The following is a 72,089-nucleotide window of genomic DNA, read 5'->3' as shown; positions in this document are numbered from 1 at the left end:
AAGTCAAATTCTCGAAACAAAACTTGATTAGTGCATGTTTTGATAGAAGGATCGATCCCCTAAGGGAAGGGATCGATCCCTTCCTTACCAAATCGATCCCCTAGCAAAAGGGATCAATCATGTTTTCTTACATAATTGAAATTCTTTAAGTTTTGACAAAAACCAATCTATCCCCTCATTGTAGGGATCGATTGGTTGGGGTTTCAAGTTGACCAGATCGATCCCTTCATTCAAGGGATCAATCACTTTTTCATACAAAAAAATTTCACTATTCAAATTTTCAGAAAAGGGATCGATCCCCCCACATAGTGGATCGATCCCTCTCTTAAAGGGATCGATTGGTTGCTCAAACAGAATGCTCCCCAAGTTTGAAAATCTAGAAAAGGGATCGATCCTTCACATAGAGGATCGATTGCTTAAAGAATGGATCAATCAAGTAGATTACCTAATCGATCGGGTAAGGCTTTTCAAGCTCAAAATCATGCCTTTTGAAGCCTGAACCAATCGATCCCCTAAAGGAGGGGATCGATCCCCTGAAGGCCAAAAACTCCCAACGGTTATTTTTATCTAAAAGTTTTGGAGGTTTGAAGCATTAAATGCAATCCAACAGCTCTCAACTTCTTTCTACCTATAAATAAAGCATTCCATTACAGATCAAGGGTAACTAGAGCCAAGAAAACTTATTGCTATTCACTTACAAATTTGCTCAAGCATTCAAAGCTATTCCAAGTAAAAAAAAATGCAGAATTCATATAGTTTTTCTTTATTTTCTTGTCTATACTATTGTGGACTTCAAATTAGCAAACACCCAACCTTTGAGAGGTTCTTAGAGTTTGCAAAACACTTTAAAAATTATGTATTGTGAGTTTGTAAGCTTAAGGGTGAGGATAACCCTTCAGAGTGTGTAGTGTTGAGTTTGTAAAGCTTTGAGAAGCTTGATTGTAATCTTCAACATATAGTGGATTAAACTCCTTAGCAAGAGAGGCTAAGGGAGAGGACGTAGGTGCCTAAGGAAGGGCCAAACCTCTATAAATCTTGGTGTCAAATTCTCTAACCATATCTCTTGTTTACTTTCAATTATTGTGCTTATTTGCTTAGATAATTTGTTTAGCCAAACTTGTGCTTATTGAATATTATTTTTTGAAAATTTTATTAAAACCAATTCACCCCCCTCTTGGTTTATTCCAAGTCTTTGAGCTAACAATTGGTATCAGAGTTAGTACTCTTTTTTGTAGGTTTAACAATCCAAGAGTGATCTTGAAAATGGCTCAAAGAAATATGGTAATCAATATGGAAGAACCATCCTCAAGCTACAATAACTATAGTGGCCAACAAGAGGTGTGTCCCATGGCAAATGAAACAGTTGCAACATCTCTTGGAAGTGAAGGGCATTCAATTGTAAAACTCTTTTTCTTTGTTGGTGACAACTACTCCTATTGGAAGACTAGGATGAGGTTGTTTATTCAAGCTAACAATTATAAAATTTGGAGGGTCATTGTAAATGGTCTTTAAATTCTAATAAATATGGTAGATGGTAGGGAGGTGATCAAGCTAGAGAGTGAATGGGATGTCAATGATATAAAGATGGCTCAACTCAATGCCAAAGTAATGCACACACTCTTTTGTGCATTGGGGCTAAGTGAGTACAATAGAGTTTTTTTGTGTGAAAATACAAAGAAAATTTGGGATAAGTTAGCTGTCACTCATGAAGGTACAAATCAAATGAAGAAGATAAAAATTAGCATGCTCACTCATGATTATGAGTTATTCAAGATGAAACTAGATGAAACCATTAGTGAGATGTCAAACTGCTTCACTGACATCATTAATGGTTTAAAGGCTCTTAAGAAGACTTACTCAAATGTAGAGATGAAGAAAATTCTCAATAGTCTACTAAAGAGTTCAGGAGCCAAAGTGATAGCTATTGAAGAGTCCAAAGATCCTCATACACTCTCTTTAGATGAACTGATGGGTTCTCTCCTCACTTATGAAATGAAGATCAAAAGGGGACAAGAACCAATCAAGAAAGGTAGCATTACTCTCAAATCTACCTTTCAAGAAGATAAAGAGATGGCTATGTTTACAAAGAGATTCAAGTAGTTTATGAGGATGAACAAGTTCTCAAGTAAAAGAAGACCACAAATGGAGATGACTAAAAGAGAATCAAGTAAAAGAGAAAGGGATCAAATTATTTGCTATGAATGCAACAAACCGGGTTATATTAAATTTGATTGTCCTTTGTAGAAGAAGCACAACATGACAAAGCCAAAGAAAAAAATAATGGTAGCAACATGGAGTGATAGTGACTTTTGTGATGATGAATCAAATGAGAAAGAAGTAGCCAATCTATGTCTCATGGCTTTTAATGAGCCTAAGGTAACCTCTAATCCATGTGATTTAAATTCATACACATTTGATGAACTACAAGATGCCTATGATGAATTAGCCATAGAATTTAAGAACATAAGCTTAAAATATAAAAAAATGGTCTCTAAGTTGAAACTAGAAAATGAATCTTTAACTAAAGTAAAAAAAAAACCTAGAAAATGAAGTTGAGCTCTTAAAGTTGAATGTCAATGACTTGACTAAGAAAAATAAAAATTCGCATAATTCATTCTCTAGATTTTATATGGGACATCAAAAGCTTAATGACATGCTTGAAACCCAAAGAGCATTCTTTGATAAAGATGGACTAGGCTATAATGGTGGTAACAAAGAGATTCATTTGAAAAATTTCCTTGTTAAGCCAAAGGATTCATCTAGCATATGTGCACATTTTCATAAATTGGTTCATTCTATATAATATTGTTCCTTAAAGAAAGTCACTTATAGAGGTAAGCTCATTAGGGAAGTGTGGATTCCAAAAGGAATTAGCACATATCAAGATGAGATTACTAAAATGAAGTGGATTCCAAAAGGCATAAAAATTGTTAGTACTAACACTCAAAGACCTAAGAAAATTTGGATACCCAAAATAAAATTTTAATTATGTTTTTGTAGGTGGATGAGCATTGCTACAAAGCCAATTCAAGCAAGAACAATCCATGGTACCTTGATAGTGGATGCTCAAAACATATGACCGGAGACAAAACTCTCTTTAAGGACTTGAAAGCTAAAAGTGGAGGAGATGTTACATTTGGTGACAACTCTAAAGGCCAAATTGAAGGGATTGGCTCCATTGGTAACAATTCCTCTACTACTATTGAAAATGTTTTACTTGTAAAAGGTCTCAAGCATAACCTATTAAGTATTAGTCAATTATGTGATAAAAGACTTATAGTTGTATTTGAATCCATGTGCTATCAAGTGATTGATATCAAAACTATCAAACTTGTTTTTGTTAGACATTGTCAAGAAAATATTTATGTAGTGCATCTAGATGACCTATCCTCTATAAATGTTCGCTTTATGGCTTAAAAAGAAAATTAGAGTTGGATTTGGCACAGAAGGCTTAGACATGCAAGTATGCATGTAATTTCAAAACTTTTTCAAAATGATTTGGTTGTTAGTTTGCCAATGTTGAAATATGAAAATGACAAGGTTTGTGATGCATGTGCTCAAGAAAAACATAAAAGAATTTCTTTCAAACCTAAGAATTGCATTTTAACTACAGACCTATTCAACTACTTCATATTGATCTTTTTGGCCCTACTAGAACAATGAGTCTTGGTGGAAAACAATATGGGTTTGTTATTGTTAATGATTTTACTAAATTCACATGAGTTCTCTTTTTGCATTCAAATAATGGGGCTTTAGAAAAATTCATCACTTTTAGCAAACAAATACAAAATAAAAAAGGTTATTCAATTACTAGTATTAGAAGTGATCATGGAAAGAAATTTGAAAATCTTGGCTTTAATGTATTTTGTAGTGAAAATGGTATTAGCCATAATTTTTCTGCTCCTAGTATTCTTCAACAAAATGGGGTAGTAGAAATGAGAAATAGAACTTTAGAAGAAATGGCTAGAACCATGCTTTGTGAAAATAATTTACCTAGATATTTTTAGGTGAAAACTATAAATACTTCTTGTTATATTATAAATAGAGCTATCATTAGGCCAATTTTGAAGAAAACTCCCTATGAGAAAAAGGCCTAACATCAGTTATTTTCATTTTTTTGGTTGCAAATGTTTTATTTTGAACAATGAAAAAGATTATCTTGGTAAATTTGATGCAAAAAGTGATGAAGGGATTTTCCTAGGATATTGTTTGAATTCAAAAGCTTATAGAGTTTTTAATAAAAGAACATTTATGGTTGAAGTGTCTATACATGTTATTCTTGATGAGTCTAACCCACCTCCGAGAAAGGTGCCTCTTGATGATGATGATGTAGGTATACTTCAAGAATTGATCAATGATGCACCTTATGACATTGAAGAGAACAATCAAAAGGAAGATGATAAGTTTTTAGAAGAGCCACAACATATAAAGAGAGAGCCAAATCATTCTAGAGAAAGGAGGTATGTCAAAGATAATGAAATTATTGGTGATCCAACTCAAGGGTAAAAACTAGATCTTCTTATAATATATGTAATTATGTTGCTTTCCTATCTCATATTGAACCTAAAAATATAGATGAAGCCTTAGGAGATGATCATTGGATATTGGCCATGCAAGAGGAATTGAACTAATTTGAAAAAAGCTAAGTATGGAATCTTGTACCTAGGCCTAGTGATCATCCTACTATAGGCACAAAATGGGTTCTTAGGAATAAAATGGATGAACATGGGAATGTTATTAGAAACAAAGCTAGATTGGTAGCTCAAGGGTATAGTCAAGAAAAGGGAATTGATTATGATGAAACCCATGCCCCGGTTGTAAGGTTAGAGGCCATAAAAATGTTGCTTGCATTTGCATGTTTTAAAATTTTCAAGCTTTTTCAAATGGATGTCAAAAGTGCATTTCTTAATGATTTTATAAATTTAGAAGTGTATGTAGAGCAACCTTCCGATTTTGAAAACCCAAAATTTCCAAATCATGTTTATAAATTGACAAAAGCATTATATGGTTTAAAACAAGCTCCCAGAGCTTGGTATGAAAGATTGTCAAATTTTTTAATAGAAAATGGTTTTAATAGAGGGAAAGTTAATACTACACTTTTTATTAAAACAAAAGGTAAGAACATTCTCATAGTGCAAATTTATGTTGATGATATCATATTCGATGCTACTAATGAAGTTTTTTGTCAAGAATTTGCAAAGATTATGCAAGGTGAATTTGAAATGAGCATGATGGGAGAACTCACATTTTTCTTAGGACTACAAGTAAAGCAAACAAAAGATGGCACATTCATCAATCAAGCCAAATACATCAAAGATTTGCTCATAAGGTTTGGATTGAGAGAATCAAAGCCTTGCTTAACACCTATGAGCACTTCAACAAAACTTGAAATGGATGAAAGAGGTAAATGTGTTGACTCTAAATTATATAGGTCTATGATTAGTTCATTGCTATATCTTATTGCAAGTAGACTCGATATTATGTTTAGTGTATGTTTATGTGCTAGATTTCAATCTTCACCTAAAGAATCACATTTATCTGCTGTCAAAAGAATTTTTAGGTAACTTAAGACACCCCTAATTTAGGATTATGGTATCCAAAAGGTTTATCTTTTGCTTTACATGCTTATTCCGATGCTGATTTTGGTGGGTGCAAAATTGATAGAAAAAGCACTTCCAGTACATGTCAATTTTTTGGAAATATGCTCGTATCATGATTTTCTAAGAAACAAAATAGTGTTGCTCAATCTACAACCAAAGCCGAATATGTGGTGGTTGGAAGTTGTTATGCTCAAGTTTTGTGAATTAAGCAACAATTGGAGGATTTTGGAATAACCATGGATCATATTCCCATTAAATGTGACAATACTAGTGACATCAATCTCACTAAAAATCTAATTCAACACTCTAGAACCAAACACATTGAAATTAGGTATCATTTTATTAGAGACCATGTTCAAAAGGGTGATATTGTGCTTGACTATATTGATAGCTTGCATCAACTAGCTAATATCTTCACAAAACCTCTTGATAAGGATAGATTTTATGCAATTAGAGGTGAACTTGGTATGATGAATGCTCATTGAAATGAATCTTTTGATGTTATGATGAATGGTGCACTCATGAATGATCAAATTTATGATTGTTTAATTTTTTTTTACTTGTATATGATTGTATCATGCATGCTTGAGTACTCATATTACATGATTTTTAAATCTTTTTATTAAAAAAAAATGCTATAGCAAAAATCAATCGATCCACTTTGGAATGGATCGATTGGTTACTCACCCAGTAGCCAAATAAAAGGAAAAACATATAGGATTGATCGATCCCCCTTTGGATAGGATCGATCGAGTGTGCAACTAGTAGCTAAATTAGGCTGAAAATGTGCAAAACTAATCGATCCCCTTCCAAACCAATTGATTGGTTCCATACAAAAACCATAACCGATCGATCCTCCTACTCACCTGATCGATCGGGTCATATTTCTTTGTCATTATGTGTGTCGTATTGGTGTGATAAAATCGGGTCTTCCTCTAGCTTGGTCGATCATTTCAGCTTTTTTCTCCTGTTCATCTTCTTTCCAAACTTATCCTTTCTAAACCTTAAACACTCTCACCCAAAATTGATCATTCTTAGCTATATCTTTTGCAAATTCCTTCACTTCAACTTGATTTCTTGCCAAAATCCCTCCTTGAAACCCATCAAATCACTTAAAAATTGATACTCATCTTTTCTCACTCTAAAAAGTTGATCTACCATGCTCACTCATCCTTCTTGCATCTTCCACACATATCTTGCTCCTCATCATCTACTATCACAAATTCACTCCTCAATTTCACCTCAACATGGTCCTAAAAACCAAAGTCAGTGCTGAAAGAAGGAATCCCCTAAGTGAGGCTTTAAGCTTAACGATGAAACCTTCATTCAATCAAAATTTCAACAATCCAGATGCAAAAAAACAGTATGAAACATATTTTTCACATCGAGAAATAAGCATGGAAAGGTAATTTCACTAGAATTCCTCCAATCAATAGAATTCCCTTAATTGCATGCTTTTGAAAAATTTGGATGGCTACATTATTTGTGCATGGAAGGTCTATTATTTGAGAATCTAGTAAGAGTTTTTTTTATAGCAATGCTAGCTGTGTTCAAATTAAAGGATCAAATAGGTATTACCTTGATAGATTCATAACTTATATGATGGGAAAGGAAATATTAGTTACCAAACAAATGCTAGCTGAAGCTTTTAGGTTAGATGATGAAGGGAAAATAAATACTAGATGTGATATGGTGCAACTTGCTCAAGACATCTTTAGAAATCACAATCTACAAGTTGCTCCCACTCAAGCTTCTAGGTTATCTATACATGATAGGTTGCTATACCTTAATGTTACTCATGTGTTATCACCTTTTGGCACACAATACTCCACCATTAGGAAGCAAGACTATTGGTGGATGTAGAAGATCAAGCATGAACAAAAACCAAATTTGGTGCACTTCATTTTTAATGATATGATGAGGATAGTTCAAAATAGAGATTATACCTTGGTATATGGGTATGCCATAAGTAATCTTTTGAGGTATTTAAATGTGAATACTAGAGGAGACAAGGAGATGGTATTCAATGACCAATTTAGTATTCTTGAGGCTCCTACATTGCACAGCATGGGGTATGTTCAAAATGCAGTTGGATTATAGGTTAAAAAGGGTGATATTGGGGCTGCACAAGAAAAAGAAAAAGAGCAAGAACCTTTAGATATGCCTAAACCTTAAGAAGAACCCTTTACCCCACCATTCAATATTCAAGAAGCCTTAGATATGCTTTTGTTTCAAATGAATAGCTTGCATTTGGTGGTTGGCAATATGAACACTAGATTGAAAATTATGAAGAAAACTCAAAATGAGCTGGTAGCACAAGTTCACCATCTTCGAGCTGACATTGAGCAAATGAGGTCTACACATCCATACATGGGGTAGCCTTTGCCTCACTCTCCTCATCCTCATCAGTCTCCTCATTCTCTACTTCCACTTCAATGAGCTTTACTAGTGTTATTCCTTATGTTTTCCCATATCTTTATATATTGTAAATCTATCTTTGTATTATGGTTTGCAAACTTTGGTACTTGATATTTTTATTAATGCAATTTCTCTTTCATTCTCATATGGCTTATGGCATTGTGGCATGTGACATTGATGTGTTATTTGATGGTTGATATGAACTTAAGTGGCCTTGAATTGATTGTTCTCTCATTTGCTTTCACTTCATCCTTTTTGTTATGACAAAAAAGGGGAGAAATATTGGTATGAAAAATTGCTTTGATGATCCTAATGATATTGATGGTTTTGGTGATATTGGTTTTGCTTAGTTGCCTTAAAACTTATGCTTAAATTCAGAGGGAGCTATATTGTTATTCAAAGGGAGTTTGTTTTTCATAAATTTAGGGGGAGCTTGTTTTTCGAAAAAGAAAAATGAAAAATGTTTTTAAGCAAAATTTTCACTTGGTTTTGTCATATCAAAAAAGGAGAGATTGTTGGCCCTGAATTGATTAAGAGTTTTGATTTGACAAAAAAAAATTTGCTTAACTTGAATCAATCTTTTCTAAGCTTAAATTGAACATTTTTTTACCCTTCTAGCTTGCCAAAATCCATTTGAGAATCAAAACAAGTCAAATTCTTGGAACAAAACCTGATTAGTGCATGTTTTGATAGAAGGGATCGATCCCCTAGGGGAAGGGATCGATCCCCTTCTTACCAAATCAAACCCCTAGCAAAAAGGATTGATCATGTTTTCTTCCAGAATTAAAATTCTTTAAGTTTTGGCAAAAACCAATTGATCCCCTCCCAGTAAGGATCGATTCGTTGGGGTTTCAAGCTGACCAGATTGATCCCTTCACTCAAGGGATCGATCACTTTTTCATACAGAAAGTTTTCATCATTCAAATTTCCAGAAAAGGGATCGATCCCCCCACATAGGGGATCGATCACCTAAGGTAAGGGATCGATCCCTCTCTTAAAGGGATCGATCGGTTGCTCAAACAGAATGCTCCCCAAGTTTGAAAATCTAAAAAAGAGATCGATCCCCCATATAGGGGATCGATCGCTTAAAGAATGGATCAATCAAGTAGATTACTTGATTGATCGGCTAAGGCTTTTCAAGCTCAAAATTGTGCCTTTTCAAGCCTGAACCAATCGATCCCCTAAAGGAGGGGATCGATCCTCTGAAGGCCAAAAACTCTCAACGATTATTTTTGTTTGAAATTTTTGCAAGTTTGAAGCATTAAATGCAATCCAATGGCTCTCAACTTTTTCCTACCTATAAACAAAATATTCCACTGTAGATCAAGGGTAACTAGAGCCAAGAAAACTTATTACTGTTCACCTACCAATTTGTTCAAGCATTCAAAGTTGTTCTAAGTCAGAAAAGTGTAGAATTCATATTAGTTTTTCTCTATTTTCTTGTCTATACTATTGTGTACTTCAAATTAGCAAACACTCAACCTTTGAGAGGTTCTTAGAGTTTGCAAAACACTTTAAAAATTATGTATTGTGAGTTTGTAAGCTTAAGGGGGAGGATAACCCTTAAGAGTGTGTAGTGTTGAGTTTGTAAAGCTTTGAGAAGCATGGTGTAATCTTTAACACATAGTGGATTAAACTACTTGGCAAAAGAGGCTAAAGGAGAGGACGTAAGTGCCTAAAGAAGGATCGAACCTTTATAAATCTTGGTGTCAAATTTTCTTACTTTCAATTATTGTGCTTATTTGCTTAGATAATTTGTTTGGCCAAACTTGTGCTTATTGAATATTATTTTTTGAAAATTTTATTAAAACCAATTCACCCCCCTCTTGGTTTATTCCAAGTCTTTAAGCTAACAGACTTCAAAAAATAAATAAAGCTCCTCTAAACAGAGGCTTAACAACTTTTGAAAAATAAATATGGCTCCTCTAAACAGAGGCTCAATGACTTTTGAAAAATAAATAAGGTTCCTCTAAATAGAGGCTCAACGACTTTTGAAAAGTAAATAAGCTCCTCTAAGTAGAGGCTCATGACTTTGAACAATAAATAAGGTTTCTCTAAATAAAGGCTCAATAACTTTGAAAAGTAAATAAGGCTCCTCTAAATAGAGGCTTAACAACTTTGAAAAGTGAATAAGGCTTCTCTAAACAGAGACTCACAGCTTTAAAAAATAAATAAGGTTCTTTTAAACAGAGGTTCAACAACTTTGAAAAGTAAATAAGGTTCATCGACAATCATGTCTAAAGATCTTATAGATCATCAGAAGAAATGATAGAAGATTATGCCCAAACGTCTTACAAATCATTCATAATATTGAGAAACATCTTTTTTCAAGGATCAAAACCTTACCTCAGAGGTTTTTTTTTTTTCAAATGAGAGTTTGAAATTCTTTTGTTGAAAAGTTTTCATATCTATCTTCTCCATATGAGATCTTGAAATATCTCTGTTTCCTAGATTCATGCACTAGACATTCTCAAATGAAATGCATGCTATGCACTAGATATTCAGAAATACAAAGCATGCTATGCAAATGTTAATTAATTAATTTTTTTAATTACGATACTCAAGTTTCTCAAGCTATTTTCTTGGATTTTAAACTCTTTAATCTTTAAGTACTAAGACCAAATCGATTTAATTTTCAGTCATCTTTCCATATTTTTCTTTTCCTCTCCAAATTCAATGTCCTTGCTAAGACCTAAACACTTCATGTTTGCCTTTATCACTTTTAACCTTTCCAAGGTAATGTAGAAATCTTTCATGTTATTATTCACTTACCAATCATTATTTCAATTTCAAAAAGTAAAAATGCAATCACTTATTTCTTTCGTTGTAAGGTATTTAAAGAAAAAGCCAAGGGATGGATTGGGAATAAATGGGAAATAGTCATTTAAAGAGAGACACAATAAATAAAATGAAACATCTCTTATTAAAAAATGGTAGAACAACTTTAGCCATTGATAAAGAAGAATGATTACAAAATGGGTATAGGGTAACAACACCCAAAATAAATAATCAAATAATTATGATAACATATCTTAAAGGTTTTTTTCAAAAACTCAACCACCTGATGCACTTAACATCTTAAAGCTCATTAGAACATGCTAGCCTCCATATTAGTGAATTCCCAAATTTGATGCTATATCCTCCTCATCTAAGCTACCTTTTCAGGTTTTTAACTTAGATGAACTCCCTTTGACTTAAACTGTCATTTTGGATTTTTGACTTAAATCTTTTTTTATTTTTTATTTTTTAAGCATATTATTTCTTCACAGCATCAAAATTTATCGAATTGGGCAAATCATCCCCATCCATCTTAGCTAAGATCAATGCTTTGCCCAAGAAAGCTTTTTTCACTGCATATAGCCCTTCTCAATTCGAAGTCCACTTCCTTCTATTATCATGCTAGCTTGGAAGAATTCTTTTCAAAACCAACTATTCTTCTTAAAAACAATGAGGTTGGACCTTTTTATCGTAAGCTCTTATCATTCTTCTCTGATATAGCAAACCATGACATAGCTCTATTAATCATTTTTTTTCTATCAAATTTAATTGCTCATAGCACTCTCAAACCTATTCAACCTCTTTTAATTCAATCTCCTTTAAAACTCTCAAGGATGGGATTTTTACTCCCACTGGTAACATAGCTTTCATCCCATATATCAAGGAAAAAATGTTGCCCTAGTAAAAGTACGCACTGATGTTTGATAAGCATGCAGGGCAAATGGTAACTTTTTATATCAGTCTTTATAAGTCTCAGTCATCTTCTTAAAAGTTCTTTTTATATTTTTTTTTGTTGCCTTAATTACCCTATTCATTTTCGAATAGTATGGTGCCGAATTATGATGCTTGATTTTGTACTGCGCACATATTTCTTACATCATCTTACTATTCAGATTCTTGACATTATCTGAAGTAATTCTTTCTGAAAGTCTATATCTATAAATGATTTCTCTTTTTATGAACTTGCAGACCATAAATTGTATCACACTTCCAAATGAAGCTGTTTTCACCCATTTCGTGAAATAATCTATATCATGAAAATGAACTTATGCTCTTTAGAAACCTTTGGAGTGATAGGACCAATGACAATAATGCCCCACATAAAGAATGGCTAGGGTAGTGCCAAAACTTGTAAAGTAGTTAGTGGAGCATGGATCTTATCAGTATAAATCTGGCACTTATAACATTTTCGAGCATAATTAATGTAGTTACTCTCAATTTTCAACCAATTTTACTCAGCTTTTATGATTTATCTTACCATCATATGTCCATTTGTATGTGCCCCATATATTCTATCATGAACTTTCTCAATAATCTTTCTCGCATCAACTGCATTTACACATCTCAATAATACTTGATCATGGCTTTTTTTATACAAGATATTTTCATCCAAGAAGAAACTTATAGCTAGTCTTTGAATAACTCTTTTATTATTATCAGTTACTTGTTCAGGGTATTATCAATTCTTAATATATTGCAAAATATCATAATACCATGGCTTTCCATCTTCCTCATTCCCTACATTAGAAAAATGAACTGGCATATCCTTAACATCTAGCTTGATAAGCTGAATGTTGATATTCTCATTAATTCGAATCATTGCTATCAAAGTAGCTAAGGCATCAACAATCAGATTCTTTTCTTAAGGTAAATGATCAATTTGAATACCAACGAAAATAGTGTTGCCCTAGTAAAGGTACACACTGATGTTTGATAAGCATACATGGCAAATGGTAACTTTTTATGTCAGTTTCTATAAGTCTCAGTCATATTCTTAAAAGTTCTTTTTATATTCTTTTTTGTTACCTTAATTACCTATTCATTTTCGAATGGTATGGTGCCGAATTATGATGCTTGATCTTGTACTGAGCACATATTTCTTACATCATCTTACTATTCAGATTCTTGGCATTATCTGAAGTAATTTTTTCTGGAAGTCCATATCTATAAATGATATCTCTTTTTATGAACTTACAGACCATAAATTGTATCACACTTCCAAATAAAGCTGTTTTCACCCACTTCATGAAATAATCTATCATCATGAAAATGAACTTATGCTCTTTAGAAACCTTTGGAGTGATAGGACCAATGACATTAATGTTCCACATAAAGAATGGCTAGGGTAGTGCCAAAACCTATAAAGTAGTTGGTGGAGCATGGATCTTATCAGTATAAATTTGGCACTTATGACATTTTCGAGCATAATTAATGCAGTTACTCTTAATTGTCAACCAATTGTACTAAGCTTTTATGATTTATCTTACCATCATATGTCCATTTGTATGTGCCCCATATATTCTATCATGAACCTTCTCAATAATCTTTCTCGTATCAACTGCATTTACACATCTCAATAATACTTGATCATGGCTTTTTTTATACAAGACATTTTTCATCCAAGAAGAAACTTATAGCTAGTCTTTGAATAACTCTTTTATTATTATTAGTTACTTGTTCAGGGTATTGTCATTTCTTAATATATTACAAAATATCATAATACCATGGCTTTTCATCTTCCTCCTTCCCTACATTAGAAAAATGAACTGGCATATCCTTAACATCTAGTTTGATAAGCTGAATGTTGATATTCTCATTAATTCGAATCATTGCTATCAAAGTAGCTAAGGCATCAACAATCAGATTCTTTTCTTAAGGTAAATGATCAATCTGAATACCAAGGAAAATAATGTTGCCTTAGTAGAGGTACGCACTGATGTTTGATAAGCATGCAGGGCAAATGGTAACTTTTTATGTCAGTCTTTATAAGTCTCAGTCATCTTCTTAAAAGTTCTTTTTATATTCTTTTTTGTTGCCTCAATTACCCTATTCATTTTCGAATGGTAAGGTGCCGAATTATGATGCTTGATCTTGTACTGAGCACATATTTCCTACATCATCTTACTATTCAGATTCTTGGTATTATCTGAAGTAATTCTTTTTGAAAGTCCATATCTATAAATGATTTCTCTTTTTATGAACTTGCAGACCATAAATTGTATCACACTTCCAAATGAAGCTGTTTTCACCCATTTCGTGAAATAATCTATCATCATGAAAATGAACTTATGCTCTTTAGAAACCTTTGGAGTGATAGGACCAATGACATTAATGCCCTACATAAAGAATGGCTAGGGTAGTGCCAAAACTTGTAATGTAGTTGGTGGAGCATAGATCTTATCAGCATAAATCTAGCACTTATGATATTTTCGAGCATAATTAATGGAGTTACTCTTAATTGTCAACCAATTGTACTCAGCTTTTATGATTTATCTTACCATCATATGTCCATTTGTATGTGCCCCATATATTCTATCATGAACCTTTTCAATAATCTTTATCGCATCAACTACATTTACACATCTCAATAATACTTGATCATGGCTTTTTTTATACAAGACATTTTCATCCAAGAAGAAACTTATAGCTAGTCTTTGAATAACTCTTTTATTATTATCAGTTACTTGTTCAGGGTATTATTAATTCTTAATATATTACAAAATATCATAATACCATGGCTTTTCATCTTCCTCCTTCCCTACATTAGAAAAATGAACTGGCATATCCTTAACATCTAGCTTGATAAGCTGAATGTCGATATTCTTACTAATTCGAATCATTGCTATCAAAATAGCTAAGGCATCAATAATCAGATTCTTTTTTTAAGTTAAATGATCAATCTGAATACCAATGAAAATAGTGTTGCCCTAGTAGAGGTACGCACTGATGTTTGATAAGCATGCAGGGCAAATGGTAACTTTTTATGTCAGTCTTTATAAGTCTCAGTCATCTTCTTAAAAGTTTTTTTTATATTCTTTTTTGTTGCCTTAATTACCCTATTCATTTTTGAATGGTATGGTACCGAATTATAATGCTTGGTCTTGTACTGAGCATATATTTTCTACATCATCTTACTATTCAGATTCTTGGCATTATCTAAAGTAATTCTTTCTGGAAGTTCATATCTATAAATGATTTCTCTTTTTATGAACTTGCAGACCATAAATTGTATCACACTTCCAAATAAAGCTATTTTCACCCATTTCGTGAAATAATCTATCATCATGAAATGAACTTATGCTCTTTAGAAACCTTTGGAGTGATAGGACCAATGACATTAATGCTCCACATAAAGAATGGCTAGGATAGTGCCAAAACCTGTAAAGTAGTTGGTGGAGCATGGATCTTATCAGCATAAATCTGGCACTTATGACATTTTTGAACATAATTAATGCAGTTACTCTCAATTGTCAACCAATTGTACTCAGCTTTTATGATTTGTCTTACCATCATATGTCCATTTGTATAAGCCCCATATATTCTATCATGAAGCTTCTCAATAATCTTTCTCGCATCAACTGCATTTACACATCTCAATAATACTTGATCATGGCTTTTTTTATACAAGACATTTTCATCCAAAAAGAAACTTATAGCTAGTCTTTGAATAACTCTTTTATTATTATCAGTTACTTGTTTAGGGTATTATAAATTCTTAATATATTGCAAAATATCATAATACCATGGCTTTTCATCTTCCTCCTTCCCTACATTAGAAAAATGAACTGGCATATCCTTAACATCTAGCTTGATGAGCTGAATGTTGATATTCTCATTAATTTGAATCATTGCTATCAAAGTAGCTAAGGCATCAACAATCAGATTCTTTTCTTAAGGTAAATGATCAATCTGAATATCTTCAAACTATTTAATCAACTCTAGGATATACTTATGATATTGAATGAGTTTTGAATATCTAGTTTCCATTCTCTTTTCAATTGATATATAACTAGCATTGAGTCTCCAAATGCTTTCAATGCTCTAACTTTTCTTTCTATAATAGTTTGAAAACTCATGACATAGGCTTTATATCCAGCAATGTTATTTGTGCAATTGAAATTCAACCTCATTATTATAGGATAATAGCATTCTTTCAGAGAAATCAAAATTGTCCTAATTTCATGTCCCAAGGCATTTGTAGCTCCATCAAAGTACATTTTCCAATATTTTCATCATGCCCTTCTTTCTCAAGTGGGAACACAACCATCAAATCTTCATCAGAAAATTCCAATCTCATTGGTTCATAATCTTCGGTAGCATGATTTGTGAGAAAATCAACTATAGCACTTTCTTTGATTGCCTTTTAGCTCACATACACGATATCATATTCTGAAAACATTACTGTTTGAGTCTAGATAATAAGGGCTTCTCAAAAATATATTTAATTGGATCTAGTTTTGCTATAAACCAGGTAGTATGATAAAGCATGTACTATCTGAGTCTTTTGGCTATCCAAACTAATGTGCAACACATTTTTTCTAAAAAAGAATACTTGAACTCATATTCTGTGAACTTCTTATTCAGGTAGTAGATACCTCTCTTTTTTCTGCTAGATTCATCTTGCCATTCTAGGACCATCCCATTGACTTTTTTCACATTGTCAGGTATAAGATTAAAAGTCTCCCTAAAATAGGTGGCACTAACATTGAAGGATTGAAAAAGTACTGCTTAACTTTATCAAAAGCTTCTTCATATTCCTCATTCTATTCTTTAAGATTAATCTTGTGAAAAAGCTTAAAAATAGGATCACACTTATAGGTAAGTTGAGAAATGGACCAAGAAATATAATTCAATCTACCCAAAAAACTTCAAACTTCTTTTGATGTACTTGAAGGTGACAAATTTGAATAACTCATATTTTATCTAGATCGACTTCAATCCCTCTTTCACTTAATACAAAGCCTAGCAATTTTTTAACTTTACCTCAAAGGTACACTTTACCGGGTTCAACTTAAGTTAGAATTTTCTCAACCTCTCAAACAACTTTCTGAAGTTGGTGACATGATTTTCGTCTTCACGAGATTTCGCAATCATATCGTCCACATACATCTCAATCTCTTTGTGCATAATATCATATAAGAATGTCACCATAGCTCTTTGATAAGTTGCCCCAACATTCTTTAAACCAAATAACATAATCTTGTAGTAAAATGTACCCTACATAATCATGAAAGTGGTTTTTTCCATATCATCTTTAGCCATATTTATCTAATTATATCCTGAAAACCCATCCATGAAGGAAATCATAGAATGCCTGGCTATATTATCCATCAGTGTGTCAATATGAGGTAAAAAAAGTTATCTTTTGAGCTAGCCCTATTCAAATCATGATAATCTACACACATTCACACCTTTCCATCTTTTTAAAGGACTGGTACTATGTTGGCTACCCATTTTGGATACTTAACCACTTACAGAAAACCTGTATCAAATTGTTTGTTCACCATTTCTTTAATCTTTAACAGCATTTCAGGCATCAATCACCTTAGTTTCTATTAGACTAGTTTACATTTTGGCTTCAACAGCAATTTATGTTCTACTATTTCTATGCTAAACCCGACATATCTTGATAATACCAAGCAAATATATCTATGAATTCTCAAACAAATCTTTCAATTTTTGCTTGTCTGTCAATGAAAGTGAGGTGGCAATTTTAACCTCTTTCTTATTCTCTTCATCTCTTAAATTCACTATTTCAGTTACTTCTTGATGAGACTCAATTGGTTTGTTTTCTTACTCAATTAATCTCATTAAGTCTGAAAGAAGGGTATATTTCTCATAATCATCTTCGTTATCAAGTTCATTGGCGTTAATTGAATTTTTAAAATTAACCCCTTGATCATTATATGATTATCCTTACATTCATTTAAGGACTTGAAATTGAATAAAATTGGATATGTTGGCAAGATGTGTTGAGAAAATAAAAAAATGAGAGCAATAGAAGAAATGAATGAAAATGCATTCTTCCTAATCTTTATTGAAATAATAAATAAATGGCACATGCATAAATGATCATCCCAATGTCTTTGGGCATAAGCTATTGGGATGTCCAATTATATTGAATCAGTTTCAAAGATAGCAGGCATTTCAATGATGCTTCAATTGTTCAGCTCTTAACCTGGCAAACAAAAACGGACCCATATTTTTTATTCATGCCCTTTTTCATCTCCAATTGCATGAATGGACAACTCAGCACTTTTTGAAGTCTTCCTTTCTTCATAAAGCTTAATTTGGTAAGAATCTATGAGCTTTTTTAGCTCTTAGCAAAATTATTCACAAGTTTCAATAGAGTGACCATTTGCCCCATTAAGATATTTATAGCTTTCCTTCGATACATATCCTCTTCGATAATTACATGGATTTACCTGTTATATTATGTTAGCTTCATATAAAGCATCAAATAGTTGACTGAGAGAAGTCTTGATCTCTTCCACTTTCTTCTTCACATGATGCTCTCGATCTTCATTTAGAGCATTCACATTATGGTTAGGCAAAGGATTACTACTAACATTTGGCGTCGTTAGCCCTTCAATATTAAAGTTTATCATTCCATCTTTGATCAAACATTACACCTAATGCTTTAGGGCAGTACAATTCTTAGTGGAATGACTAGCAATTTCATAGTGATAATCACAAAGAGCTGAGGATCATACCACTTGGGATAGGATGGTTTGAGTGGCTCCAGGTGACTGAAGGTAATCAAGTGGTTGTTATAGAGCTCTTAGTATAATTTCAAATAAGTTATAAGGATTCAGTCAAATACGAGTTTTTCTTAAGTAGTTCGTAGTTCTCGTGAATCACTTGTTGGGCTAGTAAGATGAATTTTAGGTCTTACAAAAGGTTGAGTGTTAGGACTATACGTGGTAGTTTAGGGTCTGAAAGTAGGATGATATGTTGGTGGATAAGATAGTTATAGAGTAGACTGATATGGGTAAGGTGAGGTATTATTCATGCAGGATAATATGTGAAGTAAGCTTATAGTGGATAAGGTTGATAACCCTTAAACTGTTCTCTTTCAAAGCTTACAGCTTGAGCTTCAATCTCTTTTTTCTTTGGGGCTTTCTTGGTGGAAGTTGCTCCTCCTTTCAAGTTGCCATTCTTAATGTCATTCTCAATGATTTTTCCTGAGATCACCATGTCAACAAAATTTTTTATTGATTCTCTATCATCTTTTCATAATAGAGAAATTTTAAAGTACTGATAAACAACACTGTGGTCTTTTTCTCAGTTAGAAGAGGCTACACTTGAGTAGCTATGTCCCTTCACCTCTAGACATACTCATTGAATGATTCAGTTGCCTTTTTCTCCATATTTTACAAAGACAGATGATCAGGGACTAGATCTATGATATGTCGATGCTAATTGATGAAGTCACGAGCCATATCACTTCATGACTGAATACGGGTCCTGTCCAGCTAGATGTACCATCTAACAGTAGAGCTAATAAGGCTATATTAGAATACGTGCATTAATAGCTTCTCATTATTTACATGGGTAGCCATTTTTTGGTAGTACATGGTAATGTGAGTCTTTGGATACTTTCTACCATCATATTTTTCAAACTCTGATACTTTGAACTTCGGAGGAATAATGACATATGGGACTAAATAGAGCCCAACAGCATCCACAGAACCATAAAAACCAATTCCCTCTACTGCTCACTACTTTTTCTTAAGCATATGCATCTTTCTATTAGCTATTGAGTCACACAATGACTCGACCTTTTTTGGTTTTAATTTTTGATTTTCTTTTAGATCATCCGATTAAGGACCTAGATTGGTTCTACTGCCTTTTTGGTAAAGACAGGATTTATATAGCTTTAGTAATGCCTTGAATTTGAAATTAATGGCACTTTGGGGTATGTATACCCTACATGGTATGTGAATTGTGGTGGTGGTGCTTTTTGTGTGGATTGGGCTTGATGTGGCCTAAAATTAAGAGGGTACAAAGGGTACAGAGGGTCAGCCACCTCTTGTGATGAATGGTCCTACTGGTTAGTATTTTTTTTTCTATATTCTTACCCTTGTTCAACTTATTCAAAGCCTTCAGAATCTTACTCAACTCCCTTTTAAGCTTTTCTTGAGCTTTCTCTATCTTTTCAAGATGATTGGAATTTTTTTATTCCATTTGTTAAGCTCGAGTTCTTGTATTATATTGGTAAGTTGATTGTGCGAAGTTCTTGCTTGGTGAAGTTATCTTTAAATCTTAAGTGCCATAATTGCATTATTATTAGAAATGTTATGCTTCTATATTTGGTATTTTAATGCATGAATGGAATGTACTAATATTTGCCACATAACTATCATTTTACATTAGTATAAGATTTGATTTATCAATAACTAATATGTGGCAAATATTTCCTATATGAAAATGATGTAGATGCACAATGTTAAACATGACAATGAAAATAATGCATGATAATGCAAGCACTAATTGACATAAGGTAAATGCATAAAGTCAAACAAATAAATGGTTAGATAATTAATATATCACATAAATTGTTTCTTCTTGTGTCCTAACTTCGGGTTATGTCTATCCATAGGTAATGGCTCTATCTTAAGGCTAGCCTCTTAAGTGTAAATTATATGCAGGGTTAAGTGATTTTGACCACTAAAGGTTTCCAAATTATTCCTTACATCATTGTCTGTTACAGACTAGTAAGCCATTCCAATCTTCACCCATCACAGGCTACTAACAAAAGTGATTCAATTTAAGTGGGAGTATTTCACTAGTGATTGTAAAGATTATCATCTCACGAGAGCGTAGGTGCTTTACTCTTTCCTAAAGGGACAGAGCTCAGGTATAGAGCTCATGTAATGCAAATGCATGTGATAGTGTGTGTGAAGGAACATATAGGTTTTCAAACCCCATAAATAAAAAACAAAAAAAAGAAAAAATGTTAGTAAACAAATAACATAATCATTACACTTTAAAACACTTAGATCAAAGGATATGATAAATTTAAAATGTTATGGCTTGACTATCTATAACGGTCCCCAATGGAGTTACAAAACTATCATAACGTATAGATCCAAAAATCCATAGCTAGATTTAACTTAAGGAGTCACCACCAATCTTTTTTTACTAGGTGTGATTGGTCACCTAATGAATCTATCATTTTAAGGAGCTATTAAGTTTGACTACCTGAAAGAATAGGTTTTGATTTACTAATCAGAACAGGGTTTGAGAATTTGATTACATATGGGGAAGGTTATTGCCCTCCCACATGCCCATCCAAAGTATGGTACCATTTTATTTTACATTATCCTAAAGTCTTGATTCTAATGGTCTTAAATTTTAATGTTGAAAATTGGAAATAACTTTTAAAATTCTCCATCAGTCTAGTATAATTCTTAAAATTATTTTTTCACCTCAAGAGTATTCAAGAATCTTCTTTGTTGTCTTAAAGAGGCTCCATCGTCGGAAAAAAGTTTAATCATTTTTTTATTTTATTTTTTATTGAAAATATATCTAATTATTTCACCATTTGGGCCAAATTAGAAATATCTTCTCACCTTGAAATTTCTTATATAATCATCAATTTATGATTACTAAAAATTTCATGCTCGAAATTTATTTTTTTATTTCTAAATTTTTCACCATTTAGGTTAATTTAAAATTTTCTTTAAGTTTTGTTTCTAAAGTTTCCACCATTTGGATCTATTAGAAAAAAAAATACTCTTGTTAGTTTTTTTTTTTTAATCTTTGGAAAGAAAATAATATGACAACTATTTTTTTTTAAGTTTCATTTAAATTCTTCCACCATTTGAGACTAATTTAAAGAAATTTCTCACCTACAGATTTCTTAAAAAATTTACCATTTGAAATTTCTAAGAATCTCATCATTGGATAATTGTCAAATATTTTCAATAATTTTTTTTAGAGAAGAATACAATTACTTTTATTCAAATTTCATTTAAATTTTCTACCATTTAGGACAAATTTAAAAAAAACTTCTCACCTAGAGATTTCTTAAGAAATTTACCATTTGAAATTTCTAAGAATCTCATCATTGGATAATTAGTATTTAATTCCAAAATTTTTATTAAATTTTTTATTATTTTTATTATTTCTCTTTTTTAAATTGAAAATAAATATTAATTATTAATATTGAAACTTTATCTAAATTATTCCATAATTTGGGATAAATTTAGAAAAAAAAATCTCTCGTAGAGATTTCTTAGGAAATTTACCATTTAAAATTTCTAAAAATCTCATCATTAGGTAATTAGTATTTATTTTTAAAAAAGTTATTTTGTTTTATATTTTTTAATTTTTTTTCTAATTTTTAATCATGCAAAAATATTTTTAAATAAATCAACAAATAAAATAAAATAAAATTTAGAAAAAATACGAAATAGGATCAACTCAGCTTCAGTGGTGGCGGCATGACTCAATTTTAGGCATAAAAAGCAGCTTTAGAGACAAGGCTCAACGACTCAACTAAACTTCGAGTTCCAATTGCCAGAAGCGGGTCATAGGTTAAGGTGCTATGGTCGGGTTACCTACTAGAAAACACGTTGATCCTAGGTTGAATTAAATGCCCAAATGATGTCATTTCAATGGGGTATAAATAGGCCAAAACTTTCTTTTTTCCTTAGATTTTTTCTTCCCCTCTTACTCTGATCTTCTCTTTTCTCTCCCCCTCTCTTAAAAAACTGATGAACGCCATTCAAGCCAATGACTATAAAGTATAGAATATTATTGTCAATATTCCTCAAATTCCAATGAAAAAGGTGGATGATAAAAATGTGATCAAGCAAGAAAGTGAATGGGATGCTAATGATGTAAGGATTGCTCAATTCAATGCTAAAGCAGTACATACATTTTTTTGTGCATTGAGGCCTAATGAGTATAATAGAGTTTCCTTATGTGAAAATACAAAGAAAATTTGGGATAAATTGGCTATTACTCATGACGATACTTATCAAGCCAAGGAAACCAAAATTGGCATGCTTACTTATGATTATGAGCTCTTCAAAACGAAATCAGAGAAATTATTAGTGAAATGTTCAACCGTTTCACCGACATCATAAATGGTTTGAATGTTTTTAGGAAAACATATTCCAATAAGGAGTTGGTCAAGAAAATCTTGAATAGTCTAACAAAGAATTGGGAGGCAAAATTGATAGCAACTAAAGAATCCAAAGATCCTCATACACTTTCTTTGGATGAACTCATAGGTTCTCTTCTTACTTATAAGATAAAGCTCAAAAAGGAACAAGAACTAATTAAGAAAGGTGAAACTGCTCTTAAATTAACCATTGAAGAAGAATAAAAGATTGAACAAGATGAGGTTGATAAGGATGAAAAAATTGCCATATTTGCAAAAAAGTTTAAAAAGTTCATGAAGATAAGTAAGTTCTCAAATAGAAGAAGACCACAAAGGGAAATGATCAAGAGAGAATCAAGTAGAAGAGAAAAGGACCAAGTTGTTTGCTATGAATGAAATAAACTGGGCCATATCAAATTTGATTATTCTTTGTGGAAAAAGCAAAATGCAATGAAGCCAAAAAAGAAAGCAATGGTTGTAATATAGAGTGATAATGACTTCTCTGATGATGAATCAAATGAAGAGGAAGTAGCCAACCTATGTCTCATGGCTCATGATGAGCCTAAGTTAATTTCTAATGCAAATGATTTAAATTCATACACATTTAATAATTTGTAAAATCTTTTTGATGAATTAGCTATAGAATTTGAAAGCATGAACATGAAGCATAAAAAATTGATTTCTAAGTAGAAAGTATAGAATGAGCTCTTGACTAAGGCAAAGAATGACTTAGAAAAGGAAATTGAAAATTTGAAACTGAATGTTGATGGTTTGATTAAGAAAAATGTGAATTTGCAAACTTCTTTTACTAGATTCTATATGGGACATTAAAAGCTAAATGATATGCTTGAAACTCAAAGAACATTCTTTGATAAAGATGGATTAGGCTATAATGGTGGTGACAAAAAAACTCATTTGAAAAATTTTCTTGTTAAACCAAATGATTCATCTAGTACATTTACATATTGTCATAAATAAGGTTATTCTATGCAATATTGTTCCTTAAAGGAAGTCACCCATAGAGATAAACTCATTAGGAGTGTGTGGATTCCAAAAAGATTTATCACATCTTAAGATGAGATTACTAGGATGAAATGGATTCCAAAAGGCATAAGAATTGCGAGAACTAACACTCAATGACCCAAGAAAGTTTGGATGCCTAAAACAAAGGTTTTATTGTGTACATATAGGTGGATGAGCATTGCTACAAGGCTAATTCAAGCAAGAATAATCCATGGTACCTTGATAGTGAATGCTCAAAGCACATGACTGGAGATAAGGCTCAATTCAAAGATTTAAAGGCTAAAAGTGGACGAGATGTTAAATTTAGAGACAACTCCAAAGGCCAAATTGAAAGAATTGGCTCCATTGGTAACAATTCTTCTACTACTATTGAAAATATTTTACTTATGAATAAACTCAAGCATAATTTACTTAGCATTAGCCAATTAAGTGATAAAGGACTTAAAGTTATGTTTGAATTCATGCATTGTCAATTGATTGATATCAAGACTAACAAACTAGTTTTATTAGACATCATCAAGGAAATGTTTTTGGGGTGCATTTGGATGATCTATCTTCTAAAAATATTTATTTTATGGCTTAAAAAGAAAATGAAAGTTGGATTTGGCATAGAAGACTTGGCATGCAAGTATGCATGTAATTTCAAACTTTTTCAAAATGATTTGGTTATTAGTTTACCAAAATTGAAATTTATTAATGACAAGGTTTGTGATGCATGTGCTTAAGGAGAATGTAGAAAAATCTCTTTCAAACCTATTGTATTTCTACTACTAGACCACTTCAACTACCTCATACTGATCTTTATGGTCCTACTAGGACAATAAGCCTCGGTGGTAAACAATATGGGTTTGTTATTGTTGGTGATTTTACTAGATATAAATGGGTTCTCTTTTTGCATTCAAAGAATGAAGCTTTGGAAAAATTCATCACTTTTGGCAAACAAATACAAAATGAAAAAAGGATATTCAATTTCTAGTATTATAAGTGATCATGGAAAAGAATTTGAAAATCTTGGTTTTAATGAGTTTTGCAGTGAAAATAGTATTAGTCATAATTTTTCTGTTGCTAGAACTCTTCAACAAAATGGGGTAGTAAAAAAAAAAATAGAACTTTAGAAGAAATGTTTAGAACCTTGTTTTATGAAAATAATTTACCTAGATATTTTTGGGCAGAAGCTATAAACTCCTTTTGTTATATTATGAATAAAGCTATGATTAAGTCAATTTTGAAGAAAACTCCTTATGAACATTTTCAAGGAAAAAGGCCTAACATAAGTTATTTTCATCCTTTTGATTACAAATGTTTTGTTTTGAACAATGGAAAAAATAATCTTAGAAATTTTGATGTTAAAAGTGGTGAAGGTATTTTCCTAGGATATTCTTTTAATTCAAAAGTTTATAGTCTTTAATAAAAGAACTTTGACTGTTGAAGAGTCTATACATGTTATATTTGATGAATCTAATCCACCTCCGAGAAAGGTTTCTTTTGATGATGATGGTATAAGTATACTTCAAGAAAATATCAATGATGCATCACATGACACTAAGAAGAACATTCAAAAGGAAGATAATGAGTTTCTAGAGGAACCACAACAAACAGAGTAAGAACTAAATCACAATAGAGAATGGAAGTATGTCCAAGATAGTGAGATTATTGGTGATCCAACTCAAAAGACAAGAACTAGATCTTTTAACAATGTGTGTAATTATGTTACTTTTCTCTCTCATATTGAAGTCAAAAATATAGATGAAGCCTTAGGAGATGATCATTGAATATTGGCTATGTAAGAGAAATTCAACCAATTTGAAATAAGCCTTGTACCTAGGCCTAATGATCATCCTACTATAGCACCAAGTGGGTTTTTAGGAACAAAATGGATGAGCATGGCATTGGTGTTAGAAACAAAGCTAGGTTAGTAGCTCAAGGGTATAATCAAGAATAAGGAATTGAATATGATGAAACCTATGCCCCTATTGCAAGGTTAAAAGCGATTAGAATGTTTCTTTCATTAGCATGTTTTAAAGATTTCAAGCTTTTTTAAATGGCTGTCAAGGGTGCATTTCTAAATGGTTTTATAAATGAAGAGGTATATGTAGTGTAACCCAGTTTTGAAAATCTTCAATTTTCAAATCATGTTTAAAAATTAACAAAAGTTTTATATGCTTCAAAACAAGTTCCTAGAGCTTGGTACGAAAGATTGTCAAAATTTTTTATTGAAAATGGTTTTAATAGAGGAAAGGTTGATTCTATATTTTTTATTAAAACAAAAGGAAAAAATATTCTCATTGTGCAAGTATATGTTAATGATATTATCTTTGGGGCTACTGATGAATATCTTTGTTAAGAGTTTGCTAAAACTATGCAAGATGAATTTGAAATAAGCATGATGTAAGAGTTTACATTTTTCTTGGGATTACAAATAAAGCAAACAAAAGATGGTACCTTCATCAATCAAGCCAAATACATCAAAAACTTGCTTAAAAGGTTTGGATTGGAGGACCCAAAGCCTTAGCGAACACCTATGAGCACTTTAACAAAACTTAACAAGGATGAAGGAGGTAAATATGTTGATTCTAAATTATATAGGTCTATAATTGGTTTATTGCTATATCTCACTACAAGTAAACCTGACATAATGTTTAGTGTGTGCTTGTGTGCTAGATTTCAATCATCACCTAGAGAATCACATTTATTTGCTGTTAAAGGCATTTTTAGATACCTTAAGGACATTCCTAATTTAAGATTATGGTATCCAAAAAGATCAATCATTTGCTTTTGCATGCTTATTTCGATATGGATTTTAGTAGTTGTAAAATTGATAGAAAGAGCACTTCTGGTACTTGTCAATTGTTTAGGAATATGCTCATATCTTAGTTTTTCAAGAAACAAAATAATGTTGCTCCATTGACAACCGAAGCCAAATATGTAATGACTGGTAGTTGTTATGCTCAAGTTGTGTGGATTAAACAACAATTAGAGGATTTTGAAATTACCATGGATTAAATTCTAATTAAATGTGATAATACTAATGCCATTAATCTCACTAAAACTCCAATTCGACGCTCAAGAACCAAGCACATTGAATTAGGCATCATTTTGTTAGAGATCATGTTCAAAAAAGTGATATTGTGCTTAAAAATGTTAATACCTTGCATCAATTAGCTGATATTTTTACAAAACCTATTAATAGAGATAAATTTTGCACAATGAAAGGTGAACTTAGTTTGATAAATGCTTTTTGAAATGCAAATTATTGATGTTTGTTGTGTTTGAACAACTTTGTGCTTATTTATTTATCTTTGTTAACTTATTAATGAAATCATTTTTATGATCATATTTGTGATTATTTGATGCATATTTAAATGATCATATTGCATGCATTTTATTTAAAGAGTCTTTTCAAAGTTTGTTTAAAAAAAATGTGCTACATATGAACCAATTGATCATAAAGGACAAATCAATTGGTTTTTAATCCAATAGCTAAATTTATCCACAAAATGCATAAACCGATCAATCCCCCCATGAGACCCAATCGATCGGGTATGGCTGGCTTTAATTAAATGCACCATTTTGCTTAAATTTTTTTGTTCTTCTTCTTTTTAAAACCGTCGAGCGTCATATCCATTTTTTCTCTATTTCATTGTCTCTTTAAACCCTAGGTATTTAAGCTTTAATTTCTCTCAAAATTCATCAATTTCAACCAAAGTTTCTTGCAAATTTTTTCATGTTTGTTTGATTTCTTAGAAAAACCATCTTCAAAATTCTTCAAATCACTCAAAATTTCTCTTTCATATTTCTCACTCTAGAAAATTGATCCTGTTTTGAGCCTCCATTGAAACTCCATCGAAACTCCATCATTGGCTCAATTCTCTTGCCTCTCTCAAACGTATATTACTTCCCATCACCTAAATTCACAAATTCTTTCATCAATTTCACTAAAGCCTACCTATTTTCTTTATTCCAATTTTTCCATGGCACATAAAATAAGACCCCCACTTGCCATAAGGAGAAATCCATTAAGGGAAACCTCTAGCTCATCAATTAAAATTTTAAGAACCTTACAACAAAAGAGAGATATGAGACTCATTTTGCTTATAGAGAACTCAAGCAAGGAAGGGTAATTACTCTTGATTTCTTTCAATTAATTGAATTTCCATATTTACATGTTTTTAAGAAATTTCATTGGATGAACTATTTAAGTATGGATGGAATTATTTTTGAGAATCTAGTTAGGGTATTCTATAGTAATGCAAATTGTATTGAGGTTGATAAACATGGAAATTGGTATTATATTGATAAATTTAAAACATATGTGATGGCTAGAGAAATTGTAGTGGACAAACAATTATTGGCTAATGCATTCATGCTAGGTGTGACACAAACACTAGGTGTGATATGCTTGGATTGGCCCAAGATTTTTTTGAGAATGATGATTTGAGGATTGCTCCAACTCAAGCTTCTAGGTTGTCCATGCATGATAGTTTTCTTCATCTTATAGTAACACTTGTTTTAGCACCCATTAGAACCCAACTCCACCATTAAGAAGCAAGATTATTAGTGAATGTATAAGATTAAACATAAGGAGAAACCTAATATTATGTACTTCATTTTCAATGATATAATGAGGGTTATTTAGAATAGGGACTACACCTTGGTATATAGGAAAGCCATTAGCAATCTAATCAAGAGTTAGGTATCAATACTAGAAGTGATGAGAGATTATATCTAACCCTGCTAGTATTATTAGAGTTCATACACTTCGTAGCATGGGATATACTTAAAATGTTGCTAGTGTGTGGATTAGAAAAAGTGAACTTGGAATTGAACATGAAAAGAGCATAAGGTTCAAGATATTTCACAAGATGTTCCACAAAATATTCCACAAAAAGGCCCTTCTAGTCTACCATTTGATACCTAAAGAGCTTTGCAATTTCTTATGACTCAAATGAACAATTTACACTCATTGGTTGGGGATATGAACTCTAGATTGGAAAGCATGGAAATAACCTAAAATGAGTTGGTTCATAAGCTTAACAAGTAAGGATTGACATTGGACAAATTAGGATTACACAAAAGCAAATGGAGCAACATTTTCATCATTTTCCTCTTTATCCTCCTCCATCTTGACCTATTCTTAAAGCCAAGCCAAAATGTTTTTCCTACATTTTTTATCCTTTTAAGTTCTTAATTTTCTTAAAGACAAAGTTTATTGTAGCATCAACTTTGGTACTTGCATAATTTTCTTTAATGGCATAAACATATTTCTTTATTATATAATGCTTGATTATGTGGCTTTAAGATATTGTGTTGCTATGGAGTTGCTATTGTGATTATGTTAATTCTTGATATCATGATGCTATGGTGGGCTACAGTATTGAGATTTAATAATATTAGCCTTGCGTTGCTTATTGTACTATATCATATTGTTGCGTTGAATTGATTGAGCAAGTTGAATTTTTAGGGATTGAATGAGTGATATTGGCTCCTTTTTGCTATGACAAAAAGGGGGAGAAGTTTGCTTATTATGAAAATTGCTACATTGCTATGTTTACTTATATGTTTCTAGCATAGCAAAAAAGGGAGACTTATGCTCAAACAAATATTTGATATTTTGCTTGTGTCCATGTCTTATGAAAGCTTTTGATATCATGATATGCTTAATAAAAATGGGAGACTTCTACCTTTTATACTTGTTGAAAGCTTGCTAAAAAATGGCCCTTTAATTTTGATAATCATGCTTATATTCAAAGAGGGCTTATTTTTCAAAAAGAAAAATCTTTCCAAAGAAAATTTTATCTATTGATTTTGTCATATAAAAAAAAGAGACTGTTAGCTTTGAATTGATAAAGTACTTTGAAATAACAAAACAAAAATTTGCTAAAATTAAATTGATTTGATTTGATCTTAATTTGAATATTTTTCTAGTTTTTCATCTAGTTAAAAAAGTTTTTGAATAAAAATAATTCATCTCCCATGGTTTAAAAACAAAATTGGCCAAAATTGAAAGGAAGGGATCGATACTTTCCTCAAAATGATTGATTGATTTTTTGGCTAGTAGGTTGCCTCATGGAATTTTCATGAAAACCAATCAATCCCCTCCTTATATGGATCGATTGGTACAAGTTTTCAAAGACAAGATCGATCCCCTCCTTGTAGGAATTGATTGGTTTTTTTATTAGAAGCAAAATTGGTTTCAAAAACATGAAAAGAGATCAAGCATCCAAACTAAAGGATCAATCACCTTGCAAAGGGATCGATTGCTACCCATTATGGATTGATTAGGTCATACTTTAAATGAATGCATTTTGACTTGTAAAGCTAGAACCAATCAATCCTTTCCAAAATTGATTGCTTTGGTCCTGACAAGTTTAAACAATCATGCTTTCTTATTGATTTGCAAAGGCTTCCAACATTAAATGAAGCCAATGGCTCTCTTGCACTTTCTACATTTAAAGGAGGTCTCCTAACATATTAAAGCTATCAAAAGCCAAGAAAAACTTATTACTTCCATATATAGCCAAGAAAAACTTATTACTTCCATCTACCATCTTCTCCAAGCACCAAAAAGTATTTGTTGTGTTAACAATGCAAAAAACTCCTCTTATATTTATTTCTCTCTTGATATCCTTCGTAATCTTGATTTGTACTTCAAATTAGCAAACACACAACCATAAAGAGGTTCTTTGAGTTTGCAAAATACTTCAAAACTTGTATTGTGTGGCTGTGAGCTTAAAGGGGAGGATAACCTTTAAGAGATTGTGTTGTTGATTGTACAAAGCTTTGAAAAGTTAGGTTGTAACATTCAACACATAGTGGATTAGACTCCTTGGCAAGTAAGGTTAAGAGAAAAGATGTATGTGCCTAAAGGAAGGATCGAACCTTTATAAATTTTGATATTTAATTTTCTATCTCTATCTCTATCTCTTTACTTTCAAAATTGTTATTGTTCTTATATTTGTTATGTATATTTACTTAGAAATTTTTATTTGTGAATTTTGTGTTCATTGGATATTAAATTGTAAAACTTCATAATCAATAAATTCACTCCCTCTTGGTTTAATTTAAGTCTTTAGGCTAACAAAAATGATCAAAGAAGAATCAAGTAGAAGAGGAAAGACCAAGTTGTTTGCTATGAATGCAAAAAACCAAGTCATATCAAATTTGATTGTCCTTTGTGGAAGAAGTAAAATGCAATAAAACCAAAGAAGAAAGCAATGGTTCAACAGGAAATGATAGTGACTTACCTGATGATGAATCAAATGAGGAGGAAGTAACCAACCTATGTCTCTTTACTTTCAAAATTATTATTGTGCTCATATTTATTGTGTTTATTTACTTAGAAATATTGAATTGTGAATTTTGTGTTCATTGGATATTAAATTGTAAAAATTCATAATCAACCAATTCACCTCTCCTTTTAGTTTAATTCAAGTCTTTGAGCTAACAAAAATGATCAAAGGAGAATCAAGTAGAAAAGAAAAGGACCAAGTTCCTTATAATCAACCAATTCATCTCCCCTCTTGGTTTAATTCAAATCTTTCAGCTAACAAAAATGATCAAAGAAGAATCAAGTAGAAAAAAAAAGGACCAAGTTGTTTACTAAGAGTGCAAGAAACTGAGTCATATCAAATTTGATTATTCTTTGTGGAAAAAACAAAATGCAATGAAGCCAAAGCCAAAGCAAAAAGCAATAGTTGCAACAAGGAGTGATAGTGCCTTTTCTGATGATGAATCAGATGAAAAGGAAGTAGCCAACCTATGTCTCATGGCTCTTAATGAACACAAGGTAATTTTTAATCCTAATGATTTAAATTCATACACATTTGATAAGTTATAAGATGCTTTTGGTGAATTAGCTATGGAATTTGAAAGTATGAACATGAAGTATAGGAAAATCATTTCTAAGTTTAAATTACATAATGAGTTCTTGACTAAGGCAAAGAATGACTTCGAAAAGAAATTTAAGCTTTTGAAATTGAATGTTGGTGATTTGACTAAGAAAAATGCGAATTTATAAATTTTTTTTAAAGATTGCTACCTTTTATATAGATTTAAATTCATACACATTTGATAAGTTACAAGATGCTTTCGGTGAATTAGCTATGGAATTTAAAAGTATGAACATGAAGTATAGGAAAATCATTTCTAAGTTTAAATTACCTAATAAGTTCTTGACTAAGGCAAAGAATGACTTCGAAAAGAAATTTGAGCTTTTGAAATTGAATGTTGGTGATTTGACTAAGAAAATTGTGAATTTATAAATTTTTTTTAAAGATTGCTACTTTTTATATAGAGCTTGCAAGTGCACAAATTAAGTAATATAGTGGAGTATTCCAGTATTATCTCTTCAAAGATTATAGAAAGAATATTTGGTTACTCATAATTGCCAAATGTGAAAGCCTAATAGCTTATATCTAAATAGATAAAAAGTTAGGGTTTTAAGGTTATAGGGATTAAGTAAAGATTAAAGGGAATGTGTAGGTAGGGCTCTTAACTTCACTTACTGTTACTAGGAAAGTAAAAAAGTAATGCCAAAAACTAAATTTAATAAAGCAATAATTAAAAGATTGCAAAACAAATATATCTTAAGAATGCCAAATTGCTTTAAAGAGAATAAAGATTGCATGAAAGAATTTAAGGAACAAGAAAATGTTTAATGGCCAAATCTTGTAAAAAAAATGAACTTGGATCTTGAAAAATAAAAATTGCTTTTGGCAAATTTAAAGAAAACATGAACAAGATTTGAATATTAAAAACAAGAAAAGAAAGATCTTGAATGAAGTACTTCTTAATTGAAAAAGAATTTAAATAACAAAGCTTTGTTATTGGCAAATCTGTCACCTAAGCCAATAACTCAACCAAAGAAATAAAAGAATTAAGAACTAACAGAGAGAAAAAAAGTGAGGAGTAGGATGATGGAATGAGGTGAAAGGCTTCCCTATTTATAGAGTGAGATTTGGCCAAAAGGGTGGGAATTACAAGTTGTATTTTTAAATTCAAACTTTATGAGATAAGCTTATCTTTATCTTCTCAAGAGTCATAATCAAATAGGATTTCAAGCTTGAGCACGCTTGGCTTGCATGAAAATGACGTCTTGAGCTTAAAAAACCTAAAGCTATGAAAACAACATGAAAAGCACTAAAAATCATTGAAAATTTTAAATTTTAGCACTATTTTGACATGTAAAAACTATATATATTTTGGTGTTATCACACCCCCATACTTGAATCTTTGCTTGTCTTCAAGCAAAACCACAAATCAACAAAACTAAAGAACACTATAAACACCCTCAAAGTAAAAAATTATATAAAACTCCTATCATGTACTATTGCATAATACAAAGTTAAGAATAAACATAGAGTCACAAGAATTTTCTTCAAAAGCAAGCTTTCAATATCTTATGCTATTCATACATACAAATCTACTCCATCTTTAATTCATGCATATAACCCAAGTAAATAGAATATAAAACACTTTATAACATTTCAATTAAAAGATAGAATAGACTTTATATGTTCACTTTCCTCATCTCTCTCCACTGATGTTAGATCTGCATATTCAACTCAAGATCAAAAAGTATTTTAGGCTTGTAATGTAAGGCTTGGGTCAAGGTAGAAAAAAGGGAATTTTATGCTCAATAACCCAAAGCTTACTTTCTTTGAACTTTTGGACTTTAAACAAGTGGAAGCTCTTTTCGAAACTTGACTTATGAGGCATCACGTTATTCTTTTTGTATTTTTGGCATTTTTTTTAATTTAGCCATATTTGGCTTTATTAGGCTTCGTCTTTTATACTTTTTATCGTTTTCTTCTTTCTTTCATTCTTTCCTTGCACCTCCCTTTCTTAAAAATACAAGAATAGGTACATAATACACAAGAAAACACAATGGGTTAGGTCAACAAAAGAAAGAATAATAATAGTCAAAGAAAATGCTTATTGGGCTGTAATGTGGCTAAAATAAACAAAGAAAAAAGATAATGTATTAGACTCAAAGTATAGGTATTAAGAATACATTATCACAAGGTAGGCTTGAAAAATGTTCAAACGATACAAAGAACTAACTAGATCATCTTTTAAGTCAAATACAGTATAAGATTTTACCTCAAAGGTTGGGTAGGTGAATTCTAAAGCATTTATTCATATCTCAAATCTCATGCAATTTTGTATCTTACAAACTTTCTCAAAAATCATAACATTTCATATAAAGATAATAGAGGTGCATGCATAAAAATTATATCCAAAGAAAAACATGCTTAAGAATTCTTTTCAAGTTTCACTATATCCATACTTATGCTCTATATCATACTTTAGTCAGTTTAAGAGAATATGTGTAATTTCAACTAAATGAACATCATAATGAGATTTAGCATGTCGATTTGGTTTGATAATAAAGATGGGCTAAAATTTCAAAATTTTAAACCTATAAGAAGTTTTCCTTTTAAGTTCGACTTTCAATTTGGTGTAAGGCATCATCTTTGCTTTTCTTCATCTCTAAAAAGAAAGCAACTCAAACAAAAACATTAAAAACATATATGTCCTAAGAAAAAAAATTAAGAAAACAAAAAGCATAACTATTAAAGTAAAACTTGGGTTACCTCCCAAGTAGTGCTAGTTTTGGTCAAACTTGACCATCCCTTTTTCTAAAAGGGGTTATGTGATTACCCCACATTAACACCAATATCCACCCATTTAATGATCTTTCTACTTACCACATCTTCATCAATAAGCTCTAACTAGCAATAAGGCTCACTCATGATGACAAAATTTCCCACCTCTAGCAATGTCATTATACAAATGGATTACGATAAGTAAGCACTAGCTTCAATACTAGCGAAAGAGGTACCACCATGGAAACTATAAAGTTGGTTTCTAAGGTTAAAGGTTCCTCCATGGTAGATTTCATTAGAATGACTAGTGTGTTTTCATCCTTTTCATTAGGCTAAATGATGAGTGTTTTTTAAGGTTTGAGTGATTCATCAACCAAATAACCCTCATCATCATGAGGCTTCTCTTCGTTATTCAATTCCAAATCATGATCTTCATAAGCTTGGGGAATCGACAAAGCGAGACTGTAAGAATCAAACTCAGTGGAACTAATGCTAGATTCTTAAAAAAAATGAAAGAGCTAATTCTACTCTCATGGCATAAAAACGATCTTCTATTTCCACCAGCTCTTCATAATCATCTTCCACCTAAACAAATGCTGGCAGATCAATCACAATAGACACTTTATCCTCTTGCTATTGTATAAGATCTTCTTCACTCTTATACTGTTCCACTATTTCTTCATAGCTACCTTTCACCTCAAGTTTTATGCTTTGCAAAAATGCTCTTATAACTAGCATTAACATCTTACCCTCTTCAATCGAATTCTTAAAGAACTCTTCAGGATCTTCTTGAATATATTCACTACGATCTTCCTAAGGTAATTTCACAAAGCTAGGTAGGTTTACCACTATGGGCTCATCCATTAGGTCTTCATCATCATCGTTAACAACATAAATCACAACCCTATAGTTTTCATGGTGATACCTCTTTCACTGGTAATTTTAATACCAACAAAAAAGGTACCACCATAAAAACTATAAGATTGGTTTCTAAGGTTAAAGGTTCCTCCATGGTAGATTTCATTAGAATGGTTGGTATGTTTTCATCCTTTTCTTAAAGCTAAATGAAGAGTGCTTCTAAAGGTTTAAGTGATTCATTAACCAAATAACCCTCATCATCATGAGGCTTCTCCTTTTTATTCAATTTCAAATCATGATCTTCATAGACTTAGGGAATTGACAAATCTAGACTATAAGAATCAGACTTAGTGAAACCAATGTTAGATTCCTCAAGAATGTCTGAAAGAGCCAATTCTACTCTCATGAAATAAAAATGATCTTTTACTTCCACCACCTTTTCATAATCATTTTTCACCTGAACAAATGTTGGCAAATCAATCACAATACACACCTCATCCTCTTACTATTATATAAGATCTTCTTTAATCTTATACTTTTCCATTATTTCTTCATAGTTACCTTTGACCTTAGGTTCTATACTTTGCAAGAGTGCTCTTGCAACTAGCATTAACATCTCACCCTCTTTAACTGAATTCTTAAAGAACTTTTTAGGATCTTTTTGAATATATTCATTATGATCTTCCTTAGGTAATTTCACAAAGCTAGTTAGGTTCACCATCATGGGCTCATCCATTAAGTGTTAATCATCATCATCAACAACAAACACCACTTTTCTTTTCCTTTGATCATCCTATAATATGCACTTCACTTCACCTAACCAACTTAGATCTACATGTTTGTTTAGGTTTTTCAAATTGGCTATTTGGGTTTTAAAGATGATGGCTTGATTTCAAATGAATTCATCAAGGGAGGGCTCTGTTTCTTGAGGATGAGATGGTGGCTCATATGAAAGAGGAGAGAATTGTTAAGATTGAGGGTTTATAGGATAGGTAGGGATATATATGGATGATGGCTCTTAATTATTCCCTCATAGGTAATTCGGATGATTCTCAAAATCTTAAGTATAGGTAATTTGGTAAAAGTAAAATTGATTATCTTGACACCTATCACCATGGTATTGATTGCTACTTTTTGTATAAAGCTTGCAAATACACAGATCAAGTAATAAAGTGAAGTATTCCAAGTATCGTCTCCTCAAGGATTATAAAATGTAATGTTGGGTTGATCATAATTACCAAAGATGAAAGGCTAAGATCTTATATCTAAACAAATAAATATTTAGGGTTGACTGTAAATAAGAAAATAGAAGAATATTGTAAGCTTAGATCTTGACTTCACCAACTGTCGCCTGGGAAGTAAAAAATAAAAGCCAAAACACTAGATCTAAAAGAACAAGAATAGAAATCTTTAAAACAAAGAAACTTGGAATTGCCAAATGTAAAAGATTAATGGGATCAAAAGCATGGACATTAAAAGCTTGTTACAAAAAAGAATTATGGTAGAAATTAATCTTGCATAGAAGAAAACTCGGAGAGTAAAGATTACATGAAAACAAATTAAACTGGAAAAATGAAGATGATTGCCAAAAATGAAAAAGTAAAAAATAAAGCTTAAAAATAAAAAATAAGAAGAGACTTTTTGGATTTAAAATAAAAGAATTACAAAAAAGAACTTTGGTTATTGGCAGAGCTATCACCTAAGCCAATAACTAATCTAAAGAAATAAAGAGCTTAAAGAAACTTAAAAACTAAAAGAAAGAAGAAACGTGAGGAGAAGGATTATTGGAATGAAGGAATAGCCTCCCTATTTAAAGAATAGGATTTGGCTTAGGGGTGAAAAATTACAAGATGCATTTTCAAATTCAAACTTTAGGGGATAAGCTTGATCTTTATCTTCTAAGTTGCATGAAAAGATAAACTTTTCAATCTTGAATGCCTTAGCCGAACAAGATGATGATCTTGGCCCTTGATCTTCACTTGATGAAATTTTGATAAATCTTTTTCTTTCGGCTAAAGTGGATTTCAAAAGAAGATAAATTTATTTTTTATCTAAACTTTTGATCTTAAAGTGATAAAATCCTCATCCCATCTAAACTATTCATTACTGAGTAAAAGACTTATGATTAGCTTTAAACTCCACTTGGCCAAATTGATTCAGCTTGAAGAGTCCAAAAGCTTACAAATTTTTTTTTCAAAGTTAAGGGTATTAGAAGCTTTCTTAGACATACGGGTTTCTATCAAAGGTTTATTAAGGATTTCTTTAAGATCTCTAAACCCTTGTGCAAGTTACTTAAAAATGAGGCACAATTTAAATTTGATGAGTCTTGCATGACTACCTTTAAGACCCTGAAAGAAAAATTAATCACTGCACATATCATTGTAGCTCCTAATTGGGACCTCCCTTTTAAGCTCATGTGTAATGCTAGTGACTATACTGTCGGGGCAATTTTAGGACAAAGAAAAGGTAAGTTGTTCCATGCATCTACTATGTAAGTAGAACTCTCTTGGATACTCAGCTTAATTATGCCACTGTTGAGAAGGAGTTGATAGCTGTTGTTTTTGCATTTGTTAAGTTATGCTCATATCCTTTCGGTACAAAGGTGATAGTTTACATAAATCACTCTGCCATCAAGTACTTGATAGTCAAAAAACAAACAAGGCCTAGACTTATTCGATGGATCCATCTCTTTCAAGAGTTTGATTTGGAGATTAGGGATAAGAAAAGGTTCAAGAATCAAGTCACTGACCATCTTTCTAGGTTAGAGAATGGTGGAGTGAGATTATTATTAATGAGGCATTCCTTGATGAACAACTCTTTGCTTATGACCATTTCAGCTTACCTTGGTACACAGACTATGTTAATTATTTGGTTGGTGAAGTCTTTCTTTTCGAATCGTCCTACCAGTAGAGAAAGAAAATTTTACACGATGTCAAGTATTATGTTTGGATGAACCTTATATATTCAAACAATGTAAAGATCATATCCTTAGAAGGTGTGTTCCTTGAAAAAACTATAGAGCATACTTAGACATTGTCATACATTAAATTATGGAAGATATTTTAAAGGAAAAAAATCATAGCAAAAGTGTTACAATCTAGTTTCTATTAGCCTACATTGTTTAAGGATGCACACTAGTTTGTCTCCTGGTGTAATCGATGCCAGTGAGTAGGGAACATCTCAAAGTGACATCAAATGCCCCTGAACAACATATTATAAGTTGAAATATTTTATGTGTAGAGTATTGATTTCATGAGACCTTTTATCTTATCCTATAGTAACTTTTACATCTTGGTAGCAGTTGACTATATTTCTAAATGGGTGGAAGCATTAGCCTTACCCACTAATGATGCCACGGTGGTCATAAACTTTCTTAGTAAGACATTTTTACTCGTTTTGGGACACTTAAGCTGATCATTAGTGACGAAAGAACCCATTTCTGCAACAAACATTTTGCTAGACTTTTAATGAAATATGGAGTCTCCAATAAGGTTGCTACTAGCTACCACCCATAAACTAATGGTCAAGTTGAAGTATCAAATAGGGAAATTAAAAGGATCCTTCAAAAAATAATGAATCCCTCAAGGAAGGACTAGTCTACAAGATTAAATGATTCACTTTAGACTTACAAGACCACCTTCAAACCTCCTATAAGAAATGTCACCATAATAACTAGTGTTTAGAAAAACATGTCACCTTTCAGTTGAGTTGGAACATAAAGCTTTCTAGGGTCTACAAAATCTAAACTTTGATATGAATGCAACTTGTGAAAATAGGTTGCTGTAACTTAATAAGTTTGATGAGTTCAGATTACAAGAATATAAAAGTTTCAAGCTATACAAGAAAAAAACATGGCATGATAAAAAAATCTTGGAAAGGAGCTTCGAGCCTAACCAACAAGTTTTGCTATTTAATTCCCCATTGAAACTCTTTTCAAATAAGCTAAAATCTAGATAGTCAGGTCCTTACATGGTCACACACGTATTTCCCTATGAGACTATTGAGATTATGGACAAGAATGCGAAGAGGCCATTCAAGGTGAATAGGTAGAGGTTGAAGCATTATTTCGATGGAGTTGTTGATCAGCTTAAGTCTATAATTCTGTTTTCTGACCATCGTGAGCTTCAAAGGAATCTTGAGTTGTAAACTTGAATTTAGCACTTATTGGGAGGCAACCCAAGTTTTTTATCCTTTGTTTTCATTTCTTCACTATTTTTGTTTAGTTTATGTTCACTAATCCTTTCTTTTCTATGCCTTGTATACATGAATAAAAGCATTATTTGGTCTCACATGGTCACATCCAAAACATTCGAAAGGCATTTTTAATTTTTTTGCAATTTATATTATGCTTTTACTTTTTGCTTTGTTTGATGTTATGTTAGGTTGTTTTGTTTTATTTGTAGGAAAAATAAAAATTGATCATGGAAACTTCAAGGAAAGCCTCAGCCAATTAAGGGAGTATTCTTCACCAGAGTGCTTAAATTCATACATGCCTACACATTGGGGACAATGTGCACTTTAAGTTTAGGGATAGGAAAATTCAAGCCAAATTTTCAAAAACTTTCAAAAAAAATTTTTTTCTAACTTGGGCTTAATTAATTGTTGTTATGAGTCTTTCGTATTCTTCCCTTGGTTGATTGTTATTGATCTTATGATAGAAACCATGATTGACCTTGATATAACTTTAGGAAAAAAATAAACTTGGGTAAAGCATGAGATGAATTTTTGAATTTGTTAATCATTGAATTACGTATCATTTAGCAACTATTTATATTAATAATAGGAATTGCATTTCATTTTTAAAGTTATACCTATGTTATAGAATTTGTCTGATCACTACTTAAGGTGAAATTCTGGGCTACACTAAATTAGAGACATCACTTAGGCCATCCTTGGATTGATTGAGCCTTTCAAGCCTACCTTAATGCATATATCCATTGTCACCCCTTTTGAGCTGTATATTACCCTTTATTTGTTAAGCACCCACATTAAACTTAGACCTTATTTTGCATTTTCATCCTTGTTGTCCCTACCTTATGTGCATAAGGATCACACATGTCATAATTAGAGAGTTATGTCACATTAGGGATTTGGAAAAAATAAAAATAAGAAAAAAATAAATGAAAGTGTGCTAAATGAAGAAATTGGTAAAAAGATCAAGTTTTGGGGTATTACTAATCTTGAAAGCTCTCTAATTGATCCAAAGATTGTAGTGTATGATTAGGGTACTTGAACTTAAACATTTCTTTCTACCCTACCTCTATCCTAGCCTAACATTACAAACTAGCAAAGACCTAAGGATCTTGAATCTAGTGTTGGCCAACATTAGAGGAAAGAAGTGCAAAAGGCAAACATATGGAATGTATGTGTATTTCGATTATGTTATGTTAATTTTGTGGTTGCACATTCATAGCTAGATGGCATGTGGTGATATGTAATGAATGTTGCACACAATGAAACTAGCCCTTGTTTCGGATTTATCTTAAACTATAATCATTAGGCAATTTTTGAGGAAACAATTTCTAATTAATCATAAGAAGTGGAATTGACTCATAGCATAAGTTGATTTTGTTTGAAGACAAACAAAAAGTCAAGTTTGTGAGTGTGTTAATTCTCTTTTTTTAAAAATTATTATGTACTTAATTGGTTAAATTTTATCTTACCTAATTTGATTTTGTTTGATTATCCACCTAAATTCTCTAAATTTCATGTGTAGGAAAAAATCGAAATACCATGCCCACACCTAGTGTCATCATGCAAGCAATACTCGAATCTAGTAGGAAATTGGCCAAAGCAATTTAAGGGCCTTAGGAGATGAGGAGAGTTGAGTTTCATGAGAAAGTGGAGCCATGAAGAAAAAGGAAAAATGCCAAGCCATGACCATGAAGCCCTAAGTCATTAGCCATCAACAAAGGCATGTGGAGCTTTTCTTTCTTGCATAAGATGGCTTGCTTGAGAGGAGCTATTGTACCGACTGATTTGGTGAAGCTTCAAACTGAGTTTAGAGTTGAAATGAGATAACAAGCAAGCCAAAAAATAAAGCAAATTTGACCAAGAAGAATCAGTAAAGAAGGAGATAGCAAAAGGAACAAATTGCAAGTCAAAATACAAGTGGGAACATAATGAAAAATAAAAGTCAAGCATGGCTACTGGCTTGCATGGCTTAAGAAACTATTTATGGGCTAAGAAAAGACCTAGGATAAGGCTGGAAAATAGGACATTTTGAGGTGACAAAAAGGGGGAACCGATTGCTTGTAAGATTTTTTATTCCTTCATGTTCAATTTTCATGTCACTAGTAAGGTAGCCTTTACTAATTTTTTATGACTTTTGAGGGATTATTTTACCTTGTTTTCATGTATTTAATAAGGGCTTGACTTATGCTTAGAGGAAATTATGGTAGGAAGCTTTCAATTTTACATTTTGCTCTTGTTCTCTTTATGTTTTTGGCAATGAATTTTCAGCTTTCACTTTCACTTTTTCCCAGCTTTGGTATTTTCTATTTTCTGCCTCAATTTGTTTTATATTTGAGCATTTGATTGGAAGAAAAGGATAGCCCAAGGTGGCCTTGGCTTGAGAAAATTCTCATGGGGCCCTAAGAGACTTGAATCTTTCTTTTTATTTTTAATTCATGCTCTTTCACTTTAGATTAATTTTTGCCTAGTTTTCTTTTTGTTTTATGTTCTGCCTTTGGGTTTTTGGTTCATGTTTTTATAATGTTTTTGCATTGATAAGATGATAAAAAAAAAAGATGTTGGTTTATGTTTGGTGAAATGGTTAGGAAGTACTTTTGGTTTCCATGCATTTTGATGCATTTTTCTTTACTAGTTTCAAAACTATTTTGCATCCATTTTTGGTTCTATTTTGGTGAAGTTTCCCTTCAAATTTTTTGTTCATTTTCATGTCTATTTTAAGATTCTAGGCTTAGATTTCATGTTACATTTGTGAATTTTTATTTTGGGTAGCATTTAGCTTATTAGGTTTTCATTTTAGGCCTTTATTTGGTTTTTGGTTTGAACATGTTTTGCTCATTTTCTCATCAATTTTAGGCAAAGCTTTCCTTGTACCTTTTTTGCTTGTTTTCATGTCTATTTTAAGATATTGAAACAGTTTTTGTAAATTCCTTAGGTAGGATTACATTTGCCAAGCATTTTAGTTGATAGGTCTTAGTGTCCATGCATTCTAGTATTTCAGTTTGCATTTAATTTTTTGCATTTTGTGTTCTATTTTAGGTAGGGGTCACAGACATCTTTTTGGTTCATTTTTAAGTCTATTTTAAGGTAGAAAAACAATTTTTGTAAATTCCTTAGGTAGAGTCAAATTTGCATAGCATTTTAGGCCATAGGTTGCATGTAATGTGCATATTTCGATTTGGTTTTACACTTTAAATTTCTGCATTTTTGTTTAATTTTCAAACCCTTGTCATACTTCATTTTAGTTCTTTTTTAGGTCCATTTTTATGTAGTTCAATTAGTTTTTACAATACCATATAGATTTAGGTCATTTTCATTTGGTAAAATAGGTTAGGTTGCATTTTAGTTTTAAATAAGGTGTTTAGCCAATTTTATTTATTTTATGTGTTGTTCTACATTTTTATTTGTCATTTTCATTAAGGTTAGCTTAGATTTAATTCTGGTTATATGTCTTAGGATTTAGGTTAGTTAATTGAGGAGTTTGCATATATAGTATACTAGGAGTTCGATGAAATGCCTCAATGAAAATTGATGGCCATTTCATTTAGGATTTTAGTTTAGCTTTTAGGTAACCTTTAATTTTTATTTTTAGGACATCATTCCATGCATTTCCATGCTATTTCCATATTTAATTTTTGTTCCATACATTTCATGCATTCTAGGATACATTAGGATTTTTAAGTAAGTTAATTTTTAAATTAAAATGCTAATTATACTTTTTATATTTTGTTAGGTTAATTTCACTTTTTATTGCTAATCCCAGGTTCAATTTACATCCCTCTACTCTTATGATTACTTGGATGAAGTGGATTCCAAAAGGCATAAGAATTGTAAGTACTAACACTCAAGCACCCAAGAAAATTTGGGTACTCAAAACAAATGTTTGATTGTGTACTTATAGATGGATGAGCATTGCTACAAAGCAAATTCAAGCAAGAACAATCCATGGTACCTTGATAGTGGATGCTTAAAACACATGATCGGAGATAAGAGTCAATTCAAGGACTTAAAGCCTTAAAGTGGACAAGATGTTACATTTAAGAACAACTCCAAAGGTTAAATTGAAGGAATTGGTTCCATTGGTAACAATTCTTTCACTAATATTGAAAATGTTTTACTTGTTAAAGGACTCAAACATAACTTGCTTAGCATTAGTCAATTATGTGCTAAAGGTCTTAAAGTTATTTTTGAATCCATGTGTTGTCAAGTAATTGACGTCAAGACATCAAACTTGTTAAGGAAATGTCTATATGGTTCATTTGGATGACTTGTCTTCTAAAAATGTTTGTTTTATGACTTAAAAAGAAATGGGAGTTGGATATGGCATAGGAGACTTGAACATGCAAGTATGCATGTAATTTCAAAACTATCTCAAAATGATTTAGTAGTTGGTTTACCAAAATTGAAATTTGAAAATGATAAAGTTTGTGATGCATGTGTTCAAGGAAAGCATAGAAAAGTTTCTTTTAAACCTAAGAATTTTATTTAAACTAGTAGATCACTTCAATTACTTGATATTGATTTTTTTTGTCCTACTAGGACAATAAGCTTTAGTGGTAAACAATGAGTCTTGGTTTGTTATTGTTGATGATTTTACTAGATATACATCAGTTCCTTTTTTGTATTCAAAGAATGAAGTTTTGGAAAAATTTATCACTTTTGGCATACAAATACAAAATGAAAAAAGATATTCAATTTCTAGTATTCAAAGTGATCATGGAAAAGATTTTGAAAATCTTGGTTTTAATGAGTTTTGTAGTGAAAATAGTATTAGCCATAATTTTTCGGCTCCTAGAACTCTACAACAAAATGGGGTAATAAAAAAGAGAAATAGAACTTTAGCTTTGTGAAAATAATTTACTTATATATTTTTGGGCAGAAACCATAAATAGCTCTTGTTATATTATAAATAAAACTATGATTAGGCCAATTTTGAAGAAAACTTCATATGAACTCTTCGAAGTTAAAAGGCCTAATATAAGCTATTTTGATCCCTTTGGTTGTAAAAGTTTTTTTTTTTTTTTTGAATAATGGAATGGATAATGTTGGCACATTTGATGCAAAAAGTGATAAGGGCATTTTCTTAGGATATTTTGTGAATTCAAAAGCTTTTAAAGTCTTTAATAAAAGAACTTTGGTTGTCGAAGCGTTTATACATATTATATTTGATTAATCTAATCCACCTCTGAGAAAGGTTTCTTTTTATAATGATGATGCAAGTATACTTCAAGGAAATATTGATGATACATTTCATGAAATTGAGGAAAATAATCAAAAGGAAGATGATGAGTTCCTAGAATAACAACAAATTGAATAAGAACCTAATCTCCCTAGAGAAATAAGGTATGTCAAAAATAGTTAGATTATTGGTGATCCATTTCAAAGGTTAGGAACTTATAATATATGTAATTATGTAGCTTTTCTTTCTCAAATTGAACCTAGGAACATAAATGAAGTCTTAGAAGATGATCATTAGACATTGGTTATGTAAAAGGAATTGAACCAATTTGAAAAAAGTCAAGTATGAAACCTAGTACCTAAACCTAATGATCATCCCACTATGGGCACCAAATGGGTCTTTAGGAATAAAATGAATGAAATGACAATGTTGTTAGAAATAAAGCTAGATTAGTAGCTCAAGGATATAGCCAAGAAGGAACAAATTATGATGAGACCTATGCACCGATTGCAATATTAAAGGCCATTAAGATGTTACTTCCATTTATTTGCATGTTTCAAAGATTTCAAACTTTTTCAAATGGATGTCAAGAGTGCATTTCTAAATGGTTTTATAAATGAAGAGGTATATGTAGAGCAACTCCCAATTTTCAAAATCCACAATTTTTAAATCATGTTTTCAAATTGACAAAGGTTTTGTATGGTTTAAAACAAGCTCCTAGAGCTTGGTATGAAAAATTGTCAAAGTTTTTTATTGAAAATGGTTTCAATATAGGGAAGGTTGATGCTATTCTTTTTCTTAAAACAAAAGGTTAAGATATTCACATTGTGTAAGTATATGTTGATGATATTATTTTTAGTGCTATTAATGAATCTCTTTGTCAAGAGTTTGCTAAGACCATGTAAGGTGAATTTGAAATAAACATGATAAAAGAACTCACATTTTTCTTGGGTTTACAAGTAAAGCAAACAAAAGATGGCACCGTCATCAATCAAGCCAAATATATTAAAAACTTACTCAAAAGGTTTGGAATGGAGAACTCAAAGCCATACTTAACTCCTATGAGTTTAACAAAGCTTAACAATGATGAATGAGGTAAATATGTTTATTCTAAATTATATAGGTCTATGATAGGTTCATTACTCTATTTTACTGCAAGTAGACCCAATATAATGTTTAGTGTGAGCTTGTGTGCTAGATTTCAATCATCAATTAGAAAATCACATTTGCTTACCGTTAAACATATTTTTATATACCTAAAAGACACACCCAATCTAGGTTTGTGATATCTAAAAGTATTATCTTTAGCTTTGCATGCTTAATCTGATACGAATTTTAGTTGTTGTAAAATAGATAGAAAAAGTATTTTTGGTACTTGTCAATTTTTTTATAATATGCTCATATCATGGTGTTTCAAGAAACAAAATAATGTTGCTCAATCCATAAACAAAGCCCAATATGTAGCAGCCGGTAGTTGTTGTGTTCAAGTATTGTGGATTAAACAACAATTAGAGGATTTTGAAATTACCATGAATCACATACCTATTAAATGTGACAATACTAGTGCCATAAATCTTACCAAAAATCTAATTCAACACTCTAAAACCAAGCATATTGAGATAAGGCATCATTTTATATGTTTAAAAAGGTGACATTGTACTTGAATATGTTGATACATTGCATCAATTAGCTGACATTTTTACAAAGTCTCTTGATAAGATAGATTTTGCACAATTAAAGGTGAATTAAGATTATTGAATTCTCCATGAAATGTAACTTTTAATTGTTAATTTGTTTGTACTTTATTTGAACACATTTGTGCATACTTTGATATGCTTGATAACTTGTTATTTTTATGTGATCATGTTTATGTTTATTTGATGCATGTTTAGAATGATCACATTGCATACATTTTTTTTAATAAAAAACACATTAAAAAAGATGCTACATGAAAACCAAGACCAAACCAATTGGTTTTTCAACCAGTAACGTAAATTGGTTTGAAAAATAAAAAATCGATCAATCCCCTAAGGGACCTAATCGATTGATCCTGGCTTGGATGTTGGTACAGCACATTTTAAACCTCAAATTCTCTCTCTTCTTCGTTAATCCTTAAGCCAACTCTTGTTCATCTTTTTTTTTCTCCAGTTTTTATTTTCAAAACCCTAGAATATCAATTCCAAAATCAATCCAAAAATCATTATTTTTAACCAAAATTTCTTACAAATTTCTTCATGTTTACTTAATTTCTTGCAAAATTCATCTTTAAATTTTTTCAAATCATCCTAAAACCATCTATTTCTCTTTTTTCTCTCTAAAAATTGATCATTTTTTAAGCTTGCACTCAAAAACCATATTTCACTCATCACTTTTGTCTTTTTCAAACATATAATTTCTCATATCACCCATATTTATCAATTCTTCCATCAATTTTACAAAATGCCACTTAATTTTTCTCATTTAATTTTCAAGTTCTTCCATGGCTCCCAATGTTAGACATCTTCTTGCCTTAAGAAGAAATCCACCTAGGGAAGCTTATAGTTCATCCACAAAACTCCTTCAATCAAAATTTTGAGAATCCTGCAACAAATGAGTGGTATGAGAGAAATTTTGCACATAGGAAAGTCAAGCAAGGAAAGGTAATAAATCTTGAATTCCTTCAATCTATTGAATTTTCATATTTGCATTCTTCTAAGGAATTTGGTTGGATAAACTATTTTGGCATGGAAGGAATTGTTTTTAAGAATCTAGTTAGGTGTTCTATAGTAATGCAAATTGTATTGAGGTTGACAGAGATGGAAATAGATATTATGAAGATAGTTTCAGAACTTTTATGATAAGAAAGGAAATCATAGTAAATAAGCAATTATTGGCTGAGGCATTTATGTTAGAAGATGAAAGGATATAAATACGAGGTGTAATATGTTTGGTTTGGCACAAGATATATTTGAGGATGATAATTTGATGATTGCTCCAACTCGAGCTTATAGATCGCTTATGCATGATAGATTGCTACACCTAATAGTTATTCATGTGTTAGCACCCTATAGGACTCAATACTCTACCATTAAGAAACAAGATTATTGGTGGATGTATAAGATTAAGCATGAAAAAAAACTTAATCGTTTGCATTTCATTTTCAATGATATGGTGAAGGTTGTTCAAAATAGGGACTACACTTTGGTCTATGGGATAACTATTAGCAATCTGCTAAAGAAGTTGGGTATCAACACTAGAAGTGATAGAGATATTGTATCCCATAATCCTTGTAGTATTCTTGTTATTCATACACCTCATAGTATAGGATATACTCAAAATGATGTTAGTGTATGGATTAGAAAGAGTGAAACTCGAATTAAGCAAAAAGAAGAACATAAGGTTCAAGATGATCCACAAGATGGCTTTTCTAGTCTACAATTTGATATTCAATGAGCTTTGAAAGTTCTTATGACACAAATGAATAGTTTACACTCTTTGATTGGGGACATGAATTCTGGACTTGAAAATATTGAGCTCACCTAAAATGAGTTGGTTGAACAAATTTAAAAGTAAAGACTACACAAGAGGGCATGGAGAAGTGTTTTCATTATTTTCCACCCTATCTTCTTCCATTTTGATTAACCCATGATGCCAAGCCCAATTTGTTTTTCCTACATTTTTTTTGAACAAATTTTATTGTAATATTAACATTTGCACTTTGTATCTTTTCATCAGTGGCATGAACATCTTATGAGTTAATTATGAGTTTATTGATTGATATTGTGCTTGATTATGTGGCATTGTGATAAATTGTGTTTATTATTGTTCTTAACTTACTATAGTGGCTACGAATTATGGCATTAAGATTACATGATGTTGTGTTCATGGATTTATTATTGCCTTGAATTGATTATGCAATTACTTTTGTGGAGTTATTGTGTTTTTTTCTCTATGACAAAAAAGGGAAGAGTATTGTGGAAATTTGCTTATATTTTATTTGCTTATATGTTTCTAAGGGGGGAGCTTTAACAAAAAGGGAAGAACTTTAATGAATATGTGAATTCTTGCAAATGACAAATGGGGGGAGAAAATTATTATTGATAATTATTGATAGATTTGTGGTGTAATGAATATTTGCTATTACATGTGTCTATGTCTTATTAATGCTCTTGATTTTTTTGATAAGTGCTTATTGATCTAACAATATAATGGATGGAATTTTTTTTTTTTTTGCTAAATATACTTGTTGAAAGTTTGAAGAAAAATGGCTCTTTCTTTTTGTTAATTATGTTTACATTCAAAGGGAGTTTATTTTTTGAAGGAAAAAATATTTTCAAAGAAAGTTTTTCAAAACAAGTTTATCTATCAGTTTTGTCATATCAAAAAATAGGAGATTGTCAGCCTTGAATTTATGGTTATTTTGAAATGACAAAACAATATTGTTAAAATTGGAATAAATTGCTTTAAACTCAAAAAGAAAGTTTTTCTAACCATTTATCAAGTGAAAAATGCTTTAGAACAAAAACAAACTTCTTTCCAAAGTTTGAACATGTTTTATGCAAAAATGGAAAAAAATGGATCTATCCCCTAAATGACAAGATCGATCTTTTCACAGAATGGATCGATCCCTCATACATAAGATCAATTTGTTTTTCAGGCAGAATGCTTCTAAGTTTCAAAAATGCAAAAACCAATCGATCCCTTACCATACAAGATTGATCTGTTCAAGGGTTTTCAAAAATGGATCGATTCCCTCTTTGAATAGATCGATCAGTTTTTTTATCCAAAAGCAAAATTGATTTTAAAAAGTTGAAATTGGATCAATCACCCATTTTACAAGATCAATCAGGTATGAAAATGGATTGATCAGGTCTTCCACCTAATCGACCAAGTTGTGTTTTAATGAAGAAATCTTTGGCTTGAAAAGTCAAAATCAATCGATCCCCTCCGAAAATGGATTGATTGGTTCAGCCTTGATAACTTCAAATGGTCACATTTTCTTGTTTTCTGCACAGTCCTCCAAACATTAAATGTAACCAATGGCTCTCTTCTATTTTCTACATATAAAAACAATTCTCCCACCAAGTTACAAGCCATCAAGAACCAAGGAAATTTATGGCTTCCATTCTCCATCTTCTTCAAGCATTAAAAAGTATATTGTTGTGTGAAAAGAGCATAAATTAGATCTTGTATTTTTTTTCTCTTGATATCTTTCATGGCATTCATTTGTACTTCAAATTAGTAAACATCCAACCTTAGAGAGGTTTTTGAGTTTGCAAAAACACTTTAAGATTTGTATTGTGAGATTATGAGCTTAAATGGAGGATAACCCTTAAGAGGTAGATTTGTTGATTATATCAAGTTTAGGTAGGAGCTTATTGTAACATTCAACATTTTGATAGTAGATTGAACTCTTTGGCAAGTAAGGCTAAGATAGAAGATGTGGATGCCTAGGGAAGGACCAAATCTTTATAAATTTTGGTATTTGATTCTCCAACTCTATCTCTTTATTTTTCAAGTTATTATTGTTGAGGTTATATATTGTGTTTATTTGCTTAGAAATATTTATTTGTGATTTTTGTGTTAATTAACAATTAATTTATTAAAATTTATAATTAATCAATTCACCTCACCTTTTGGTTTATTCAATCCTTTAAGCTAACATTAAAAATCTTTAAATTCTCTAATCAAATACTAAACATATTTTTTTCTTTGCTTTTTAGTTGATTACAATTCCTCCCATATAATTCTTCATTTTTAGTTTAACCTTAAATTATTTTTCTCTTGCTATCATGCAAATTTTTTCAACACAAAACTCATATTGAAACCACTTCATAAAAGATTAAAAAACCACCCTACTTTTAATCTCAAAGTTTTAAAGTTTATTCTTTTAATGATATATTTTATTTTTTATTTTAATAAAAATATATATTGTTTAACAATGATTTATTTATACTTTTTATAAAAGCAAATTTTTTATACATTGATTTATTAATAGATAAATTTTATAATTTTGAAATTTTATATATTTTATATATTTTATTAGTATATTACTTTCATACACATATATTTATATATATTAATAATATAATAAATAAACATTTTATAAAATAAATTAAGATATAATATAATAATAATTGAACTCTCAAAATCAATTGTCAAAATCTATCGTTTGTGATCTTGATTAATACTTAATTGACACATATCCTTGTGAGAGGTTAAAGGTGAGGTGGCAAGTGGGCATTATCGCTTAAGTTTTGCAATTGTCCATGTTCAGGTTTTCAGATCATGCCAAGGAAGAAACTTCTTAAATTGATTTGTCCTTTCCAAGTTGGCATAAACATATAATATTCATGGGATCGTGTTACACCCATTTACTCAATCAACCCTTAGTCAACACGGTCAACTCCTTAGATCACCTAGATAATGCACACCCAACTACCACGGCATCCTTACCCAAGGAACTGGCTTGCCACCGCCAAGGAAAAGGCTCACCAACATTTCACCGACGTCCCATCAAGGAATCACTTCAAAACTAGACACTTAACCTTCAACTTGTCTAGTACCATAAAATGTAACCAAAGTATGCCTAGAATCATTAAATGCAACTTACAACCACTCACGTGAACTCTTCTTAAGCTCCACGTATACTTCATATCAACTATCAACTATTCTAATCAGATCATCACCCACTATCTTATATATAAGGTAAAGAAAAGACCTAATTACGTAAGATACAACTCATACTTCACACTTAAGCAATTTTCTTCCATTATAGCTCCCCACACACATCTCTCCTTCTTCCTCATCTTACCTCCTATACTCCACTGACTTGAGTGTTGGAGCTTGTCTCGGAGAAACAAATCCAGCACCCCCTAACTGTGATTTATGGTTGTAGGTTCAAGCCATCCAATCTCCAACAACCTCTTACTCCTTCCCTCCAGCTAAGACACCAAAGATACCATCAGCAAGTCTAAAATATCTACATTACTCTACCTTCTTCGACTAGTATGATAGTTTGGACTAAATAAATTAGTTTAGGACAAATTAGATTGAAAGATATTATTTTTAGGTATATTATTCTGTTTGCCTCAACTAAGATGATAGTTCAAAATAAATAAATGAGTTTAGAGCAAATCAAAAGATACTACCTATAACCCTTTTTCTATTTTTTTTAGGATATTCCAAAATTATGTCCTTTTTTTAACATCTAAAACTTTTATTTTTTTATATTTTAAAATTATTTTTTTTATGATTTTTTAATTATGAAACTTTAATTTTAATATTAAATACATTGAAGTTAAAACTTTTTTCTTAAACCCAATAAAAATGAATAAATCCCAAACATTTTGGAATGGAATGAGTATTACTTTTAGGTATGCATATCTGAGTTAACTAAGATTAATTTAGTTCCATTTACACCGAAATAAGTTTATACCACCGAGATTATCTGACAAATCTTAGGGTGGTGTACACAAATGGGAGTTTGTATCAGGTAAGTTTATGTCGATGTGAGCTTCTATGAAGGGAGTTATGTCGACGTAATTCTTGTCTGGGGTAAATTTGTTTCAGGGTGAATTTTACTAGGTGGCTTTGTCAAGGTAAAAGCTATTTGATCAAGACATCAAAGGTAATTCAACACCAATACCCAGAAAGGGTAATTCATCATCAACTGTTTTGCAAACCTGTCGTCATCGTTAATGATTTGATATGTTCTAAGGTCATGTGCCTTCAAGACTTGGTAAACTTCTTTCTGAAATGATTTCACTGCTAGAAAATGAACTTTTAATGGCCACAATTCTTAACACCGAAAAATATCTTGTAAAATCTCATTATATTTGAAAGGAATTTTCATAATCATTGTTTATTTCATTTTTTTTATATTTTATACAACCAATAATTTTATATCAAATTAGTAACGATAAAAAAAACCATTACCATATTTTAACACATTTGAAATGCCTCTTTATTATTATTGTCTAATTAACTTTTTAAATATTTTATATAACTGCAAAAAAAATTGTTACAATATCTACATCAGCTTCATAATGACCAAAAAAAAGTCGCCCTTGAGCTAACAATTAAAAATGACAGAAAAAGAAGAAAATGGATTAAAATTTTGGATGGATGGGGAGAGGGTAGAATCTCTAAAGTGCCAAACTGTTGCCTAAAAGTTTAAACGTGGTTCCAAACAGATTAGCCTAAAGCAGCTATGCAATTGTGAACAAAGGGTTGAGTTCAACAAACCTTTTAACAGAATTAAAGCAAAGATGCAGTGAGTCGCAAACCAATAATCACACAGAAATTTATGTTATTATCTACTAGCACAGTTGTCTGCAGCAGATTTACATTTACAAAATAAATTATGGTGACAAGCCTGAAATTCCTTCAGTAATAATTAGACATTTTTTCCCTGCATGCAATCAAATATGAAAATAAAGCACAAGTTAAGAACCAAAACTAGGGCCTGCTTGAAGCTTTCAACATAACAAAATGATACTCATAATACGATCAAATGATCAGACAGCTAAGTAACTTTTTATTTCAATAATGCAGAAAACATAGCTAACATTTAATCTCAAACAATAATACATACATACATACATACATACATACATACATATATATATCAAAGTGGATCTATTGTTTAGGTAGAATTTTATGCAAAGAATGGAAATATAGAAAATTGGAAACAAAAGGAGGGCAATAATTTGAGTTGAACCAGTTGAAACCTCAAAGTGGTAAAGAGTACATCAAAATTTTGCATTTTCAAACCAGGGTTTAACATGAGAGAAAACTAGCAAAACAAGAATAGATAAATGCTAAAACAGAAACAGCAGCACTTGGCTGAGTGAACAGTAGGAGATAAAAGATGAGAGATGCCAAATAAAAATAAAGGAGGGGTTTTTAGATTATACTTTTTCTTTTATTGTTACATGTTAGATTAAAATTGCAGTCAATACTTGTCCACCTAAAAGATTTCAAATACTTCTCCACGTGAATTGGACTTGGACAAATCTAGGAGGAAAACAAGCTATAGCTTGTAAACTGATACACAACGTATCACCCCTTTCGAGTACATATACCTAGATATTTAAGCAATAGTTGGTTAAAAGTAAAATATTTCTTTCATAATTGTTGCTCAAAAGTTATTAAAAATTGGCCCTGCCTGGGAGGCAAAGATACAAATATAGGATATCAGATATGGGTAACATGTACTTCATTATGATTTATGAATAAGATAAATTAATAAACAAGTACATTTTATAAGATTGATGCTTATCTTTAATCAAATCACATATTATGTTCAGTGAATTAATCAGTTTTGGAATAGTCCTATATAAATTAAGCAAAAATATGTATGATATTCTCTTTTGATGGTTTTACCGGAATCATTCTTATAATTTCTTATTATTAAGAGATAGTGGCTGGCATGGACACAGCTGCTTCTTCAAAGATAGATAGCTTCTCACTAAAGAAGCAATCATATCCAACCAAAGTGCTTTTTAATGCTTAAATTTCTACTCTTTCATTAAGCTTTAGCCTAACTGTGAAGGTACTCATAGTCTCAAATCACATAGCTAAACTAAATGATATGATAAACAGTTATGGTGCAATTTTGCAAGTATTGATTGAACATGGATTCAAACTGTAAGAGCAGCCACTTATCTTAAGGTTGGGACACTTTGTTAACAACCTACCTAAAGCACACCAGAGAGGATATAACCAGGCAAGGCCCTCTTAAAATATATATTTTCTACAATATCTTAACTTTGTAGGTCTTCCCAACTAGTGAAGAAAATTTAAATGGCTCCTCAAAGCATCTGCAAGTTATGATAGAATCTGTTTTTTCTTGTAAAAAGTTAAAGAAATAAATCTCACTTCTTTGTTTCCTAATTAACCAAAAGTAGCAGACAGGTGCCTTCATAGGCCATTTCTATGATTTTTATAAACACCAAAAGTTCTCACTCCTTTGACTTCCACTTGGTAAAGAAGTCTATTCTTCTCCCCCTTGGGCAAAGTTGATGACTATCCATAGCTATTACCTTCACAATAAAGAAGAGTCTGACCCAATGCTTTGTTTGTGATTCAACGTTAGAATTATACTGATTTTTCACCATAACTAAATTTTTTGTCAACAAATAGTGCATAATGATTCCATCCATAAATCTATTTTCTTTTGTTTGAGTTCTGAGTCTCAATAAGAAATATAGTTTCTACTGTTCTAATGTAATGATATGAAAATTTAGAGTTATATGTTTAAGATTCGTTCTCTGATTGGCTTTGATGACAAAACCAGAGGGATAAGGGAAACAAAGAACTTTAGAAGCTAGAAAAGCTTCATTTTATTGAAGAGTATTAGAATCTCTGGATTTTTTTTTTCATAGAATCTCTGGTCATTTGCATTAGAGAAAGAACAATAGTACATTGTTATTCAAAAGTCAAGAGCTAAAAGGGTTTCAGTTAGGAATTGAGAGTTATGTGTTTATAATGAGCGATTGAATTGTAAAAGCAGGTAACTTGGAAGTTTATGAATAACAATAGCTCAGATGACTTCTTTCAATCAACAGTGCATTTCCCTATTATTGTAGTCAAGCGGAATTTTTAATTACTGTGCGAATCAAATAATCTCGATCCATGTTTGAAACAAACATTGCAATTCAATAACAGAAAACACACCTGAGATAATGGTGGGTTGGACTTAGATTTCTCCTCAGCCTCAGGAGATAATGGTTGAGACGGTGGGACAGTCGTCCGGTGCATCACCGGAATTAAGAGGAAAGCGAAGCTGGGTCCAATGCCGATCTGCATCGTCCTCGTCCAATTCCATTAAGAAATTGTTAACTTTGGAGGTATTAGATCCATGGTGGTGATGGGTGGGCAGGGTAGAGCGACAGAGAGGACACGAGTTATGGTTGGAGAGCCAGGGAAGTATGCAGTCTGGATGGTAGAGATGCTTGCAGGGAAGCTGTTTGGCATCGGAATCCAGTAACAAGGGGTCTTTGCACACTGCACAGAGGAGCATGGAGTCAGGCTCCAGACAGGAAGACGAGATTTTCACGGTGGCAATGGAATCCATGGCAGACTTCTGGACGTTGGGAAAGAGATGGGTAATGGGATCGGAGGAAGAAAGGAGGAGGAGGCGGCGGAAGGCGGGGCTGTCCAAGAGGAAAGTATCGTCATTTTGGCGAAGAAGCAAGGGGGAGTCCATAGGTTCCAGGAAGTTGGCATGGCAGTCGGGGCAGCTGGGGATGGACGAGGAGATAAGAGCCACGCTCATGTCGCATTGGTGGCACCAGTAGGTAGCAGGGGATGGGGTTTGGGATCGAGAAGCCATTTGGGAAGAAGAAACTGATTCTGGTCCCTGATCAGGTATGAGTGATCAAAACACAAGACCAGTAGATGTGTTATACAGTTACCAGCTATTTTCTTTCTTTTATTTTTTAATTTTTATTTTTGATAGGAGCATGTTACTTGCCGACGCCATAGCATGTTAATATTTAGACAGCATTTGATTCGAAAAAATTTATAAATTTTTTTTCAAAATTTTGATGATAGATATTTATTTCCTATGTTTGAATTAAAATAATTTTATTATGAAAAAAAGCATCAAATTTTTAAAAATAACAAAGTTTTGAAATTAAAAACTCACATTTTCTTGTAATATTTTAAGATTTTATAAGAAAAATTATCTTATTTTTAAATATAACCTGAATAAAATTTTTTTCATATATCAATTACCTTTTAAAAATAAAATTTTATTTTAAGTTTTTTCTAAAAATTTACCTTATTTTTAATTCAATTTAAGATGTGACAATTAAGATGTTTAAAAGAAGACACATCTTGATAAACGTCTTAATTTATATCAATTAAGACATTTCTTTAAATAAATGTTTTATTTAACCCATTCAAATAAAGAGTTTCCTTTTTAAAGATACTTTACTTTATAAATAATCTTTCAAAATCTTTACAAAAATAGATAAGATATTTTTTTGAACAAATGTCTTATTTGATATTTTTTTTTAACATATTTACAAAAACAAATAAAACATTTAGCTCTTCCAAATGCCATAATTGATTTTTTTATATTTTAATATAACAATTACAGCTTAATGTTTAATTAAATGTTGTAATTGAATATATTTAATTAAAAAAATTAAAATCTTTCTTTTCTTTTGCTGTTAAAAGCATCATTTGTCATTTTGATTTTTTATTAAAACAAAATGAAAAGTTACCTACAACTTGTCAAGAAATCATGATAATTATATATGAATTAATAAACCCAAATTTTTTCCAACTAAATAAGTAAATCTAATTATAAATTACCCTAAAACTCAAATAAAATCTCAGATATTAAACTTTCTTAAATATCACACTTTACTTGAAATCTTAAATTTAGTAAATCAAACACTCTTTTAAAAAAAAAGTGGTTCAAGAAAACGAGACCCTAAAACTCAAATAAAATCTCAGATATTAAACTTTCTTAAATATCACACTTTACTTGAAATCTTAAATTTAGTAAATCAAACACTCTTTTAAAAAAAGTGTGGTTCAAGAAAACGAGAATTTTGGTTGAAATTTTATTTTTTTAATTTACTTTTTTTGTTTGTCTAAAAGGAATTTAATTTTTAAAATTTTTAATAAAATAAAAAAGAGAGAAAATAGGTAATAAAAAATTTTTATCCCTTTAAGTTTTTTTTATAATTCAAAAATAAAGTAAAATTTTGTCTTATTTGTTTTCACTTAATTGTACTTTCATATTACATATACAATATTATTTACCTTATAAACATAGTAATTTTATATGTTACTTTTAATTTATTCTTCAAAATTCAATAAAGATGATATTTTTAAAATAAAAAGTGCATTTATTGTTAAAAATATGAAAAAATATATTTTTCAAAATTTAATAAAGATAATTTTTTTAAGATAAAAAATGATATTTGTTGAAAATATAAAAATTTATTGTTCAAAATTCTTAAATTTCAATTACAAAACGTTTTTAAGATTAAAATGCGATTTTTTTTAAATATGAAAACATTTATATTATGATAAAATTTTATTATTACATATATTATATGTAAAATAAAACCTAAAGTAATTTTTCTTAAATAATTTAACAAAAATATTAAATAAACAATTTATAAGTTAAACAAAAAATAAATTAAATAAATTATTTGTTTATTCACGTGTTATTTACGTGTCATATATTGTAAAAGTCACTTATTATTTATGTGTAATCAAAGACAATAAATTATTTGGTAGTCTTATATTCCTCTAACCAAACATAAAATTCTTACACTTTTTAAGAACAACAAAAATTAGGAATCAAAGATTCTCTTTCAATATTATTATTTTTTTATCAAAATTACTTTACTTTCTAAAATCTAAGAATTTGTAAACTAAACACATTTTAAGGAATTACAAAAAGGATGTTTTACAAATTTTTAATAATTGTTTCTATACAAAAGTTATTACTCTTTTTCCAAAAAAATTATTCAAAATGAAATAAGTTTTTAATTTATCTAAAAGAAATAATTTTTTCTATATCAACCTTTAATGTGAGAAAAATAAAGAAAAAAGCTCCGATGACACAAAATAATGAAAAACAATGAAGTATAAATAAAAACCCTCCAATAACACAAAAAGGAAAAATAATAGTACCAAAAATCAAAATTTTAGAAAAAAAATAACTCTAACAAAAAATTTACAAAAGTTGAAAAATTGTTTTCCATTATCATGTATATGAGGATAGGGAAAAGGAAAAAGGAACGAGGAACAAGGTATTATGTTTTTTTCAAGGAAAAAGGAACGAGGGATTGAATTTTTTAAAGAGAAAAAAAGGAAAGGAAAAATAGCTAGGGTTGAAGGTAAAGGATTGAGTATGCTTGTGTGAGAAAGGAGAAAAAATTCATTTTTCTTTTTGTTAGGGGTATTTTGGGTTCGAAGGGCAAATTGGTCATTTTCCCCATTAAAGACTCTCAGCAAACAACCAAGACATTTTTTACTTTTAAGCTAACCTGACATGTGCAGTGCCACGTCAACTCAATCATGTCACCAACTTACCCCACAGACTTCTCAACTTCCATCTATAAATAGGACCATTTAGGTACTATCCATTTAACTTGCTATCTCCTACTTTCCTTACTGTCCACTCTGCTTTCGACTTCTTATAGCCAACTTCTAATTTGAGCATCAGAGTTTAAATGCAAGAAACACTCTCTGTCTTTACCTTTAATTGCTCTCTTTTATGTGATTTCAAGATTTTGTCCTTCCTCTTGGCAATCCACACCAAAATTTGGCGCACCAGGTAAAGGCTATACATTCTTTAGCTGAGCTAAACAATATGCCACCCAAAAAAAGAGTTCTTAAAGAATGAGAGCTAGCCATTCTAGCTGGAACTGAAACCCATACTAACCAACCAACAAACTGACTTGCACTTCTAGTAGACCTAACAATAGAACAATTTCTAACCTTAAGCAAATAGATACAAGCCCTCAATCAAATGCTCCAAGCCATAACCCCACCACATACCTCCAAAGTAACCGACTTAGTCACCCTTGGAAGACAACCAACAAAAAGGCAAATGAGTTATGAAAACATTAAGGTTTCATCAACTTTTCGAAAAGAAGAGCTTGCACCACCGGTCAAGCTTTACCACGCATACACCTTTATACCAACCATCACCCAAAAAACAAAAAAACTCATTCTTGAACCCCAGTAGAACAAAAATCTTGGAGTTTAAATGCAACCACAGTGGTCGCCATCACCAGTGAACTCAATGATAAAAGTTACCACCGAAAACTTACACTCTCCCTTGAATCACCAAAGAAATTAGTCGTCATGCTACTTATCGCGAAAAACTATATCAACGCTGAAACTACAAGAAAAAATCAAGGTGAAAGAGATTGATCCCCCTTCCTCGACAACCAAGACGAAAACGGCTCATCCTCTTTCCTCAAATGAAAAAAAAAGGTAATAAAATCTATGAACCTCCCCCAAGAAAAAAAGACAACAAGAATACCCTAGAGCTAGGAACCTGAGCAAATAACGCAATTACACAACACTGAATACCTCCCGAAAAAGTATTTTGATATAAAAAGAAAACGAACCCGAGCTTAGATGGGCAAAGCCACTAAGACAAAACACTCGATAAGACCCTAACAAAATATACGCATTTCACAAGGGCTTTACCATAACATTGAAGATTGTATCGAGTTGAAAAATGAAATAGAAAGTTTGATCATAAGAGGTTGGCTTGACAGATTTGTGAACCGACGAAAACAGGGTCAAGGTAGGATAGAGTACAAAAAAGGGAATCAAAAGAAATAGTCAAAAAAGAATCAAGAGGGAACACTAAAAGGGAACCGAGGTGGCAGACAACAAAAGAATGAATAGGAAAAACAAGGCTAAAGCAATAGAGGATGAGGTCAATAAATTGTTAAAAGCAGGCTTCATTAGGGAGGTTTACTACCCTATTTGGATTGCCAACATGAAGGCGATAAAAAAGCACAATGAAAAGTGAAAATGTGTGTGGACTTTATCAACCTCAACAAAGTCTATCCAAAAGACAGCAAGTCCCTTGCAACATAGATCAACTAGTAGATAACAAAGACAAAAACAACTTGCTTACCTTTATGGATGCTTATTCAAGTTACAATCATATTAAAATACTTAAAATAAGATGAGAAAAAAATAGCCTTCATAACAAAAAATTTCTACAAAGCCATGCCTTTTAGCCTGAAAAAATCATGAGCAACCTATCAAAAGCTAGGATCTTCAAGGACCAGATCGATAGGAATATAAAAGAATATGTTGATGACATGATAGTGAAGAGCAAGAGCTTGATCAAACGCTTGAAAGACCTAGAAGAGACCTTCAATACCCTAAAAAAATACAACATAAAATTCAATCCGAGCAAATGTGCTTTTGACGTCACGTGGGAAAAGTTCTTCGGTTACATGATCAACAAAAATGTGATAAAGGCAAACCTTGAAAAAGTCCAAGTTATTTTAGACATGAAAGTACAAACCTTAATTAAAGAAAGGCAAAAGCTAACAAAAGGATTGCTACCTTGAGCAAATTTATGTCTAGGTCAACAAAATGGTGCTTATCATTTTTTAAAATTATCAAGAATATCTCGAACTTCAGATAGACACCACAATGTCAAAAAGCTTTTGAAGAGCTTAAACAATTTATTTTCTCTCTGCCTATTTTATTAAAGTCGAGGCCTAATGAAACGCTTTACTTGTACCTTACTACCATCGACTAGGCCATTAGCTCAAATCTGGTTAAAGAAAAAAAAAGAAGACAAAGGCCTATGTATTTTATAAGTGCTAACAGAATCTGAAATAAACTATGCCGAAAAAAAAAAACTAGCCTATGTAGTTGTCATGTTGGCCAGAAAACTCAGGCCATACTTTCATGCCCACATAATTAAAGTCTTGATCGATTAACCACTTAGGCAAATTCTAAAAAAATAAGAATTATCTAATAGACTAATCAAGTGGATAGTTGAACTCAGTGATTATGATCTGCTTATACTATCTAGGTTAGCTTTACAATCACAAGTGTTAACAGATTTTGTTGTCAAATGCACATCGACCCAAAATAATGGACGACCTAAAAAGGCTAATGAAATCAAAGAAGAAAAAATGTAAAAACTTTTAATTGACGGTCAGCTACAAGCCAAAGAAATAGAGTCAACCTAATTCTGATCAGTCTAAAAAATGTATAGTTCACGTACACCTTAAAAGTTCAAACTCAAAATTTGAATAACAAGGCCAAATATGAAGCCCTAATAACCAACCTAAGATTGCCAAACAAGTTGAATGCGAAAAATATTATTGTATACAGTGATTCATAGTTAGTGGTTGGTCAAATAAATAGAGAGTTTGGAGGTAAAGGAAAAGGAATAAAGAAATATCTAGAAAAAGTGCTAACTTACTTATTCGCATTTTCTAAAGCCAAGATTAGGAATATACCAAGGTCACAATGGTTGACTTGCTGTCTAAACTAGCTTCAAAAATGACAATGAAAAACTCAACTCAAGTTTTGATGGAAAAGCTGGAAAAGAAAAGCATTGAAGAAAAACTAGTCGATCATAATGAAAAGAAACAATCATGGATAACTCCAATCAAAGCATACTTGACACTAGGAGAACTACCCAAGGATAAAGTCCTAGTTAAAGATCCAATGAGAAAAACTCCTTGATACACCGTGATTAATGGGAAATTGTATAAAAAAATATTTAGTTTGCCTTCCTAAAATGTATAAATGAAAAAGAAATAAACTACATACTTAGAGAAATACACGAGGGAATCTGTGGCAATCACCTCGAACCTTAACCATTTGCTTAGAAGGTATTGAGATAAGGCTACTACTAGCCAACTATCAAAAATGATGCGATCAACCTAGTAAAAAATGTAACAAATGCCAAAGGTTCACATATATATAACACTTCACATCCACTGACCTGGCCCTATCATCAGCCCTTGGCTTTTCATGTAGTGGGGAATATATGTCCTTGGTCTATTCATTTTAGCCACAGGGTAAAAAAAGTTTGAAATAGTAGCAGTTGATTACTTCATAAAAGAGCTTGAAACTGAGGCTTTAGCCATCACTAAAAAGTTTAGGTTAAAAAGTTTGTCTAGAAAAACATATTATACATATTTGGTTTATCTCAGTCTATAATAATGGACAATGAAAAGCAATTTACAACCTAAAGTTCAAGGAATGGTGTGCCAATCTCCACATTGATCTGAGATTCACCTCAGTCAACCACCCCTAGTCTAATGGGTAGGCCGAGGCTACCAACAAAACTATACTAAAAGCCCTTAAGAAGAGACTAGATGAAGCCAAAGGTAAATGGGCCGACGATTTGCTCAGTGTATGGGCTCTTAAAATTACCGCCAAGGTCTTCACGGGAAAGACACCATTTCATTTAGCATTTAGGACAGAAATAATGGTGCCCACAAAAATTAGCCTCCCAAGCTTACGAGTTAAACTCAAATTTGTAAAGGGAATGAAAATACCCTTAAAGCCAATTTGGATTTGGCTGAAGAACAAAGAAATGTAGCTTTGACCAAAATAGTAGTCTATTAACAAAAAATAGCTAACTTTTACAATAAAAAAGTTCAACGCAAAAATATAAAAAGAGACGACTTGTACTTAAAAAAAAAGAAGCCTCAAAAGTTGATGATTGAGGTGAAAAATTAACCCCGAATTAAAAGGGCCCTACATTGTTAAAGAGGTCATCCATGATGCAACCTACAAATTATAAGACATGAAATGCGGACAATCTTAAAGTCTATTACTAGTGATGTAGAGCCGAGCTCACACTTGTAATTTTGAAGGAAATTTGTTTAATAAAAGTCCCAACTATTAACTCCATTCAATATATTAAGAAAGTCCAGAGTCTAAGCAATGTGCCACACCCAAAGCCAAGCTAAAGTGTTATCCAACTTGATAATTGACTTAATTTTTATCCTATATTTCTAAAATGAATCTCGAGGAACACATTTTTAAATCGAATGAGCACTATAAGAATAGTATTTTAGTAGGGGTTATGACTCTCACAAAAAATTCATATAATCCTCACTTATTCTTTGAGCGAGAGTCAATGTGACTCTCATAATCTCTCACTGTAAGTTCCCTAGTTAATTATATATAATGAGAGACAAAATAAAATTCATTATATCTATCATTTAGTGAAGGTTAAAAGAGCTTCACTAAATGTAAATAATTAGTGAAAGTTTATTTCAATCATCACTAAATGAAAAACTTATAGTGAAAGTCAATTTTGACTCTCACTATATCTTTTACATTTAATGAAAGCTTTTATTAATTTTCACTTAAAGGTTTTACTTTTAGTGAAAATTTGTATTAATCCTCATTTAAAATTATTTTTATTGAGAATTATGACCTTCACTATAGCATTTTACATCATTTAGTGAAAAAATCTAAGACCCTCATGAAAAATACTTATTTATTTATTTTATTTTATTTGTTAATATACTTACATATTTTTTATGTTTGTAACTCTTACTCCAAACAAAACATAAATAAATAATATTTGTCCAAATAATTATTGTATAAAACCAAATAAGCATCCATATATACAAATTCCAAATAATATACAAATATCTCTTGAGCATATCAATTCTTTTTAAGTACTTTATAGTTTTTTATCTAAAAAACTTAAACAAGTTAGCAAGACAATCAAGTAATACACAATCAAAATCAACAGGAATCCCTCCCTCATATCATTTCCTTCTACCACCAATAAAGAATCTCTTAGTAGGTTGAAATTCTTAAGGCCAAAAAAGAAACTCCATATGATGAAGCCATTGTTAGGCATTAAGCATGATTTCAATAAGGTTCATCTACCTGCAATGCTTCCTTGTATGAAATCTTACATTTGCAAATAAAAACAAATATGGTGAAAATCATCCACCCCAAATAATTGGTCAATGAGACAAGATTGGAGTTTTAGTGCGATAATAAATTTTCGTTTTAGGTTGTACATTACATCCTTTTCTTTTTTTCATTCACTTTCTTTTCCAAGTAGTATGCTCAGTTTTACAATGGCCAATTGATTACATATAATCTGAGCAATACTTGCAGCTAAGCAACATTCTTTCGTAGAAAGCCTCAAAACAAATAGTTCCAAAGTTACAGAAATAAAACATCAAAGAACCGAGCTGCATAACAAACACAAAGAAATTGAAACACTCAATGCCGCTCACACCCAAGCAATGAACAGATCATGTCTCTCTACACCAGCGTAACCAACCCATTAACCAAACAATTCTTTCCCTTAGAATATACTAGAATTTGAAAAACTTTAAACTATTGACAAGTAGTTTATGCATTCAAAGTTCCCTGCCAACTTACCATGAAAGTTCTACTTGACAACATTCATTTACAGGCCTATCCAACAAAAAAAGATACAAACGGTGTCCATGTTCCTAGCGATGATCAAGGCTTAACAATTTATATTAAAAAACAATAATTAAAGAAAATAGTAATAGCCACTTACCACCCTTCCATATTTGGACACCTCTGCTGCTTTAGCTTTCCACTTGGAAAACCTACACTTATAACAATCAGAAAAGTCCTTGACATGTCAAAAAGGCTCAAATTATTTATTTGAAATCACATATAGCATATTAGCTACAAAAACACTGCTATAAAAGCTTAATGCATTTTTTTTACAACACAGACAGGTCTATTAAAATATGAAAACGAAGAAAAAGATGGCCATGATGACATACATATAGCATATAAGGAGTAAATGTAGGTAGTAGATCTAAACAAAGAATCAATCAAAAGTCCACCAATAGAAAAAAGTGGCTAAATTTGGCAAAAATAAAAAAGTAAGCGGTTTAAACCATCGACAAGTAAACATAGATTATGACTTGTAAGTTCGGGAATTAAAATAAACTTCAATTGCTTTTTCCTATAAATATAACAACTCCACCAGCAGATACCCTTTCAAAATCAGGAAGTGTCTTGTTTAGATATCTTGGAGACAAGTAATCTAATGCATTTGAAACAATTACAAGAGGGAACGACTTCGGCTGGTATGGAAAAGGAAATTTGATGTCAGACACCATTTCACATTAGTCCTTTGCAGTTAGTATCCGCTTCCTTAATTTCATACAGCTCCACACCCCAAGCTTCAGTTTCATCCTCTTTTAACAAATTCAAGACCAGTGAACAAGCCATCAAAAACTATCATTTTTTATTAGTGGGTCTAAAATAAAATGTCAATTACAAAATTCAACCACTAATGTAAACAACAAAAAGAAACAGAAGGTGACCATGAATAGAAACTGGTACAAGTTGCTTTTGAAAGAAATAAAAACATAAATTAGCCAACCTGTGGACATTAAGGCCAACAGTCAAAATTAGCAACCACAATTTGATGATTCATTATCTGAAAAATATGGGTTACCTGAGTAAATGCCTGATACCTTTTCAATATTTCCAACATAATAGCCTCTCCTTGAGAACTTCAAATTAAATTTGAATTAGAACAACTACAAACTTGGTTTTGCTTAAGACAGAGAGAGAAAAGTGGACTCATTGAAAGAAAAAATCACCCAACCTTGCTAAAATAAGGGACAGAACATCAAGTATGGTCAACCACAATGAATCAACCATTGAAATGTAGAGATTGTAGTTTTTCCAGAACACTTTGCTGAAGGGACATAATCACATCAAAGGGATTCAAGCTGGTTGTACCAAGAGAATATAAAATTTGGAAAAAATTTTAAAGCATATAACATCATATAAACATCATATAAACATAGGCCACATTCCCATTTACCTCCCCAGCATCTACTGCTTTGTCAGTCAGTGAAGTTACAATAAAGACAACACCCAACAAGCCATCAATTGCCAAAAAAATAGCATGTACCTCATTAACAACCAAGACTGATGCATTTGATGCATCATTGTAAAGACTCCACTCAATTCCTGCCAATTACAAACCAAAATATGTAATGGACGTCACTAACAATGATAAAATTCATGGATTAAGAAACTATGAAATGGTTATAAGTTTACATACCAAAGCATTAATGACAAAAAGAAAGCATTTGATATATGACAAATCAAGCATTGTTAAATTCAGAAGCCAGCGTGAAGAGTAATACCCCTTGGGTCAGTAGAGTTGTTGATATTGACAAGTAAGTTGTGGATCAAAAGCTGAAGACTGCTAAAAGTTAGAAAAGATGATTGTCAAGAGTGACTTCAGTCATTTGATTAGGTTCAATATACATTGCAAATAACTTCAATTCTGTCATATGTGCATATGCATAAACACTGATAGAGACCTATATAAATGCTTCAACATGGATATAAACTTTGACATAGATACACATGCGCATTGGGAGATCTGATCCTCTAAATATATGAAAAAAAATTTTAAAAAAATTGAAAGTATCCATGTCAAATACATATTCAGATCTAACACTAACCTCTTCTATTCCAGTAATATAAGACCAGACCATTTATCTATCATAAAAGATTAGAGCTTGTTGGAAAATTAATTAACTTAATGTGGTTCAAGGGAGCCAAATTCATACAAGTGATGATCAACCTCTATAGGCTTTTCTGCAATGTCATGACAAGAATTAAATTGATTATAAGAGTGGTTTCTATTGGCAACAATGCGAATTAGATAGTACGATTTAATTATTTCCAAAAAAAGTGTAGGAAATTGACCATTGTCTTTCTTTTTACATGGTTTAGAACTCTTTTTTGCTAACTTTCCAGGTAAGCAGATCCAATCTTTTTATCTATGCAGTCAAATATACATATAAAGTTTGGAAATAGGAATTCAAGAGAATAACTTATAGCAAATTGACTTATCATAGGACAATAGCTCATGAAACATACACAAAGACTTTTTTTTTTTTTGCTCTGGAAATGGACAGTTAGAATTCTAAAGAAAACAGGCAAAATTCCTAGCCCGCTTGCTGATGATAAGGCAAAGGGTTAGCTATGGCTTACCAGTATATGAATTCCGAGTGCATTCAATTTGGGTCAAATTCCGAGATTAAGTGAACAAAGTGGCCTAAAAGGAGGGAAACTCTTCATATTTTAGATTTTTATAAGAGCAAGAAATTCAATGCATCAATTAGTCGATACTATAAAAGCAAATTAATCACAAAGAAGTCTTGACTCTAAACTTACAGGATAAAATGGTGCTCTTTCCAGATTATCACAACCATCTAAGCAAATTTTCTTAAGACAAGGACATGCAAGATCCAGAGTAGTAATAGCATGACAACCAACTAGAGAAAGACTAACTAAAGATGTACTGGAGAACTGCACTGCTATCAAGTTCTGGTCAAATTAAAAACAAGAAATTTAGTCAGAAAGCATAGCAATGCATGAACTAAAGAGCTATATTTATTAAATAGTAACAAAAACAATCAAAAGAGTATTGGTAAGTAATAATAGATGCAGACTAGAATTCAAATAGATAAGTCTATGGTGCCAATTACTTGGGCTACATTTTGGAAAGAAGCCATAAACCTGCATCAATGGAAAAACATGTTATTAGTAGACAACCATGTAATGCAATTTGTTAATAAGATACTTAATAAGTGAATTGTCTAAAAGAAAAAATAATCACCTATTGGCATGTGCATTTTATACAAAAAAAAAAAATCATCAAAGCTCATCATCTTCATTGTCTAATTCTACCATTCGCCTTCTTTTTCTCCTCCTTTTCCTTCCATTTTTCTTTCTTTTTCTCCTTTCTAATGAAACATGTGTTTCCCTTGTCTCTCTAACAACATCAACCCTTTGCCAAGTCGGAATATCTTCACAATTACCCATATCAACCGGTAAACTTTGAGAAGTAGCTTGATTTTGTTGATATGGCTTATCTTCTTCAATTCAAAGAGAAATAGGAAGAAGATATTTGGCATCTCTACTTCTCTAAATCAAATAGGCATTTAATTATTCAAAAAAAAAAATCATAAACCATTGGATAAGCAGATAAACTAAACATCTAATTCTAGAAAGCAATAAACTCGAATTCTTAACATAATCATTAGCAGTATCAAAGGAATAAGAAATAAATTATAGATAGAGCAATAGCAATCAATTGTATATTGACAAATAAAAGATTGAATAATGAAAAGAGCCAGCTCCAACTATGCTATTTAAGTCAACAGCGCTAAGATTTCAACATTGAATCACTTTTTTCTCTAATTAAACTTGGGTGATAGAGTTCAAAACTAACCTAAAATTATAATAAACAAATCGAAACGCACGAAACTGACCTTGCCTATGCGTGAGAGTAGGTGATCGAATCCGCACACAACGCTATAAGCTGCAACGCCCTGGATTATGCCCTTTCATGAGCGAGACGCGGGTACCAAAGAAGCTAGAGGGCTGGGTAAATAAAAAATTATCATTAAAATCTACAAAGTTCGAACCAAATTTTAAGAAAAATAAAAGAGAAAAAAATGAACCTTGTTAGTTGTGAGACGAGAAGAAAACGGTTTTAGGGCTTGGTGATAGTTCCTGCAGTAATATGTTAGGCTAATAACCACAGCTTGCATTTTCAAATCAAATATATTTGATTTGGACGGATAAAACAGAATTAATTACAATCACAGAAGTATGCGATTAATCACTCTTTCGTTTCTAAACTTCGATTTTCCTTTTTTTTTTCTTTCCGGTGGATTTCTAGTTGGGCGTGTTTTAAGCAATGTTTGGCTGCAATCTGCAAAGGAATTTGTATTATCGTAATCGGTGATTGTGAAGTGGGGATAATATTTGAAGCTTTTCGGTTAGATTTGTTTTAAACGCCCATACAAGTGAAGGTCGAGTTGAGTGGATGACCCTCACTTATCAATTTTTTATTTATTGGTTTTTCAATATTTTTTTAATATCTTTTAAAATTTAGTTAGTGCTTTGCTATTGTAAAATGTATATATTTTTATTTAATAGTATCACATCCACATTATTAGAATATATTTAAATATTTGTATATTTATTTTTTAAAAAATATATATTCATAAAATTTATAACATTTTATATAGTGAGGATCAAATGTTTTCTCATTAAATCTACTTATATTAATTTTTACACCTCCCTTTCGTCATAATCAAGATAAAATTTTATATAAGTGAAATATATTTGTAAGAATTTTAGATCCTCACATAAAATACTAAATTAGTGAAAGTTATATGTGACTCACAACAAAAAAAAATAGTGAAGGTCCAAACACAGTACTCACAAAAAATTTATTTCAACAAGGACTAATGTTGGCCTTTACTACATAAAAACTTTTACCGAGTATCAATGTACAACTCTCACTAAAATTCTAATCAAAACAAGCTTTTCTTGTAGTATGGCACTTGAATAATTAAATTCAGTTTATTATATCGAATTCTCAAGTTAATTTAATATATCCTCAAGTTAATTTATTAAATTTAATGAGTCGATCTCATTATCTTAACCTAGATGAAACTTGAATATTTATTTTGATCATATCTTTGAAGTAAATCGTAAAGTAAAAAACTAAATACAAAGCTAAAACTTTGAGCAAAAGTATTTGTATTAATCTCATAATAGAATTTTACTTGAGTGATTACAAAAAACGAGTTGACAAAACTTTTGTTGAGTGATTCCATTACATGGTATGATTTGACAGAAGTTTAATAGAATGATTTGATCAAAGATCCTCACAATAATCTGACCTCCCACTTAAAAAAATAAACAAAAGAGATAAAAACAAAAATTTCACCTTGTGTAATGCTAGATTAAATGATGATGTCAAAGACATCAATATTAGGATAAAGGAACTTCACCTCGTCCAATGCCAGATCAAACGCCTTGAGGACATTCTCAGTGGCAAAGGTGGTCTATAGGGAATAGTAAGTTTTAAATGCCATGAAGTCCTTAACCATTGCTCTTTGACCTCCTTCTTGGTTTTCCTTTTAGCCTTAAGCTCCAACCTCAACCTTACAATTTCAAACTTGGCCTCATTAAGCTTTTGCTTGGATTGCTGCTAAAGAGACTCAACCTCAACCTTTTGAACTTGTGCCTCCTTCAAACGAGTAGCAAAATCATTATATTTCCTCTTGAATTTTTCCTTTCCTTCTCATGCTTGAGATTTCAAACACTACAAAAAAAAAAAAAAAAAAACCTAAAAGAAGTACCTTTTTTGGGGATGACAATTTTCATGAATTTTCTAATCACCTCGGGCTCTTTAAAGGTTTTTTCTTTAGAGTCATACTCCAAACTAATAGAGAAGTGCTCCGAGGTGGGCTAGATGGGTTGAAGCTTGGGTGCTGTTGTAGAGAGGGTGGCTTCAATGTTTTGTCTTTTAGGAAAAAAAGGCATTTTAACCTGTTGTTACCTTCTATTTCTACTTGCCTTTAACAATAGTAAAGGCTTGACCTGAAAAGTTCAGTGGTTGAGGAACAGGCAGGTCTATTATTTTAATACCCCATCGAAAGAACTTCAAGTTGAACTGGTTGTTTCTTGTCTTTCTTGGGCCTCGTCGTGTGTGTAAACTGAGTAAAATTGATTTTTTTTTTAAGATTTGGCAATGCCAAACATATTTGTGAAATGAGCTAAATGTTAGAAAAAATTTATAAAAATAAATGTTTTGTGAGATTACCTCAAACCTACCATAATACTTGGTTCCTTTAATTACATTAGAGTCAACTCAAAGGTGTTAATAACCAGCTCTCCCCTACGAATGAACTCTAAAATCTTATCCCAATGACTCAGATCGATTATTATCAAAGGAATCGGATCATCAACAAAAATTTTAAACTCATTGATTATCTCTCACACCCCGAGTTCCCTCTAATCATCTATCTTTTTTATATAGAGGAAAAGTAGCTTCTAGCTTTTTATTGAACTTGGACAATCTGAGAAGATTTTCTTGGTTGGTTGAGCTATAACGTATAGTTAGCTCTTATCATGAAGGTGTTTTTTAACTACGAAAAAATTCTTTAAATAGAAGGATAGTTGAAAAAATATCTAAGTTTATACAAAGAATAATAAAAAGCTATTATGTACTGAAAATAATTTAGAGTAAGCTGAATGATAGTTAAATTATAAGAATTAAAAAATTTAACAATTAAAAAATGTAAAGAAAACCTCAGACTACCATTATGGAGTCCTAATACACCTAGATCTGGTAATCTTCTAAGGGAGAAATGACCTTAGGATTGTAAATGAATTAAACATGAATGAATGAACATATATTTGTGGTTTGTTCATTTATTTTTAAAAGTGTTCGTATTCGATTTGTGTTCATTAAGAAAATTACTTTGTTGTTCATATTCGTTTATTTAAATAATAGGTTGTTTATGTTCATTCAATTAAATTAAATGAGCTCGTTCGTAAATATTAAATGAACATGTTCAAGAACATATATAAACTAACATATTTATGAACAATAAACAAATCATAATCAAACGAATTTAAATAAACCTTAAATGAACATAAACGAATCCAAACAAATATAAACAAACCTTAAAATAGGATTAGGGTAAAGGATACAAATGTAATTTTGTTAGTATTATTATAAACAAACAGCAAATGAATAATAAACAAACAATCAATGAATGAGTTTTAAACAAACTTTAAACAAGCTTGTTCATGAACATAAACAAACCAAATAAACCTCTATTCATATTCAGTTCGTTTAATAAACGAACATAAAAATATTGCTCAAGATCATCTATTAAACTTAATAAATAAATATAAATGAATAAAAATAGAATATGTTTACGAACAGTTCATTGAAAGCTCTGTTCATTTATACCCTTAAGTGACCTAGTTATTGATGGTCAGCA

The 72,089-nt window shown here is 31.3% G+C and overlaps 2 protein-coding genes across 27 annotated transcripts; both read right to left on the bottom strand.

Moving 5' to 3' along the window:
• Positions 1 to 52,977: 52,977 nt before the first annotated feature.
• LOC149515310 (E3 ubiquitin-protein ligase RING1-like) lies at positions 52,978 to 56,182 on the bottom strand. Its single transcript, XM_022898634.2, has 2 exons — positions 55,426 to 56,182; positions 52,978 to 53,158 (listed from the first exon to the last, which is right to left on the bottom strand). The coding sequence occupies exon 1, from the start codon at positions 56,081 to 56,083 to the stop codon at positions 55,466 to 55,468; it is 618 nt and encodes a 205-aa protein (XP_022754369.2). The 5' UTR covers positions 56,084 to 56,182; the 3' UTR covers positions 52,978 to 53,158; positions 55,426 to 55,465.
• A 1,962-nt stretch (positions 56,183 to 58,144) lies between these two features.
• Positions 58,145 to 69,208, bottom strand: LOC111302797 (uncharacterized). 26 transcript variants are annotated; one of them, XR_016326440.1, is made up of 9 exons: positions 68,742 to 69,173; positions 68,550 to 68,661; positions 67,764 to 67,794; positions 67,450 to 67,602; positions 67,267 to 67,330; positions 66,408 to 66,469; positions 66,170 to 66,228; positions 64,787 to 64,838; positions 63,731 to 64,134 (listed from the first exon to the last, which is right to left on the bottom strand). XR_016326440.1 is itself a non-coding variant. In XM_089741838.1 (8 exons), exons 3-7 carry the CDS (start codon positions 67,788 to 67,790, stop codon positions 64,818 to 64,820), a joined length of 258 nt encoding a protein of 85 aa, XP_089597964.1. In that variant the 5' UTR covers positions 67,791 to 67,794; positions 68,550 to 68,661; positions 68,742 to 69,190; the 3' UTR covers positions 58,145 to 64,134; positions 64,787 to 64,817. The 26 variants fall into 26 exon arrangements, 14 of the variants coding, with proteins under 14 accessions (XP_089597964.1, XP_089597956.1, XP_089597961.1 ...); XR_016326432.1 differs by lacking the exon at positions 63,731 to 64,134 and adding an exon at positions 65,705 to 65,762 and having other exon boundaries at positions 64,356 to 64,838; positions 65,858 to 66,228; positions 68,742 to 69,167; XM_089741838.1 differs by lacking the exons at positions 66,408 to 66,469; positions 67,267 to 67,330; positions 67,450 to 67,602 and adding exons at positions 65,705 to 65,762; positions 65,858 to 65,950 and having other exon boundaries at positions 58,145 to 64,134; positions 68,742 to 69,190.
• Positions 69,209 to 72,089: the final 2,881 nt, after the last annotated feature.

Source organism: Durio zibethinus, chromosome 13 (genome assembly GCF_047325235.1).
Source record: "Durio zibethinus cultivar Kanyao isolate XHJ-2024 chromosome 13, ASM4732523v1, whole genome shotgun sequence".
Lineage (NCBI taxonomy): Eukaryota > Viridiplantae > Streptophyta > Magnoliopsida > Malvales > Malvaceae > Durio > Durio zibethinus.
The sequence above is the reverse complement of the archived record's forward strand: the minus strand, read 5'-3'. Positions and strand labels throughout refer to the sequence as shown.

What these genes read in the sequence shown, in the direction of transcription:
- LOC111302797 (XM_089741828.1), bottom strand. Translation starts at nt 67,790, where the DNA reads ATGGCTTCTTTCCAAAATGTAGCCCAA. An exon ending in CTTTCCAAAATGTAGCCCAA is followed by an intron (nt 66,229 to 67,763) that starts GTAATTGGCACC and finishes TGTAATTGGCAG; the next exon opens with GAATTGAGTGGAGTCTTTAC. An exon ending in CTGTCCCTTATTTTAGCAAG is followed by an intron (nt 65,763 to 65,857) that starts GTTGGGTGATTT and finishes TTTAATTTGAAG; the next exon opens with TTCTCAAGGAGAGGCTATTA.
- LOC149515310 (XM_022898634.2), bottom strand. Translation starts at nt 56,083, where the DNA reads ATGGCTTCTCGATCCCAAACCCCATCCCCTGCTACCTACTGGTGCCAC.